Consider the following 72,089-nt stretch of genomic DNA (forward strand, 5'->3'; position numbering starts at 1 on the left):
TCTTCTCTAACTAACCTTTTATGTTCTATGATCCTTTCCAGCTAGTAGACTTTCATATTGGCATAAGGAAGTTTAAGTTGTTGAAAGTCTGGAACTAAGCAAAGGAAAGGGGCTGATAATGAGGTTTTAAACTAGCAAAAATGTGTCTGCCTCTAGAGATTGTTTTATGAGGTTTGAGTGAGTCCCTTGAATAGATTAGAAAAGGAATGCACCATTGACTGAACAACCAATGACTATGTCCTCAGTGACTGCTAAAAGACAATGAAATCAATTGAGAGGCAGCTCATTTGGTTTGGTTCTAAGCAGAAGCCAGATTTGAGGAAGAAAATAGCTCCACATTAGAAGCCGGTAAAACCCATGGAGTTAGGGAAGGAAAAGTGGTACGAGGCTGCATGGAGCCAGAAGAAGGGAAGTTTGGGCAGAGGCAACCACAAAGGAATAGATGAGCACACTAGGAGTAAAGCAGTATAGCTTGATTAGACACTAGGGGTGTCAAAGCAGATGCTGTGCCACTGGAATCCTCTGGAACTACAAACTGAAGCTGTAATTCTGGATCTCCTTTTTTATATTGGACTCTCTTTGGGAACAAAAAGGACTTCATGAGAAAACTTAAGAATTCTTAATTATGAAACAGCAAAATCATCATCTTCATTAAAAACTGACCACATTTCTAGCACTGTGCTAAGTCCAGGCACCTGGATTACTTACTTCCACCTCTCAAGTTATTGGCAAAATACTGTTTTGTTTTTAATATTTTTACAGAGCTGCAAAAATCGGACCTTGATTAATAATATCTTGGGCTATTATATTTCAGATGATTTATTAGTTGTGACCTCTCTAGCTCTCTACTAGCACCTGCCATAAAGCTGGACTTTATGCAAAGGCCTTGAATAGCCTAATCACTTGAACTCCTCAGTGGAATTCTCTCCAGCCCCTGATACTCTGAGTAAACATATTCCTCATTCTGGTGAGTTTGAATCCCTAGCTACAATTGTCCAAATTCCACTTCCCATCCCTCACGACCAAATCCCTTGCTCTCATTCCCTCAATATTACTCCCTTCATCCCACTCCAGTTTTTTCCACCCCTTGCACTATGTTCTCTGAAATGCATTCTTCATAATTAACAAACTTACTTTCCTCTTAAGTAATTTTCTTTATCTCTCTCTCTCTGTCTTCTGGCTCCCAGTGAAACTTGTATACCTGCTGTTGACATTCCTTTCTTTCTAATATTGGTTGAAATTTCCCTCCTATTCCTCAACTCACTACTCATGATATGAGAATCAGGATAGTCCTCCACATTGTCACTTTCAAAATTTTCCTCTCTCACCCACACTCAAAATTCTTCCTTTGATTGAGATTCATGGTATTAAAATTCATTCAATTCATATCTTTTATTTGTGATCTATCTTTCCCCATCACAGACATTTTCATTCCTTAATGCATTCAATGCATAGGTCAGTCTTTTTCTCTACCATGATCCCTGCCCTTACAAGGAGACTTCAAAAATATATATTGATATTTCCTTAAGCGCCCTAACTTTATTCATCAATGTACTTAAAATTCCCATTACCTATTCATCCACTTTACCTCAGTTTTCAAAGAGATGGTCATAGCCTTCATTCTGTCATTATGCATAAATATTTAATTTCCACATTCATGAAATCTGAAATGTTTTTATATGAACATACTTTTATAATTTCATCTTTCCCTCTTCCTGATGATCCCTACCCTTGTTCTTTATTCTTTCCATGATTTCTAATTCCTTTACAATCCAGTCCTTTCCTAGGCCATTACCCCTTCTCTAGTCTCATTCTCACTTACCATATCTATCTCAAATCCTTATTGAATAATATGAACTCTACACTATTCTCTATCATATAATCTCTTGCCCTACTACTGATCATGCTATTTCAAACCCCAAGTTTAGACTACTACAGCTCTTTTCTGCCTACCATTCACATAGTTTTGAAAGAATTAATCTAGAGAAAGCCACAAAACCATATTGATTGGGTCCACTACAAATTTATACAATTTCATTTGGGCAGTCACTGCAACAAATATATATTTACCCGTTTCTAAACAATTAGTTATCCTACTCACCAAAGAAGCAATCCTAACTTTATTCATCCTTTCTCACCTTTCCTAGGGCATTCCTTTCCTCCATGGAAAAACAAACCAAACAAAAACAAAATAAAACTTTTGTCCACTGAGTAAGTTTCTTTCTATGTTTTGACTTTACCATCTCTCTCTCAAGAGATAGGTATCATTCTCATCATTGATTCTCTGGAATCATGATTGATCGCTGCCAAATTTATGTTGTTCAGAGATGTTTATTTTTACAATGTTGTTATAATATAAATTGTTCTTGTGTTGTCACTCATTTCATGGCATCATTTCACAAAGGGTTCTCTGAAATTAGGCTCTTTTTTATAGTACTATAGTGTTCCATTACATTCATCTGCTATATATTTTTTCAACAATTCCTGAGTGGATGAGTACTCTTAATTGCCAAATAGAATGATATTTTTCCCTTTCCTAATCCTTCTTGATATCTTTGTTACTTTTATCACTGTCAATAACCCTCTATTCTCTGACACTCTTTCCTTTCTAGATTTTCATGACAATATTCTGTCCTGGTTTTCCTCCTAAAAGCCTGAAATATACCAAATTACCCTCCAAAAGGCAATGATAGAATGCTTTCAAAATGAATTCTGGAGCAGCATAACCCACAAAAAGACAAGGTGAATTAATTTTCCATCCCCATGCATTTTAGAATACCGGCACTAGGGATCTAGTGTACCTGGGTGGAAGTGGAGCTCAATGTGCCAGGACAGGCCCTACTAAGACTATAAACTTTGGTGAAACTGAAGCAGCAGCCAAGGTTTCTAGAGCTCTCAGCCACAGATAGTAAGGGGGGAGAGAGGGTGAACAACTGCTTAGAAGGAGATTAGAGGAATTCCTTTTTCTTTCTGGGCTCAAAAATCTTGTCAAATTGCCCATATGCAGAACCAAGTCCCAGCTATAGGGTGCCGTTGCAGGGTGAGGAGGTTGCACTTGCAGCCACAGTTTTGCTGTAAACCCTGGTCACAGTTCCAAGGGGTTCCAAAGCACAGGTCAGGAGAGTATTAAACAAACCATTCTTATATGGTACTATCTTGGAAGAACTGAAAGTAGATAGATCCCCAGTGCCAGCTCTGAACACAAAGAACCTGAAGCTTGAAATAGTGCTCCATTCAACACAGTTATAGAGTCCAACTTTAACAGTTTTTAAAACTAAAATAAAATAGAAATAGCAGGAAAATAAACAAACAACAACAAAAGAAATTCAATATAGAAAATTATTTTGGTGACTCAAATTGAAATGACAGCAGTCAACCCTGTTGTATCCAAAGCCTCCAAGAAAAATATGAATGACTCTCAAGCCCAAAAAAGAATTAATGTGTCTCAAAAAGGATTTTAAAAATCAAATACGAGAGATAGAAGAAAAACTGGGAAAAGAAATGAGAGTGGTACAAGAAAATCATGAAAAAAGTTGGCAAAGAAAGCACAAAAAATATTGAAGAAACCAATATCTTAAAAAAAATAGGCCAACTGGTAAAAGATGTATAAAAGCACAAAGAAGAGAAGAACTTTTTTTTTAAAGCATAATTGGCCACATGGAAAAAGATATACAAAAATGTACTGGAGAGAAAAACTTTTTGAAAGACAGAATTGGCCCTTTGGGAAAAGAAGTACAAAAATTCACTGAGGAAAAGAACTCTTTACAAAGTTGAATTGGCTATATAGAAAAGGTAGTACAAAAGCCCACTCAAGATAATCATACCTTTAAAATTAGAATTTGGCAAGTGGAAGCTAATGACTACATGAGACATCAAGAAACAATAAGATGAAGTTAAAAGAATGAAAAAAAGAAGAAAATGTGAAATACCACATGGGAAAAACAATTGAGTTGAAAAATAAATCTAGTAGAGATAATTTAAGAATTATTGGACTATCTGAAAACCTTAACAAAAAAAAAAAAGAGCTTAGACATAATCTTTCAAGAAATTGTCAAGGAAAACTTCCCTGATATTCTAGAGCCAGGGCACAAAATAGAAATTGAAAGAATCCACTGATCACTTCCTGAAAGACATCCCAGAAGGATAATACCCAGGAATATTATAGCCAAATTCCTAAACTCTCAGTTTAAGGAGAAAATATTGTAAGCAACTGAAAAGAAGAAATTCAACTATTGTGAAGCCAGTAAGGATAACAGAAGACTTAGCAACTGTTATATTAAAGAACTGGAGGGCTTAGATTTGGATATTACAGAGGGCATTTTTCCCCTAAAGGATTATGCTCTGTTTTTATGGGTATTAAATGAAACAGAGGACTTTCAAACATTTCTGATGAAAAGACAAGAGTTGACAAACTACAAAGATAACCTGAAAGAGACAAGAACATTTAACTCTCAAATACAAGACTTGAGAGAATCATATAAAGGTAAACAGGAAAGATAAATCAAAAGACATTCAATAAGGTTAAACTGTGTCCATCACTACATGGGGAAAAGATTCTTATAATGCCAAAGGACTTTGTCATTATTAGGACAGTTAGAAGGAATATATACATAGATGGAGGTCAGGGATATAAGTTGAATATGATGAGATGATATTAAAAATAAAATATAATTAATGCATGAGAAAGAGGAATGCACTGGGAAGAGTTAGAAGAAAAGATAGAATGGGGTAAATTATTGCACATAAAAAGGCATGAAAGAGCACTCATAATGGAGAAGATGGGGAGGTAGGGAGGAGAGCATGTGAACTTTGTTCAATGAGGGAAGAACATACATAATCAATTGGGCATAGAAAGTTATCTTACCATATAGGAAAGTAGAAAGGGAAGGGGATCTGAGAAGGGGAGTAAAGCTCATTGAAAAGAGGTCAAATTGGGGGAGGAGGGTCAGAAACTAAATAGGGAAAAATAAGATGAAGAGTAATACACAGTAATCATAATGGTGCAAAAATTTTTATACGAGTCTCTCTAATAAAGGCCTAATTTCTCAAGTATATAGAGAAATTAGCTGAATATGTAAGAATGCAAATCTTTCCCCAATTGATAAATGGTCAAAGGATATGAACAGGCAATTCTCAGAAAAAATAATTAAAGCTTTCTATAGATATGCAAAAATGCTCTAAATACTATTAATTAGAGAAATCCAAATTAAAACAACTTATAGGTATGACCCCACACCTACCAGACTAGCTAGTATGACAGAAAAGGAAAATGAGAAAACTTGGATGTGATATGGGAAGGTGGGGACAGGAATGCATTGTTGGGGAAGTTGTGAACTGGTTCAATTATTCAGGAGAATAATTTGGACCTATGCCCAAAGGGCTATAAAGTCATGCATATCCTTTGGCTCAGCAATACCATTACTAGGTTTGAATCCCAAAGAGATAAAAAAAAAGAAAATAAAAACGAGAGCTATATGTACAAAAATATTTGAAATAGCTCTTTTTAGGGGAGCAAAGTATTAGAAAGTGAGAGGTTACCCATCAATTGGGGAATGGCTGAGTAAGTTATAATATATGATTGTAATAGAAAAATATTGTGCTGAAAGAAGTAAGAGCAGGAGGAATTAATAAAAACCTGGAAAGACTTAAATGGAAGGAGAGTAAAATAAGCAGAACCAGGAGAACTTTGTTCAGTGACAGAAATACTTTACAATGAACAACTGTGAATAATAGTTATTCACAACAATACAGTGAACCAAAACTATCCTAAAGGACACATGATAAAAAATGCCATCTACTTTGAGAAAAAAAGAACTGAGTATAAAACCAGACCAACACAAACTTTTTTTCACTTTCTTATTTTTTATTTGCGTTTTTATCCACAAAAGGATCAATAAGGGAAAATATTTTACATGATTGTACATGTTAAATCTATATGAGATTTCTTATCATCTCAAGGGAGTGGGGGTGGGGAGAAGGGAAGGAGGGAAAGAATTCAAGACTCAATATTCTTTGAAAAATGTTGGAAACTTTTTACCTGTAATTGGAGAAAAAACAAAATAAAATTCAAAAATAAACAAATACGAGATGAATGACTGAGAAGTATTCAACCAGCCCAAGGTCCTGCTGTCCAAAAAGTAGTTTCTTGTTTTCCTCACAGAATGACTTTTTGAATCAAATTAGATTATTGCATTTGTTTCTCTATTTATAGTAATGTTATCATTTAGTATTTCCATTTTTATATTTTTCTGTTCGTGTGGATTTGATTTGGACCATCCTGTGGAAAGAGCACTCAACTGACATCAGAAGAATCAATTTCAAATCTTGGCCTTATCATTTATTTTCTGTATGATTTGGGACAAGTCATTTCCCTTCTCTAGGCTCAGATTCCTATCTGTAGATAGAAGGAAGTAAATCTTATGATATAAGCTTTAAACTTTTTGAGTGTGTCATAAATACCTTTGGCAGACTTGTGAAACCTAGAGACTCCATCCCGCAGAAACATTTTTGAATAACTGAAGGAAATGTTAAATTTCAATTAAACATTAGGGGAAATTATGATATACTTTTTTTTTCCCCTAATGAAGAGAAAATGAAAATCCAGAAATTGTAGGTTATTTACAAAGATTACACAGCTGATCACACTGTGGAATAGGAGGATCTGAACCCAGGTCCACTGACTACAAATTTAGTGTTCTTACTTCCTCATACTGTTGATTTTAATTTATATTTACAGGAGGGACCCACAAAAACAAGAGGAAATATTGTAGAGGAAGGTGCATCAGGGATGCGGATACCAAAACAATACTTCATCTACTTTTATTATTTGTCAGACTGTATGTATCTCTCTGTGTGCATGAATGCTGGCTGGATCACCCAGCCCCGAGACCCAGAAGTTTAGGGATGGAACCAAGAGAATGTCAGGTGGGTATTGAAGTGACAAGTAGGTAGGGTGAGTGGTCCAGGACTGCCAGGGTATATCAGCGTTGAAGTGATTAATTTCTCATCTCTATTACTCCAAATGAGCTAAACAAATCCCTTGCTAGGCCTGTCATACTGATGTTCCGCATGCAAATTGTTCCTAATGAGCAGGCCACTAGGGCTTGTAAAGCCATTGATTCCAATGCTTTTTGCACAATGGACAGGGTCAGTGGGAAGCAGAGAGAGAGCTGGAAACCCCAGACAGCTGTACATTGTCTGATTACTCACATTTCTACAGCATGTTAAGGTTTACAAAGCATTTCCTTCATGCCAAGCGTGCAAGACAGACAATATATAGATCATTAATCCCATTTTATCAATAAGGAAATTATGGCTGATTAAATGACTTGGACAAGACCCCACAGTTAGTAAGTCTCAGAATCAGAATTTGAACTCAGGTCTTTTGATTTCAAGTCTAGCACTGATTTGTCCTACATATAAGAAGCAGTAATCAATGTAGACTTCAGTTGGGAAGAGTGTGTTATAGTGGGATGAGTCCAAATCTAAGATTTATGGGGTCCATATGCTCTCCTTGACTCTGTGCTAACTCCCTGTATGATTTAGTGGCAAATATTCTCTGCATTCCAGCCCTCAGTTTCCCAACTTGTGAAATGAAGAAAATGATCCTATTTCCCAAGGTTTTTGTGAGAATAAGATAATAAATGCAACAGACCTTTAAAGATTAAAGGATCGTATTTCAAGATTTGAAATGAACCTTAGCTGTCATTTAATCTTTGTAAAGATGGGTAGACAGAATCAGAGGCACAGAAATTGCCTAGGGGTGTACTGATAATAGAGGGCAGAGTAGGAATTTACACTCAGATCCTCTCAACTGAGTACTCAAAGTCAGTTTTCTAATCACTGCACCAAGATGGTATACAAATAATCTCTTATTACCTTTGGAGAAGGTGAGAGGTGTGTGTGTTTGTGTGTGAAAAAGCTAAAGCAAGGTATTCTTCCAAACTAAAGAAAGTAATATAGATCTGATATGTTCATGAAACTGAAGTCTCGTCACAGCCAACAATTTCTCTAAGAGCAAAATATCATCTTATCCTTACGTTGACCCTCCTTTCATGTCTCCTCTAGGCTGAGAGCAGAAAGCAGTCTAGGCCACCTATTTGATTTTAGTGGAAGAAAATTCATTAAGATACTGGTTTCCACTCAACACTTTTGCTTAGTTTTATGTTGATCACCACTTTTCTTAGCACTTGGAGTGTTCCTAGCCTCCTAAATCCCCCCCCGCCCCCAGCCAGCCCATATTACTCCCAGATTAATCATAAAATTTCCTGGTTCAAGAAACTTTGATGGATATCTAATGCCTATTGGACCAAGCCCATATAATCACAGATTCATAAAACTCAAGACCTAAAAGAGCTTCAGAATATTGGCCTTACTCTTGTTAGAACTGGAAACAATCTTAAAAAACAGGATGTCTTTAGAATGTAGACTATTATCCAGGTGTAGTGGAACAAATCTGTGACATCTGCTACCAGGAAATCTGAGACTCTTGAGGTAAAATGCTCTGAGCTCCAGTTGGCTAAGCTATTTAGGAGTCCACACAAAGTCTAGAATCAATATGATGAGCCTCAGGGAGCTGGGTAATACTATCTATCTAATCTATACTATACTATCTATATCTATACGAATCTAAGGAGGGGTAATTTAGCTCAGGTCAAAACTCCTTTGGCCCTCAATATTTCAATAATCTCCATGAGTCACCACTGCATGAAGGAAGGGAGGAAAGGGAAAAGGAAGGAAGGAAGGAAGGAAGGAAGGAAGGAAGGAAGGAAGGAAGGAAGGAAGGAAGGAAGGAAGGAAGGAAGGAAGGAAGGAAGGAAGGAAGGAAGGAAGGAAGGAAGGAAGGAAGGAAAGAAGGAAGGAAGGAAGGAAGAAAGGAAGGAAGGAAAGAAAGAAGGAAGGGAGGAAGGAAGGAAGGAAGGGAGGAAGGGAGGAAGGAAAGGGAAGAAGGACTTTAGATCTAGAAATGGTCTTGGAATACAGAATGTAAAATATTAGAACTAGATGTGACCTTAAACAGTCAATCATCATTCCAATACTTCTCTCATTTTGCAGACAAGGAAATTAAGGACTGATAATGATAAAAGGTTTGTCCAGGACCACACAGCAAATTAGTGACAGAATTAAGACAAGAAGGACTCAAATTTTCTGATTTTCAATTCAGCCCTCTTTCTACTACAATGAGATGATAATCATAAATATAGGGATTTGCTTTAAATCACATGACTACTAAGCAACAAAGTTAGGGTTCCAATTTGTTCCTACAGAGTCTAAGCCTGGATCTCTCCATACCACACAACATTGATTCTCAATGAAGAGAATGGAGAATGGAAAGCAATAACTGGACTGTCTAGTAAACCTCCCAATAGAACAATAGATGTTCATTCAAGGTGATTGATAATATCCCCTGGAAATTCTTCACAGGGAGTGGCCATGCCAAGTATTTCCCTGGTGGGGAAGGGAGACTGGTTTAGGTATCCTTTTCTCCCCAAGGGCACATATCTCAGGCCCAAGGAGAAGATTAGCTCCAAGTCCTATCCAGTGGAATGGGATATGGTGCTGACCCCACCAACAATTCTGAAGAAAGCTCATCTATTATTCAAAGTTCTCTCCAATTAAAATCTCCATTACAAAAGCATTTCTATTAAATCCTAAAAAGCCATCTCCCCCTGCTGCTCCTGAAAAGCTTTCAAATTAACTCCAGATAACAGGCAATCCTGGACAAAGAGAAAACCCATCCACTGGGACCAGCTGGGATCAGTATGGGGGCCTGAAGAGTATGTTAGGGGGAGTAGGAAACCATACTAGAGAAAAAAAATATATACATATATATTTATATATATGTAAAACACAGAAGTTTTGAAAGCTATGATTTAACTTTGACATTAAAATCAGTATTTTGACTCATATCCAAGTTGCTAGGTATGGCCCAAGGGAATTAAGAAAACTAAGTTATAGTCCTCATCAGGGCAGATTACTTCTGCTCCTTGGAACTCAGTTTTCCCTGAACTGTTGAATGGGAACACTAATCATTGCCCTTACTTCTCCATGTACTATTTTAAAGATCAAATGGGATAATGCATGGGAAAGTACTGTGGTGTGTAAAGTGTTAAGGGCCCAAAGTCCCGAGTTCTACTTTTTCTATACTTCCTAGCAGTATGACCTTGAATAATTATTTCACAACTCTAAACTTCAAGAATCTCAACTGTAAAATCCTCATGTTAAACCATGTCTTTCAGAATTTTTTGAGTTAAAAAGTTTCATGGTTCTGAGGTTCTAAGCATAAAGAATCTATTTGTTTCAATATGTTGATGGATATGGAATTTCATTAAAATGGGTATGGCTAAATTTGTGTATTGCAACCTTTCTGTGTCCACATCTCTCATAAATTGAGATTCAGAAATTAAAAGGGTTTCCTCTACCCCTCTTGATATTATATGGATTGCAACAGAATATTCTTTTCTTTACAAAGGAGAGGATGTAAAATATTATATATATATACATATATATATATATGTATATATATAACAGGTTTGATTGATCCATTGATTAGTTTTTCTGAATTATTATTTTTTTTAAATTCTTTGTCAATAAATCTCTTTAAAAGAGGGATCAGGCAATGAAATGGAAAATATATGATGTAAAAACAAGAGATATCACGTATATATACACATATATATATTTCGTAGAGCATAAAAGATGTCTCTCAGTTACCTATACTTCTTGCCAAATGATTGAATTTTAAAAGTATAAAACACAATGCCTTCTCTTTTAGAATTCTGAGTTTCAGGAACTGAAGGGATTTCAGAGTTCATATAAGTCAGATCTTTCCTATATCATTTATTTTCTCTATGACATCTCTGAGAGGTAGTCATATATCCTTTCTTTGGAACTGCAATAACAAGGAGCAGAGACAAGTACACTTCACTAGTTAATTTTGACAAGTGGGCGGGAATGTGGCAAAATAGAGCACTGGGCCTGGAGTTAGGAAAACCTGAATTCAAATCTAGCCTCATACATTTACCAGCTCTGTGACCTTAGGCATGTCCCTTAACTCCTGGTTGTTTCAGTTTCCTCATCTGTAAAACGGGGATGATTATAGTATCTACCTTCCAGGGTTTTTGTGAGAATCAAATAAGATAAAAATTGTAAAATGTTTGTCATAGAGGCTGGTATGTAGTAAGCACTATATAGTGTTATATATATATATATATGTTATTATTTTTATTATTATACCAGTAGGAAAATACTTTCTTATACAAACCAACATATGTTTCCTTCTAGCTTAGAACAAAGGGATAGGATTTAAAGCTTAGTGAAAATTGACTTCCATTTTCCAGTTTAGTAAATTGATACCCAAAGAGAGGGATTAAAGTCACACAAATTGAAGAATGAGGGTCAGAGTTTAAGTTCTTTGATTCCCAATCTAATGTTCTTTCAACTCATTGTTCTTACTTTTGCCCTCTGAGGCCAACTAAAAAGAAATCTAATCTTTCTTCCAAATGGTAACCCCTTCAGATATTTAAGGATGGAGATCATTTTTTCTTTTTTCCTAGTTAAACTTCATTGAGTGTCCTCAGTTCTCTAGATAATATTCATTCTCACTCATCATCCTTATTGATCTGTTTAAGACACCATATAGATAATTCTCAAAATGGGATAATGAGAACTGACCACATTATTTTTAGTTGGATTCTGATCAGAGCAGAGGTCAGTGGAACAATTACTTCACTTTTTTTTCTGGACCCCTCATTAGTTGTTATTCTTGTTCAGTGAGGACACACAAGGACATTAAGGTCTAATTTTAAAACTATTGGCAGAGCATTAGATCAAGACATTAAATCACAGAAGAACTGAGCCCTTTCATATCAAATTCCCTTACCTAGAACTGCCATTTCTGTTGAAGAATCTGGGCATCAGAGCTGTAATTACTGGCTTCCCTAGTGGTGGAGTCAGGAATGTCTCTCAAAAGAATTTGGAGGGGTGGGTGGGACAGGGGTCAGTGGATTGAGACCAGGCATAGAGAAAGGAGCTCCTAGGTTCAGATATGGCCTCTGATACTCACTAGCTGTGTGACTCTACTGCCTAGCTCTTACTGCTCTCCTGCCTTGGAACCAATACACAGTATAGATTCAAAGATGGAAGGTAAGGGTTTAAAAAAAGGATTTGAGAGGATGGTCCTTTGCCTGGTATGCTATCTGCTGAAATTTTGATGATGAGGTCAATTATCCTTGTATCCCAAGAACAAGTCCCTGAACAGTGATCCTGACTAGATGCTACAACTAATTAGGGATGATTACATATTCCTGAGCCAGGAACCTGTCAGGAAAACAGAATTGTGCTTAGTTTTATAGAACATAGAATGACAAGATCCAAGAATTGAAAGGGTCTTCAAAGCAATCCAGTCCAAATCCTTACTTAATCAGGAATATATTCTAGAACATTCCCATCCAGTGTTTATTCACCTTTGCTTGATTACCTCTAGTAATAGAAAGTCTGTTACTTTCCAAAGCATCTTACTGTGGTGTCTTTCTCTACCCCTGATACATCCTCCATCCAGCTACCAAAGTAATACTTCTAAAGCAAAATCTAGCCCCATTGAACTTTAAAATATTATGAAATTTCTTGTTATCATTTTGTCACCCTTTTACTCAATAAATCCAAGGAGTTCCCTATTACTTATAATATTACATATTAACCTCCCTATATTTACCATTTAAAGCTCTTCAAAACCTGGTTTCATCCTATTGTTCCAGGCTACTACTATACAAAATTTCTCTCAAGGCACTCTGTGGTCCAGAAAAATTAGTCTTTCTTTGGGTTGTTCCTCAAACACTCCATTTCCATTTTCATGCTTTTGAAGAGATTTTCCTCAATGCCTGAGATGTGCTCTCTTTACTTTTAGAATCCCCTAGATCAGGTTTTCCTGATCACCCCTATTTCTAATACTTCTTCTACCCCATCCTCAAAATACCTTGTATTCCATGTTTTCTCTCTCAATAGAATGCCTTTTGATTCTTGGTGGCTATTATAGTGCCTGACATGTCATAGGTGCTTAATAAATGTTTATTGATTGATTGAATGACTATTTCTTTCATAGACATAGGTAGACAGATGTTAAATGACTTGCCTGGAGTCACATAATTAATATGTATCTGATGTCAGATTTGAACTCAATTCTTCCTGACTCTAGAACATAATATTTTATCCACTGAACAACCTCGCTGCCTATAGTTGGAAAGTGTATAGAACACAGTAACCAGAATAGTGAGGGACCTCAAATTCAGGCCATTTGACGATTAGCTGAGGAAATTGGGGATATTTAGTCTGGAGAAAAGAAAGACATTGAAAAAGGGAAAAAAAGGAGTAAGGAATGAAAATTGGAAAGGGATAGATATGCTTTATGTAATAAAAAGCTTCTTAACATTTGCAGTTGTTACAAAGTGGAATGGAATGCCTTTCAAAGGTAGTAGACATCCATATATTAGAGGTCTTCAAGGAAAGACTAGAAGATCATTTCTCAAATGTGTTGTAGAATACACTCTTAGCCAGATATGCATTGAACCAATTCCCTCCTCTACTGTATTACTATCTGACTTCTGGGGCCAAATAGAAAAAAAATCTGATCACTCTTCCAAATAGCATTATTTTATGAATTTGAAGATAGCTATCAGTTTCCATCTCTCCCCTCCAAGTTTTCCCTTCTCCTGGCTAAACATATCTACTTCCATCAACTGATTCTCATATGGCTTTATCAAATCTTCTCTTACTTTCTTGGCTACCTTCCCATGGACATAATCCAGCTTGTTAATGTCCTTACAAGGTGAGACAAATAACTCTAGATGTGCTTTAAACAGCATAGACCTCAATAGAATTATCCTTTTCTTCATTCTGGACACTATACTTCCATTAATTCAGTTTATGTTTGCCTTGGGCTTTGTGTTGCCAAGAGACTTTAGAGAGCACCTGGTCTAGTGGTTCTCAAACTTTTTGGTCTCAGAATCTCTTTGCACTCTTAAAAATTATTGATAATCCCTGTGAGTTTTTGTTTATGTAGATTATGAATTTCAAACATATTTATTTATTTGGTAAAATAAAACAAATTATGTTAACCCAAATAGATTATTTTAATGGAAAAATTAAAAAAAATAGAAGTGCCATTGTTTTTCTTTTTTTTTCCCTCCAAATTTCTTTAACTGTCTGGCTTAATAGAAGGCAGCTGGATTCTCTTATTTACTTCTGTATACAATATGTTGCAATATGAAGAAAATCCAGCCTCACACACATATGTGGTTAGAAAAGGGAAAAATATTTTAATAGTCAAATACTATTTTGGTATTAATACAAAAAGGTTTTTTTTTATGTAAATGACTCCCAGAAAGAGTTGCAGGATCCTTGGGACTTTCCAGACCACACATTGATAATCTTATTTCAATTCCTTAATTTTGCTGAAGAGAAAACTGGGCCCAGGTTACTGGGTCCATAACCCCAATTTTCAACTTTTATACTTCTACAATACAATGCACAGCTCTGCCCTCCAATCCCCCCAAAATGTAACAGGAGAGATCTAAACTAAATTACCTCTAAGATCTTTTCTAATATGCTGAAACTATAGATCTATCTATCCTTCCTCTTTTCTCTTACTCCCTCTACCCTGCACCACAAATCTATACTCAGAGAAGGAGACAGGCGGGGCCAGAACAATACATTCATGATTGGATAAGATGACTTCCTAACCCATCTAGCAGCAGGTGAGCAAGGCCTGCTCTGATTGCAGAGGGCCTGTCTTGATGAACAGAGAGAATAATTAGTGCCTGTCTTTCAAGTTGAGTGGTTCCCAAATTCTATCTGTGCATACATCCCATCTCTGCATTCCTTCCCAGCTTTACTTTGAGCAGTCTCCATCTCTTCAGCCCTGACTATCTCCTCCTTTCCCAGAGCAGGCCAGCAGGCTTAGGAGACAGTGTCTTAGAAGCCCAGTTCAGAGGTAGCCTCTTCCTTCGGCTCTAAAGTATGAGAAAAATACATTACTACCAGTGCAATTTTATGTGAACATCCTCATTTTAGTCTTAGATAACAGTGCTAGAAGCCCAGAAAGTTAGAGCTAGACTGATTATGTGAAAATATCTAGATAACTACCACATTTTACAGTTGAAACTTAGAACTGAAGATAGAAAATGCTTTGCTTAAGATCCTTACAGCTTGTGTCAAAGGAAAGACAAATTTCAGTTGTCTGATTTCCAATCTAGCATATTTTTTTTTGCATTATGCAAGTCTGTCTCCTCTCATTTCAAAAATTCTCCTCATTATACAAATGAGAAAGGTTAAAAGATTGGCCTAAAAGTATGTTGGAAGCCAAAAAAAGTCTAAAATTAAGAACTGTCAACTCTTAGTTGCTGCATTATCCTTTTTTTGACTTTGTCTTAGGGAGTTAGGTTGGTTAAGGAGGCAGATGTAAGTAATTAGTGAACTAGAAGAGTTATAAATAAGTTGTTTATTTTGTCAAGTAACAATTGAGACCTCCTTAGGAACATAATTGTGTAACCACATAAGCCAGGAGTTGGACACAGGTGGGATGTGATACTAACTTTTTTTTCCCCTTTGGGGGATATTAGCTCTGGTTCCATGAACAAAGGCCAGATTCAGTTTTGGAATTCCCACAAAGGGAATGAGCTCCTTTTCTTGATTTACCTGGCTTTTTATACCATTTTCCAGGGCATCTAAGAAAATAACTTAAAACTTAGGTTGGGTTCTTGTGGGGGTTCTTATCAAAAGTGAGTAGAAAGATATTCAATGAGGACCATAAGTCAGATATAGGACAGCTATTTATTTTGCCTACATGTAGGGAAAAAATCCCTAAAATGAAAAGAATTAGAAGAGCACAATGACAAAGATTTGAACATGAAGTAATATTGTGTAACTAATATTATATTCTCCTGGGAGGAGAATGCTTAAAAACATTAAAACATAAAGTACTTCGTAGAATTGTTGAATAGGCACTTGACCTTTGCCTTTTTCTGCATTGTCTCAACAATTCATTCTAATCCATGTCATCTTACAAGTCAGGCCAAGGGTTAGGCTCTCACTCCTGTCAGCAATCATCTTCTCCAAGAAACACCATACTAGTTCTCAGGTTCATGTTCCAAAGTGCCAGCAAGATCAGCTGAAGGATAAAGAAACTTCAAAATTCTCACTCAAGATCGCCTCGGAGACTATAAACATCAATTTTATTGTTCAATTGCCTCTACTTAGGCAAAGAAATATAAATCAGAAAAGGCAATCAGGGTCCTGAAATTTTGACTCAGGGTCATTCAGGCTCTTGTGACCATGTTTTGAGCAGTCACAATTTCTGCTGGGGATGGGGAAAAGCATCTTTACCCTGTATCTCATGAGTAGTCTTACTCTCTAGGACTTCACAGATATGTGGTCAGAAAAGTAGAAGTAGGATCATTAAGATTTAGAGTTAAAGGGAACCATAGAAGCCTTAGAGTCTAGCCCTCCCTTTTCTATGCAAGAAAGACAGTTTGACTGGAATGCAGGAAGAGAAGGGGAAGTCATGTATAATAAGAGTAGGCTGCCACCAGGTTATGAAGGAAGTGCCAGATAGGAATATTTATTTGATCCTAGAAGGAATGGGGTGTCACTTGAGCTTATGAAGCAAGAAGTGATTTGCATGGTAAGATCTGTGCTGCAGAAATACCTCTTTGGCAATTCTGTGGAGGATGGATTGAAAAGAGGAGAGGTTTGAGACCAGGAGATCATTTAGGCAGTGGTTCAGGTAAGAAATGAAAAGGGCCTGTATATGACACCAGCAACTCACTTTGTTTCTGTCTGTTAAAAGGAGGTGATGTTTTATTAAATGATCTCTAAGGTTTCTTCCCATTCCTTTTTAATTCAATGACTTAAGCACCTATAGTCAAGCTCCTCATTTATGTGTCAGAGATAGAGATGTCAAGCAAACAGATCTGAGTCTCTTTATACTAGAAAATAGCTCCAATGAATGGATTGGCAGTCAGGCAAATTGTGAAACATCTTCACACTGCCTCCTGTATATACAATATTAAAAACTATAGCCTTTACTTGTTTGTTGCCCACCATCTCCTGTCCTCTTAACCTCCTTTTACCTATTGAACCCAATTAAAAAAACCCCAAAACAAACCTATCTGTAGTAAAGTATTCAAAGCCTTTGACCCAGGGATTCCATTATTAGGACTATATCTCTAGAAATCCTATAACAATAAGAAAAGACATATACAAGACAGCATTATTTATGATTATAAATATCTGGAAACAAGATATATGCTCAATAACTGGGGAACTGTTGACAAAATTATTGTATATAAATCTAATGGAACATTATTGTACCAAATAATAGTAACAGAAATTGTATATGGAAAGTAGAAAGCTAACTTTGAAGTCAGAATAAACTGGGTTTAGGTGACATGTTCTGGCAGTGTGTACTTGGACATCTTAAGATTATAGGTTTCTAAATAATTGTAGATATATACTGGTAGAGGGGGGGTTGTTTTCCCAGTTGTCTGCATTGACACTGATTTTATACACACTCACAGATATATGTAAATAAATATGTACAAGTATACATACATGCATACATATAATACATATTCATGTGTGTTTGTTATACATATGCATGCATTTCAATATATGCAAATATGTATATTAGTAGTCAAAACTGACTGATGAATTACTGGTAATTTTATGAGATACTTCTCTTTTTTTTAAACTCTTACCTTCCATGTTGGAATCAATACTGTGTATTGGTTCCAAGGCAGAAGAGTGGTAAGGGCTAGGCAATGGAGGTTAAGTGAATTGCCCAGGGTCACACAGCTGGAAAGTGTCTGAGGCCAGATTTGAACCTAGGACCTCCCATATCTAGGCCTGACTCTCAATCCACTGAGCTACCCAGCTGCCCCCATGAGATACTTCTCTTAAGTAAAACAAGGAGTGAAACTAATGGGACAATTCAACCAAGAATCATATAATGGGCTTAAGTGAGGAAGACTGTGCCTTGAATGTCATCTTTCACAATGCTCTGGGTCTCTTTTGAAAGAAGTTTCCAGGAATGTATATGTCTAGCCACAAAAAAAGTTGTGTCTATCAAATAAGAATTCTGGTGGAAAGCATTCTGAAGAATGCCTGATTAATAAAAACAATAATAACAACAGCAACAACATGGGACTACTATCAGGAATCAGTAGTGATAAAGAGGGAAGCTGTGGTTGTAATGGGAGGAAGAAGACAGAAGAAAAACCATGTGAAGTTCTGTACCAACAAAACATATCTAAACCCAATAATCCAAGCAGGATCCTGATAATTACAGAGTCAAGATAAATGACCTTCCCCAAGAGACTTCTAAAGAAAACCATGAGGCAGATAATGATGAAACCTAGGACTTTACTACAAAATTTTGTTCTAAAGTATGTTAATTTCCAAATATTCTAGTAATATTAGATGACATAAGATTATAACTCCCTTAGTATCTTTTTATTTTAAAACCTTATCTTCTGTCTTAGTATTAGTTCTAAGACAGCAAGAAAGAGGCAATGGGGGTTAATCAACTTGCCTAGGATCACTCATCTAGAGAATGATTGAGGCCAGATATTTGAACCCAGGACCTCTTGTCTCTAGGTCTGGTGCTCTATCCACTGCTCCACTTAGTTGCCCCTTCCTGTGGTATCTTTTTTTTTTTCTAACCCTTACCTTCTGTTTTGGAATCAATACTATGCATTGATTCCAAGGCAGAAGAGTGGTAAGGGTTAGGCAATGGGGGTTAAGTGATTTGCACAGGGTCACAAAGCTAGGAAGTGTCTGAGGCCAGATTTGAACCTAGGACTTCCCATCTCTAGGCCTGGCTTTCAATTCACTGAGCCACCCAGCTTCCCCCCCCCCCCCCGCCCCCATCTTTAAAAGAAATTGTACCTATTTTTGAATGAGGCAGAGAATGGTTACTCTGCTTGATTCCCTGTTATTTGGATAGTTTTATGTCTTAAATATTTTGACTATTGGACTTAGGTGTTACAAGGGTTATTGTATTGATGCAGAGCTCAGAATCTGTCATGCAAAATTAATGCCCCCCAAATAGCCCACACCAAACCTGGGAAAAGGACAGCATTACATAGCCAGAGATTCAGTTGCTATAATCTAATAAGTAAAAAAGTGTCTAGAAGATAACATGTTGGAATATGGATTATGGAACATTAGAATTAGAAAGGACCTCAGACTTAATTTAGCCCAACTTTGTGAATGATAGTTGAATCTCTTCTATAATATATATCTCTGATATGTGATCAGGAAATGTCTGCTCAAATGCTTCTAGTAATAGGAAATTCATTTCCTTCTGAGGTATCCCAGGCTCACAGGGCAGGGAAATATCTAGATGTGATTGAGGGCATTTGGAAGACCTTCTAATCTCAACAGAAAGGCAGCCACTCTGCCTTTGCAGAGAGTAAGGCAGCACTAAAAGCACTATCCAGATTTAGCCCAAGACTGGGGGAGATCCTCCAGGGTCCAAGTTAATTTCCTTTAGATGGGTTCCAGGCTTTAAGAAGGGTTAGAAGAAAATGCACAGTTGTCCCTTGTGTTCTCACTCTGCCATGGACGCCCTGGCAACAGAGCTTAAGAAACTTGCCATACAGGTCCTCAAATCAACCTCCTTTTGAAAGGGGGCTAAAAAAAGCTACAGAACCTAAAGTACTATCTCTTTGCATGCTGCTAAGCAGCTTATTTGGCCCAGCGTGAGCGCACCTTAAGAGTAGTGACGAGAGTACAAGCTGCTGGGAATTACCTCAGAGAATCAAGTCAGGAGGTCTGAGTGAATCACCTGGGGAAATGTGGGAGGGAGGAAGACCTGCACTTGGGAAAGGAGAGGAACGTGGGGAAGGGGAAGACTGGACTGGACTGGACGTTACTTTCAAGCTTCCGTGAAGGTCAAGGGGCGACTGTATAAGGCGCTGCTCTGACTTTCCTTTCTGAGTCTTTGCCCGTTCTCTCTCATCTTCCCTTCCCTGCGTGCCCCAAATCCCGCCCCTTTGGGTCCCTCTTGTCAGTGAAGAAAAAAGCTCTGATGAACTCCCTGGGGTTTATTTCTATAGCTTACAAAGCACTTCCCTCATACCAATTCCATGGGACAGGCGAAGCAAGTATCGGTACCCTCCGTCTCTTTTACAAATGAGGAATTTGCGGTTAAGAGGGGGATAAAAGTGACTTGTCTGGGCTAGCACGCTAGGTTGTGTGGAGCAAGTGAAGTGGAGAGTGCCAGAAACTTAGGAGCTGGGTGATCCTGGGCAAGCAAGTCACATAATTCTGTTTACCTCAGTTTCCTCATTTGTAAAATAAGCTGGAGAAGGAAATGGCAAACCGAGCCAGTATTTCTGCCAAGAAAACCCTAAATGACATCACAAAGTCAATCAGGAAAAAAATGACTCAACAACAACAGGATAACAAATCCAGGAGGTGGCAAAAGCAGGACTTCACCTTTAGTCACCCAGTCTCCATTCCAGGGTCGTAGTTCGATATTTACATTTCAAATTGCCTTCCGCCCCTCCAGTATGCGCATGGGAGCACACCCAGGTTGGAAGGGTGATGCTTAACCCCATGGAAGGGTGAATTGAGGGATTTTAGACCTCTCCGCTGAGTGATGAGAATTTTAGGCGATGGGAGGCTGCCTTTTGCTGGGCATAAGTATCTATTTCCTAGCCAAACCAAGAGGCTGGGAGGTCTGGCTTTCTTTGTTCCCTGCTTCTTCTCTCCTTTAGTCCGTGCCTCAAACCCCAGCACTCTGGCTTTCGCTTTCATGAGGGATCTCGATTCTTGCCTACTTTTCCCAGGCTTCATCCCGCCAATGCTACTGGCTGACCAGCAGAGGGCAGCGGCAGGAAGCCAGCCAAAAGAGGCCTTCATCACCATTAGAGCTAATTAAGCCAAGAGAGTGAGGGGAGAGGCAGTGAATTTCTATGTGATTAGAGCAGACTCCTCAGCTCCAGGGCTGGAGGGGCTGCCTTTAAGCACTGCGGGAGCAGGGCCATTATTGGCTTCCAAGAAGCCTGCTGGATCTGCCTCTGATTGCTGCTGAAATGGAATGTGTGTACATGGGAATCAGGCCCACCCGCACTTCCAGTCAGACCCCTGTGTTTCCTGAGAGCATTTAACAATGTGGACAGATCATAAAAGCCCATCAGAGGCTCCAAGCCTGCCTGTCCAGGGCTCCAGAGATGTTGGGTAATGTCTAATCTCCCACAGGAGACAAAGCAAGGGGACAACATGTCGGATCCAGAAATATGGCCCTTTGTGCTCATCATAAATACCATCCCCAACACACACTTGGGTTACACATTACTCACACGGATGCACCTAAGTATATATGTAAAATGCATGTGACCCTACAGAGTCAGAGCAGGACGGAGTTTGGGAACTTAGAATGTTTAGGATATAAAATGTTAGAACTGAAACTGTTAGAGCTGGAAGGGACATGAACACAGAGAAGGTAGGAATATTAGAATTGTATAGGATCTTTAAATATAGAATATTAAAGCTAGAAAAGCTAGAAGGGACCTTAGAGATGAGAGAAGCCAAAACATTCACATTTCCTAAAGGAGAGAACTGAAGCTCCTGACGTAAAATGACCAAATTCACAAAATGAGTTTATTGACAAATTAAATATCACCTTATCTCATGGTACTATGAATGGTAGAGTAGATAAAATAGTCTTGGAGTCAGCAAGAACTATATTTAATTCTTGATTCCTCTCATTTCTCACAGGATGTAAAGCAAAGGGGGCAATGTTATGATACAGAAATATAGTCACCTCCACATATACTTTAGCACATATGCACTTTACTCACATGTATACACATAAGCATCTGTAAACATAAACAAATGATCATAAAATTTAAAGCTGGAAAGGATCCTATGGAACTACAAGGCACTTTGAATCATAGTGTCATTACACTGTTGTAGGAACTTTAGAATACAAAATGTCAGAACTTAAAATATTCTCAGTTTTCTCATATATTAAATGGTGATATTAACACCCATACTAAATAATAATAAATGTAATTTGTTTTTGTTGATATTTTTTCAGTTACATCCAACTCTTTGTGACCCATGTGGGGTATTTACTGTTTCCTTCTCCAGCTTATTTTATAGATTTTGAAATTGAGAAATTGAGGCAAACAAGGTTAAGTGACTTCTTCAGGATCACACAGTTAGTAATTGTTAGAAACCAGTTTGGTCTGAAGTCTTCCTAATTCTAGGACTGGAGCTCTACTGTGTCATATATATATAAAACTCATCAAATCTTAAAGTATTGGGAACTCTTATTCGCAGATCCAGGGCTATGTTCAGGTCTCATGACTCTCAATATAAGGCTCTTTCTACTATATGTCATATTTTGAGAGAAAGGTGAGGCAATTTTTAAACTCAATTGAATGATGCACCAATGAAAGAATTCTTGGCCTGTGGTAACTAGCTAGAAGAGATATCTAAGGGTAAGTGTTTAAATTATAATGAAGTAATGATCATATCTTAGGTTATCCTGATTATGTGTCCCATCAGGTTGACTGCTTTAAAAAAAATTCAGCACTAATTAATTTTACTTTATATCCTTCACTTGAAAACAACAAACTGTTAACAGAACAAATAATGAAAAAAATGATTCTTTAGAGAACCCTGAAACGAAATAATGTCCTTAAGATCTCTTCCTATCACCATCTAAGGTCTCATAATCACAGGTATGAATCCTAGTTCTGGCACTAAACTGTGTGATGACCTGAGGGCAAGTCATTTCACACACACACACACACACACACACACACACACACACACACACACACACACACCCTGGTTTCTTAATGTGTTAAATGAAAGATTTGACTAGCTATCTTTTAGGAGTCTTAGACATAGGAGATGGAAAAGACCACAGAGACCCACCTGATTCATGTGACAGATGACAACTTGGTCCCACAGAAGTTAAATGGCTTACCTGAGGTCACATAGGTAGTAAATAGCAGAGCTCAGATTCAAACCCCTCATCGTTGGAATCCAAATCCAACACACTTTCTATTGCACCTTCAAGCTATTTCCCTTCCAGCTCTAATATCACATTCTAAGGTACAATATTCCATATGATATTCTAATGGCCCTTTCAGTTTTAATGGATTGTTTGGCGACATTCTCTCTTCTAAGATTCCTTCCAGATGGAAACTCCCCTCCCCTCTCTGCATCACTATTTGAAAGTACATTATTAGTCCTATTTGCTTGTTTTATAGGATCCTGAGCAAAAACAATCGGAGCCTCTGTATGAGGATTGGACTACCACATTTTTGCCTTAAGGGATTTAAAATGCCACAAGTTTAGAGGAGATGCAATTTGTTGTAAAAATAACAGTAAGTGTGATATCTTCATATCTGGTCTTGCTCGTTCCTCCTCCTCACCCTCTACTTCTGCCTTGAAGTTACAGTGAATTGGAGGCTAGACAGAGGGAAGGAAGAGATAAACAAAGCATTCTAAGAAGGATGTGAGTGATGCCTCTGTCCAAACAGGCAGACAATCTGAGAAAACTGGAACACCTGATTCTTCTCCAAGCTGGCACCAGCAACATCTTTATTGAGGTGACACTTTGTATCTTCCTAGGAAGGGGACAGGAGGTGATGGGAGAGTGAGGACAGCAGGAGGACCAAGGCAGCCAAGAACAGTTCCTAGAGTGCTCCGCCCCAGTCCAACCAACTTGGTTAAGAAACATTTAATCATCTATTTGTTGCGCACAGTATGGAACATCAAAGCTACAGAGACAAGTGAAGCAACATAACCTCAAGAAGTTTCATTCTATTGGAGGAGACAATATGTATATATACAAGGAAAAAGAGATATATACAGATCTCTGTCTCTCTGTTTCTGTCTCTGTCTCTCTGTTTCCATCCCTCTCACCATCTTTCTCTCTGTCTCTGTTTATCTATCCACCTATTTATCTATCTTTCTTCTCTCTCTCTCTCTCTCTCTCTCTCTCTCTCTCTCTCTCTCTCTCTCTCTCTCTCTCTCTCTCTCTCTCTCTTTCTCTAATTCAAGGTAGTTAGGTTGAAAGACTACTAGAGAGATTAATTAAAAAAAAAACAACTTTGTGTACTTGAAGGAGCTTCAGCTGAATCTTCAAAGAAGCAAAGGATTCTGGAGAAGCAAAGATTAAGAAAGACAACATTCCAGACATTGGAGATGTCCGAGAAAAGGCAGAGAGGTGTACATGGTGGCACAATGGATAAAGCCCTAGACATGGAATCAGTGAGACGAGTTCCATTTTAGCTTCATATACTAGTTTATAACCCTAGTTGTTTCTTAACTCCTGACTGCCTCAGTTTCTTTATCTGTAAAATGAAGATAACAAGGACATTTTCCTTCTGGAGTTGTGACGGTAAAATGAGATAATATTTATAAATCTCTTGTAAGATTTAAATGCTTTATAATGATAGCTAGTAATAATAGCAGTAGTATGGCTAAAATAAAGTGTTATAAAGGAAATGTATAAAAACACTAGAAGGGTAGGAAAGGGACAGATTATAAAGTGATTTAAGGGACAGAGACTTTTCTGTGCTCAAAGAAGAAACCAGGAACAAAAGGAATCTATGAAATTGGAAGATAATGTGTTTAGATTTGAATTTTAGAAAAATTGCTTTGATAACTATGTGGAACCTGGATTTGTATGGGAGAGGCTTGAAATTGGAAGATCGAAAAGAGTATTATTGTAATCCATGAGAAAGGAGAAGAGGGCCTAAACTCTGGTGGTAGCTGTGTCAGTGGTAGGGGAAATATGTGTGTGTGTGTGTGTGTGTGTGTATCTATGAAGTCAGAAAAGAATTGACAACAAATTTGTATATATGGAGTGGAAGAGAGTGAAGCATTTAGAAAAACACCACAGTTAAGACTGGGTGACTGAAAATAAGGTACCTTCAATAGTCATTGGGAAGTTTGGAAACAGTGGATTTAGGTAGAAAGATAAAGATTTTTTTTTTAAACCCTTACCTTCTGGCTCCAAGGCAGAAGAGTGGAAAGGGCTAGGCAATGGGGGTCAAGTGATTTGTCCAGGGTCACACAGCTAGGAAGTGTCTGAGGCCAGATTTGAACCTAGGACCTCCCCAGTCTCTCAATCCACTGAGCTATGCAGCTGCCCCCCGGATAAAGATTCCTTTACTGGAGTTTTTAAAGTTGGGATCATAGAACTTAGAGTCAGAAGGGACCTTAAAGATTATCTAGTCTAACACTCTTGTTTCTTATTTATATAAAAAAAAAACAACCTCAAATATATTAAGTAACTTGTCTAAGACCACAGATCACAAATAGAACATAAATGCAGGAGTTTTGTGAATAAACATATTTTGATTCTAAGTTGTATGGAAAGTAGGACAATAAGTTATACCAACTTGGCATATTTCATAGGATGAAAGATTTAGGGAAAGAATGGGTATTGGAGACCCTCAAGTTGAAACCCTCCCTCTTTGCAAATGATGAAGCTAAGGCCCAGAGAAATTATGTATCTTACTCAAAGTCACACAGGTAGTAAATGGCATAGTCAGGATTCAAACTCAAGGTCTCTGGATCCTTATTCATGCTCATCTCTGCCTTCTGGCTATCCTGACTTCCTTTAAGTCTCTGTTAAAATCTAACTTCTCCAGGAAATCTTTCTCAATACCTGTTAATGCTAGTGGATTATTTCCTCTTTGTCCTGTTTATAGCTTATTTGTACACAGTTGTTAGCATGTCATGTCTCCAATTAGATCTTGAGCTCCCTCAGGGTAGAAACTGTTTTTTCTTTTCTTTGTATCTTTGGCACATAGTAGGCACTTAATAAATGCTTCTGGATTGACTGCTGATGATTAGCCATTGAGCAACAAGACAAGATCACTTCCTTTCCAAAGATGAAGTATGTGTTTTCTACCCCTTCCTTACCCTGTCACCAGTTATTCTCCAACATTGTGACTGAATGACTAACCTATACCAATTGTTCATATATTATCTGTAACACTGACCTTGGGAAGTCTGGGGGAGGGGTCTATCTATCCTGACCCCCCCATGCCAACTGGATTTTCCCCAGACCCCAGGGTTCCCAAGTTACAACTAGAGGTAGAACCCAGGCCAATCCAGCCCCACTATACCACATTTGCTCTTCCTGCCTATCCATTTCTCACAGTTTCTTTGGAGGCTCTTGTTTGTAGAGGCAAAACAACTTGTGCCTATTCTCTGTGAAGTGGTGACAGGTAAGACTCATGACCTGTTACCCATCCCACACCCACTTTTCTGGTACCCCTTAAGGACACACTTCAGTGCTGAGTCAACACCTTCTCCTTCTGTTCTCAACCCCAACCATTTAATCTTTCCAGCAATTTACATTCAAATGCATGTGGTGCAGCCCTTTTGGCAGTTTCCCAAGAATGACTTTTCTGCTCAAAGATTATGTTTACAGTGAAATGATTTAAGGATTGAAGGATTGAAGGCCTACAGCCCACTACCTCTATTTGAAGCAAATAGCTAAAGATCCCAGACAGAAACAATCAATAATCAGCGTCTTCCCTAAACCCCTCCTGACTCCCTTCTTCTTCGTATCTGGATGTGTGTGATTTTATGCATGTGTGTGTGCCTTTGTGTTTATCAGCACCAGGATACTAGTGCATGTATCTCTATCTCTCAATCCTTTTCTATAATAAAACAAAATAAGTTCTGGCTTCACCACTTGGCCCAAGACATGCCACCTACAAATTTTTAATAAAAGCAATTGGACGGTTTATTTCACGCCTTATAAAGGATGAGGGGCATAAAGTATAGTGTTTTCTCCACGGATTAAAAGAATCATTCTTCTGTAAAAGAGCCTGTCTGAACAAGTGTATGTTTGTATGCATATGTATAAAGAGTGGGGAGCTTATATATAGACAGAAGAGGGGTTCACTTATATATGGGATTTCTGGGGACCAGGAAGATCTACCTGTCCTTTCCCCCTACCCACTCTTCCCCAAAAGAGAGCTCTTTCTTTCCTCTTCCCCCTGCCCAGTCCCTAGTGCCCTTTCACTGACAACAGAGTCCTTTAGATTTTAGAAGAATAGGAGGATTAAATGTTAGTCCCCCTGAGGGGAGCACATACTACCAGTCTAAAAGGAAGGGGGGTTAAGGGAGTTAAGGATAAACCTTCCTGATGTCATAGTTTTAGGGAGAGTCTGGCTTCTGGGTGTGTGTGTGTGTGTGTGTGTGTGTGTGTGTGTGTGGGCACATTCCAATATTCAAGTGTCTTCTCCCACATGAGGTTTTTCCTGATTCCCTACAGATGATAGCACCTCTCCCCTACCCTTTAAATTTGTATTTTCTTTATTTTTTTGGCATCAGGGCTCCGATCATTAAGAGCTGGTTTTGGAGCCAGGAAGGCAAAAGTCCAATTTCTTACTGATAATACATGCTGATGTATGATCCTAGACAAGTCACTTAACCTCTTAATGCTCTAGGTAACTCTCTAGGTTTATAAATTTCAGAGGAGATGGTGCCCAATACATACTTGTTAAGTTCTCATTGAATGAATGAAAGTGAATCTTTGGTGGTCCAGGAGGGTGATCAGGAAGCAAAGAGAACTTCTTTCAAGTCAAATGATCCAAAAGTCCAGACTGACCTTTGCCTCTATGGCCTTAGGTAAAGTTATTTCACCATTCAGACTCATTTTCCTCATTCATAAAATGGACATCATAATATTCAAGCAGTTCTTTCATAGCATCCTCTTGAAAATCAAGAATGAGTGAAAGCAATAGAAATAGTTTCATTATTATTGTTATTTTTTTCAGCTTGATCTTCTACTCTATCTGTTCTTGGCACCCAGAACCAATCCTTGAGGTCAAAGGTTGGACCTGAATTTGCTTGAGGCATCTTCAAGATTAGAGATAGCAGTCAGGAAAGGCTGACAGGAAGTTGTCTTTCAGTGAGATTGTCAGTTGAGCTCATCCGCTCAAGTGCCATCTCACAAATCATTCAGACGGACATGACTTCCTAAAATATTAACAGGTCACAGGCAATTTCAACTTCCCAACCCAATTAGAACCTAATTCAGGGAAGTATGTCTTTCTGAAGAGGTTCATTAGCTAAATGCCCCCCAATACCACAGCTAACACAAGACAAATGGGACTGATAAGCAGAAACTTGGCTGATGCCCTGAGAGGAAGGAGAATATATTAAACCAAATAAGAGCACAAATCACTTCCCATCTTCAGCTGCAGACAAGATATTCACAACCCCACCCTTCAGTATGACAAACTCACTCTGGGTTTCAGTGCTTCAGGGTAGTTTGGTGTCTGTCACTTTTCTCAGAATCAGAGAATCCTAAATCCCAGGGCTAGAATAGACCATAGTAAGCATTGACCCCGGTCCCCTCATTTCAAAAGTGAGGTAACTAAAAGGTGAGATAAGCTTAATATAATAAAAAGGATCGGAAGATGTAGAATCTTTTTTTTTTAAACTAGTAAAAATATCATGTATTGGTTCCAGGGCAGAAGAGTGGTAAGGGCTAGGCAATGGGGATCATGTGACTTGCCCAGGGTCATACAGCTGGGAAGTGTCTACGGCCAGATTTGAACCCAGGACCTCCCATCTCTAGACCTGGCTCTCAATCCACTGAGCCACCCAGCTGCCCCCAGGATGTAGAATCTTAAAACATAGAAAAGGAATAATTAGAATTAGAAGAAACCTTAAAACTTAAAGTAGAATGTAAGAAAGTAGAACATAAAATGGTAGATCTGCAAGTGTCCTTAGAACACAGAACATGCCATCAAGACATTTACCAGTAAACCAATCCAGGGCATCTTCCCATCATCCTAGCTGCTGTCGACTTTTTACCCCAAGGGAAAGTGATCCTCTAAACCAGACCTCCAGAGGCTAGTCCCTCCCTCAAGAAATAAATCAACTCAACCCTAGGGTTGAGCTATACCAATTAGTGAATGAAAATTTATTTAACTCACTATATTTAGTCTGTACCAGATCATGCTTTATATCCTATATAACCATCTAGCATAAAACAAAAGTTCACCCAAAACAAGTTTCTTCTACCATTAATCCTTTGCTCTTGGAAAAGTAAATAATCAAATACCACCACTGATGCTAGAAAGGGTGTCATTTGTCTCTCATGTAATGCCTTTCTCCATCTCAATGATTTTCCTCCTCTTGTATCCCACTCCTTTAAATAAGTTGTACCCTTCATTAGAATATAAGTACCTTGAGTGCAGGGATTATATTTTGTAAGAAATAACCAATACCTGACATAGTACCAGGCACATAATCGATATTTAATAAATGATTGTTCAATGCAGTCACAGAATATTAGAAATGAAAGAGTTTTTAGACATTATTAAAAAATTCTCAACCAAATGCTACATACATGGTACTAGCTTGGTTATAAAGATAATAATTAAACAGCCCCTGACCTAAAGAAAAGAAGATAGATAAGGAAGTGGGAGATTGATTGTGGAAGATCTTAAAAGTCAAATTTGTGAGATCATACTTTTTCCTAGAGGCATAGGGAGCTACTGAAAATTTTTGATCAGGAAAATGAAATATTTAGATCTATGTCTTAGAGAAAATATTTTGGTAACCCTATAGTGCATAGATAAAGATTAGATGCCATGGACCACTTAGAAAGCTGTGAAGTGTTGATAGGGACCTGAACTAAAGAGATGAGTATGTAAATGGAGATGAGGATAGATATCGTAGGTATAGATGACATTTCAGGGCTTACCTAAATCATGTTGGAGACAAGAGAGTAAAGACAATGGTAAAATCTTTAATAGAAAAAGGAAAACTTTTAGAAAGTGAGGGTTTAAAAGGTAAGAAGAATTCATTTCAGGCTTAGATGCTAAGAGGGCAGTCAGGTGAAGATGTCCAGCAAGAAATAAATGATGCAAGATCTTGGTTTAGGCAAATAAAGGAAAATAATATTTACTTGGTAATCAGATAGGAATGGAGGTTAACACTGGTAGCTTCTGAAGAGAAGAAAAAATTGGAAACATTCTTTGTAGTGAGTAAGTTAGAGGGTCAATCAGCCAAGGTCAAAAAAGTTTTTATGTATTTATGATAGTTCAATTGAAATTAGATAATATGGATGTATAGTGGACCCATTCAACACACTTACATGATTTCTTTTAGATTGTTTATTTTAGGAGATGTAATGGAGCAGTTAGATAGTATGTGTACTCCGGGTTTGAAAATTGGTGCAATAAGAATTGAGGAAGGACAAGGGTGAAAAATAGTACATAATTACCTTGTTTAACTAGAGATTCAAGGTTCAAAAAATAGAAGTAACACAAAAACATGGATAATAGACAAGAAGAATAAGACGAATGAAGGAACCAAAGGTTTGGAGGAATGAATTAGAGGAAATGATGGAAAGTCAGGAAGTTATGTTGGAGAGGAAAATGTTAATTTTTTAAGATTTTGGAGATAGAGTAGAGATTTAAGAGATGATAAGATCTGAGTGAGAAGATAAACTGAGAGATATGGTTCTTCTGCTGAAGAGGAACAGGAATATTTAACTTCAAAAGTATCATACTGGAATGGTAAGAAGTAAAGAGGAAAGTAGCCTGGAAGCCTGTGGAACAGGGGTCCCCAAACATTTTACACATGGGGTCAGTTCACTGTCCCTCAGACTGTTGGAGGACCAGACTATAAAACCCTAAACCTAACCCTAACCTGAATTGGGCAGCAGTATACACAGTGCGGAAATCTCCCTCCCCCTCCCCCTCCAGATTACTCTTCACCCTGCTGACGTCTTCCATTGTGCATCCATATAATCCTTTGTGCAGCACCTCATTCTAAGGTGCCGCACAAAGGATTATGTCATTGGAAGTAGTACTGTACTTGAGCAATGCTGTGCTTTGCAGCGCTGCCACATACAGTGCTCCTCTCACTGACCACCAATGAAAGAGGTGCCCCTTCTGGAAGTGCACTGGGAGCTGGATAAATGGCCTCGGCATGTGGCCCACAGGCTGTAGTTTGGGGACTCCTGCAGTAGAAGAAAGCAAGAAAGATATAAGCATAGGTAGATGGAATAAGTCTAGGATAGAGTACTGAGTGATAATGTCAGAAAGTGTCTAGAAGTGGCAGTGAGAAGCAAGGAGTATGTTAATTTCTTCTCCAGGAACAATATGTAAGGAGTATTGGACTTGAAAAAGGAATAGTCAGCAAGGAAAAGAGTAGCCCATAGTGAAATATTTCCCAGAAAGCTAGGTTTCCTAGCTCAGGCCTCCAGTTGAAAAAGAGTGTGATACTCAAAGGGCCATAATACTGTCATACCTTTGACCTAGCAATATCACAACTAGCACTGTTAGAGATTAAAGATAATGGATGAAAATCTACCTGTACAAAAAATTGTTATAACAACTTTTTGTTGTGGCAAAACATTTGAAACTAAAGTGATGTTCATCAATTAGGGAATGGTAACAAATTGTGGTATATGCTTGCAATGGAATACTTTTGTGCACAAGAAATGACAAACAAGTAGATCACAAAAAAAAAAATCAACAACAACAACCGTGGAAATACTTATAGGAAATGATGTAAAGTGAAGCAAGAAGAAGCAAGAGAATATTGTACATAGTAACTACAATAATGTGTGATGATTGACTGTGAATATTTAATGTAACTCTTAACTTAACTATTGTCAACAAGGCAAGGATCCAGGATAAGTCTATGAAACTCATGATGTAAAAAGGATATCCACAACCATAGAAGGAACAGAGTCTGAATGCAAATTGAAGCATAAATACTTCCTTTTATTTCCTCTATGAAATGTTCTCAAGTGCAAGCAATACATGTCTTGTTTCATAACATGATGAACATGGACATATGTACTATATGATGATATAAGTGCAACCAACATCATTATCGCCTGTCTTCTTGGGATAGAGGAAGAGGTGGGAGGGATGGAAAGAACATCGATTGAAAAATGTCAAAAATTAAATATTAAAAATTATATTGGTATATAATCTGAAAAAATTAAATTTAAAATTAAAAAATGGAAGCTGTGTGACCCTGGACAAGTCACTTACCCCAATTGCCTAGTCCTCACTTCTCTTTTCATCTTAAAACTGACACTTAGTCTCAATTTTAAAGAAGAAGGCAAAGGTTAAAAAAAAAAGAATGTGATTGAAAGAGGCACAGGATGAAGAATGGTTTATTAATAATACTTTAGGGGTTTCAAAGAGCACATAGGAAAAGGGGGAGAAAGGACTGTAAAGATAAATGAAGAATAATATTGTGTTCAGCTTTAAACATTGCAATATAAGAGGACGCTGATAGGCTAGAGCTAGAGACTGATGAGAGGATCACAATCAGGAGGATGAGGGACATAAGTCCATTGTAATAAGGATTTATTAAAGACAATAGGAATATTTAACCTGGAGAAAAGGATCCTCAGGGGATGATATGAGGAGCATCTTCAAGTATTTGAAGAGTTATGTGAAGGAGGGCTTAGACTTCTATTTGGTCTCAGAGAACAGAACTAGAAGCAATATTTGGTAGTTCCAAAGTTCCAACTTTTACTCTTTATATCAGGAAAAAGACTCCAAATAATTGGAATTGTCCCAAATAGGAATGGATGACTTTAAGGTGGTCCGTTTCCCCTTCTTAGAGTTATTCAAGCAGAATCTGGGTGACTACTTTTCAGATATGGTGTTGTAGAAATTTCTATGATGTATAGGTTTTACTACACAGCCATTGAGGTCCCTACTTCCAACTCTCAAGTTCTATGATTCTGTGAAGAAATATAAATACAGAGAATGGAGTTGAATTTATTTAAACTTTCATAATCTAGAAACCCAAGCTCTTTACTCTCATTCCAGTGCTCTTCCCATTACATCACACTGCCTCTGAGATGCATTGTATTAGATTAATTTGGCATTTGAATGACTATTTATACTTCCAAATAGCTATTCAGTCTCTCAAAAAATCCATATTCTTTAAAAAGAACCAACTCTGATTTTCCAATGGGAACACTGAAACAGACTTCAATTACTGAAAGCTGTTCATAGGTGTGTTATCCGACAAAGACCCTTACCTTATGTCTCCTGGGGTTGGGAGCTCTATGACTTTGATATCTTTCATGGAACCCCTACTAGGGTTTTAATTGAGTTGCTAGATTCTTGATCACATTGCGTATGGAAATACAAATATTGCTGGAGGCAGCATCAATAATATTATCTCCATTCATTTAGTTTCTGAAAGTGAATTTGCCTATCCACTTCTGGAAACTGAGACATGGATAACAATGGATATAATATTCAGTGTATGAATCTCTGGAGACCCAATTTGTGTGGGGCTGGGAAAATGCCCAGAAGGTCTTCAAATAAATCATGGATCACGTATGTATTCATAATCCTAGTTACCACAGTTAACAAGCAGGTCCCTTTGCACTCATTACTTATTTCCAGTCTCAAGGTGAGGGACTCTAAAGTGAAAGAGGATCTCACACAGTGGGAAAGAATTGCAGGGAACCAAAGGAAGAGAGATGAAGCAATAACTATATTCCATCAAGTCACTAAGTCCCTTTTCTTTCTTCATGATATCTCTCTTGAGCCTTTCTATGTTTCTGCATCCCTATTGCTACCATCTTAGCTAATTACCTCATCATCTTATTCTAGGACATATATATATATATACACATACATATATATGTATATATGACAACCTATATCTAAGTATACAAGCTCTTCAGCCCCATATAAGCTGAAATGTGTATGCATATGAAGAACTTGTGTGTGTGTATGTCTTTGAAATGGTTTTGTAAGTAACTGGTACTGAGGCACTTAACATGTGGCTCATAGCCCTTACCAATCTCTCACATCCTTTGTCCCTTGCAAACCAAATGAGTCCCAATTAACATTCCATTTTTTTCTCCTTCTTCCAGGATACCTCTAGTTGGTTCATAAATCTGGAAGAAACTTTAGGCACAGTTATGTTTGAATCATAGATTTAGAACTGAACTTAGTCCACCTCCTCATTGTATAGATAAAGAAGTTAAATTAAGACCCGAAGGGGTTAAGTAAATTGTCTTTTGTCACAGAAATAGTAAGTGGCAGTAAGCCAATCCAATAAACATATATTAGGTGCCTACCACAAGCTCTGCTAGGCTCTGGAAAATACAAATACTAAAAAGAAAGATAGTTCCTGCCCTCAGTGAATTTACAATCTGAAGGGAGAGATGACATACAAAAGAAGGTAGGAAAGTAGAGAGTAAGTGGTAGGGTGGGAAAATGGGACACCAAGAAGTTCCCAGGAATCTTGTCCCCATGAGGTGAAACCAAGAAGGGCAGCAGATGAAAGGTGGAATGACCTAAGAGTTCAATTTTTGCTCTTAATAAAAGAAGACATTGGGAAAAGTTTGATACTTCACTTTCTGGCCCTCCAATCAGAAGAGAGAGGAGGTTGAGGGAGGGCTTGTCAAATTAAGACTTGGGTCAGCAGCCATAGGTTTAGAAGAGACAAGCTTATCTGGTGAGGGACAACTTGTTTCATGGAACTGAAACCCAAAAGAACAGCAGTTGCAAAGTGGAGTGGAGAGGGAAACCCAGGTTTTCTTATGCTAATAATAGAAATCTTTATACTTCCTGCACCATGTTACTTCCTACTACTTGGTTTTGAAATTCCCTTTAAGCTTTTACATTAAAAAAAATCTATCATTCTATAATGGTTTAAAAACTGTTAGGTCATGCATATCCTCTAGCTTATTTTGCTGTCAGCAAACATCACACACAGGTTGCATACATGTAATGTGACATGAAATCAATTCCCTAGGCCACACGAGGTGAAATTCAGTATGAAAGCAACATGGCTTGAAATCTAACATGCATTTTTTTGTGATAGGTGCAATGATGCAAGCATTCTGATATGTGTAATTATGCAAATGATGCAAAATCACCACTTTCCTCTGAGAACAGGCCAAGGTCCTGATTTCTATCTACACCCTTTAATTGATATTAATAGTCCTCTTTTTGACAAACATCTTTGGTAATTGAACCATTTCCAGTCCTATTCATGATCCATGGAAACAGAAGCCAATAGCTGCTGAAGAGTAGATTTCAGTGTCTTGCATCTAATGGGAGGGATTTTTTTTTACCATAATTATCTTTATTAAATGTGAAAATACACTGACACAAAAATAGTACCCACATTTGTAGACATATCTGAGACTCAGTTCATTGCATTTTAGGTTCTTTTCCCTTTTTTTGTACAAAACATTAAAAAATGTTAAGATGTATTCATCATCTCCCTCAAGTAGTTAAATTTAAGCTTTAGGTTAGGAGTAGTATTTAACAGCAAGAAATATCACCAGTTTTTATCCTTTGCCAAGCTTTCTTTCTCATTGCAAGTAGAGGCTGATATGTATCACATATATGAGAGTTAGTTTAAAGGATAGCCATCATATTAGATATTGATGTGAAATTCCCAGATATATTTATTTGTTTTTAAAATTATATTGGAATCATACGCTTTCAGAGAATACGGAGCATCAGCACATAAAACATGAAATATTAGCATTGGAAAGGATCTAAGAACATAAGATGTCAGATCAAGAAGGATCTTCCGAAATCATCTAATCCAAACCCTTCCTTTACAAATAAAGAAACTTATGCCCACATAGACTAGCAAGTAACAAAGCAACGATTAAGACCCAGATCTTATGACTTTAAATCTAATAGCTGAGGGAAAAGGTTAAATGAACCCTAAAAAGTTTACATATGCATAATATGAAAGTACATACAAATACATATTTACATATGTGTGTAGACATATATGTTAATACACAAATGTATACACAAGCACATATAATTTCTTTCCTCCAAATAACAAAACTACATATGGTAATTTTCAGGGAAATGCTTTACCAATAATGTAATCGTTTACATATGTGTGAGAATGATGACTTGTTTTAGTCATTAATTTTCAGTCCTGAGACTGAAGGCAATGTGAGTCTTCTATAGGCTTTTCTAGACCAAAATGCTTTGCAGGGTAGTCTTATAGTTTGTTGTACTTGAAAGAGTGTTGAGACTAGAGTTATTAGAATTTGGTTCATACCCTAGCTCTTCCCCTTCCTTTTTCTGAAACTTTGGTTAGATCATTTAACTTCTCTCTGCCTGAGGTTCCTCTTTTGTAAATTAAGGAGGTTAGACAAGACAATCTCCAAGGTCCTCTCTAGCTCACTAATGATGATTCTACAATGACAGTAATTCTTTCTATTCATAGATACCTTGAGATCATTTCCCTTTGCCCTTAGAATTAGAGAAACATCAGAAGGAAACCTGAAGATTATTACTTAGTAGTGGTAGATGAGTGGTAGATGAAGGGGTTAGCTAAACCCTATTACTTCTACTATGCCCATTACTGACATTGCTTCTGCTGCTGCTGCTATTATTTTAATCTCTTCTCTTTTTTTAAGTTTTGTTTTGAAATTTTTTTGGATGAAGTTCATACCCAAACACTTCAAAGACAAATTTCTATCCTACTTTTATTTATTTTTTAATTTAATGTTCCAAAAATGGTTGTTGTTCAGACATTTTTAATTCTGTCCGACTTTTTGTGATCCCATTTTGTATTTTCTTTGCAAAAATAATGGAGTAGTTTGCTATTTCCTTCTCCAACTCATTTTACAGAAGAGGAAACTGAGGTAAACAGGGTTAAGTGATTTTCTCAAGGTCACACCACTAACAAATGTTTGAGGCAAGATTTGAACACAGGTAGACGAATCTTTCTGTCTCCAGACCTGGTACTCTATCCATTATAACACCTCGCTGCCCTCTGAAAATTGTATAGGTGTTTTAAAATGTGCAAAATAATTCTGGAAGATAAAAATGACTGCTTTTTAGAATTAAAAAAAAGTTTAGGGATTTAAGTTCCTCTGAAGACTTGCCAAAGGAATCTTTAGAATTACATAAGTAGCAGAAATGACATCAAGGATGATAGGTGTCTAGACCTATTCCCATATGGTTTTAATTTCTTCTGTTCTCTCTGTTTTGAAATCTTTTCATCTCATGTAGTTTGGAGACTGAGTTTTTTATATGCCAACATCTATTATAATTATTTTTATTTTAAGCATCATTATTAGTCATAATCTTAAATTATTAAGTATAATAATAACAATCCACCAAAGTGCTTTCTCGATGCTTCATTATGGTATGGAGATCACCCTGTGCTCTCTAAACTATGCCAGTGAAGCATGCATTCTTGCAGACCCATATCAGCCTGGAAAGACTTTAAGTAATGGCTTGGAGAAAAATTACACTTAATTTGCTGGAGGTTGAGCACAGCATAGGGGACTTCTGGATCTTAACATTGAAAACAATGCCTTTAAAGAGGCATTGAAGTCTTGATACATGAAGAGGACCTGAAAAGACATAAACCATTTGAGTTTTGAAACCTGATGTACAACCTTGTGAGGTAGAGTTCATCATTATCAACTCTGTTTTTATTCATTAGGAAACTCAGGCTCAGCAGGGTTATATTATATGCCCAGGAATTTATACAATAGGGCTGTAAAATGGTCAGATCTCTCTTTAGGGTAATTATATTGACAGCTGAATAGAAGATAGACTGACAAAGCATCCAGCAGGCTTTTTCAGTAGTCTAAGCAGGAGATGATGAGGCCCTATACAAAGGTGGTGGTAGTATCAGAGGAGACAAATAGATATATGCCAAAGATATTGGAAAGGTAAATTGAGAGACCTTGGCAGCATATTGGCCAAGTCCTTTTGGTACTTGCTACAGCTGTTGAGAAGGCAGAGGCCATTTTGAAGGGAGTGATAAGAGAGAAGACAAGAAAATTGTCTTCTCTGTCAAGTTGGCAAAGCTAGTAGAAATTCTGGGGTGAGTGTGGAGCCAGGCTTTAAGGGCTTTAAATTCTAAGTAAGGGAACTTAGATTTGACCCTTAGACAACTGGGAACCATTGGAGTTTATTAGGGCTGTGACATAAACTTGCAGCTACAGAAAAATCACTTTGGTGTTAGTTTGGAGGATGGTTTGGAGAGGTGAAACTTAAGGTAGAGATGCCAATTAAGAGGATGTAGCAATAGTGAAAAGAAATAATGAGGGGCTGAACTAGGGTGGCATTTATGTGAGAAGAGAATTGGAAACTGATGCCAGAGATATTGTGAGCAAGTTAACTGTGAATCTGAACTAGGAATCCTGAACCTTTGTGAATGTATTCTGGTCTGGGTCTTCTCTCCAGATATCTAAAGATCATCCCTACTACTTCCACCTTCTCCCAACACCTGTCCCACCCTCACCCCCAATCATGTCAGTATTTTCTTCTTTAGTTTCTACTTGATTCATTCTTGCACTGGGGTTCTTTAAAACAAAGATTTAAAGTTTATTCCAGCTATAATGCAGTTTATTCTGACTTTAAGATAGTCAGAATTGAGATTGGCATACTTGACCCAGGAAGCTTGAACATGGAAACTTGACCTAGGATTTGACCCTTGGCTCTCCTTTAACCTCAAGTGACTCCTAACACCAATGTCCTCACCAGAGATAGTAGGAAATAGAAAACCAGTCAAACAAATAAAAGAGGCAATAGGGTTTAGAGCCTCAGGATACCTTAGAGATCACCTAATTAAGCTCTCATTTTACAGAGGAGAGAACTAAATGTCAGAGTAGAAAGGATGCTAGACTTGGGATCAGGAAGATCTGAAACCAAATCTGGGTTTAAACATTGACTAACTCTGTGATCTTGGGCAAGTCACCTAACCTTTCCTAGCCCCAGTTTCTGCAGCTGTGGAAATGGGGATAATAATAGCACCTACTTCATAAGGTTGTTAAGAGGATCAATATAGAATATGTGTAATGCATTTTTCAAATCTTCAAGTGCTCTATAAATGTTAGCTGAAGCTGAGAGGAGTCATATGATTTGTCCAAAGTTGCTTAGCTAAACAAGCGTAGAGCTAGGATATGAATACAGTTCTGACTACAAATTTAGCTGCCATTTAAAAGAATCACAATTGCTTCTTCTCTGTCCCATTCTGAAGGTGAATACAACAATAAGAAGAATTTTTTTTGACATTTTAAAGTTTCCAGAGCATGTTTTAAAATTATTTTTATTTAATTTTTTTTCCATATTATGTCAATAAAAATTTTAATACTTTTTCTGACATTTAGCAATCCATACTCTCTCTCTCCTTCCCATTCCTCCCCCCTCCCCAAGAAAACAAGTAATATGGTATAGGTTGTATATATATATGTGTGTGTGTGTGTGTTATCATACAATATATATGCTTACACTAGAAAAAAATTGATAGAGCAAATAAAGTGAAGAATGTATGCTTCAATCTGCATTCAGACTCTGTTCCTTCTATACTAGTGAATATCCCTTTTTTGTCATGAGTCCCTTATAGTTGTCCTGTATCCTTCCCTTGTTGACAATGGCTAAATCATTCATATTTGATGATCATACATTATTGTTGTTACTGTGTATAATGTTCTCCTGGTTCTGCTCACTTCACTTTGTATCACTTCATATAAATCTTTCCAGGTTTTTTTGTGATCATCTTCTTTGTCATTTCTTATGGCACAATACTATTCTATTATAAGCATATGTCACAACTTGTTTAGCCATTCCTTAATTAATGAACATCTCTTCAATTTCCAATTCTTTGCCAACACAAAGAAAGAACCACTAATAAATTGTTTTGTATAGGTAAGTTCTTATCTCCTATCTTTAATCTCTTTGGTATTCTTGGATCAAAATGTATGGACAATTGGATGGTTCTTTGGACATGGTTCCTAATTGTCTTCCAGAATGGCTGTATAAGTTCACAGATCCATATTAGTGCCCTAGTTTTCCCACATCCCCTTCAACAATTATTTTTCCCACTTTTGTCATGTTAAATGTTTGGTGGGTTTGAAATGGTATCTTAGAGTTCTTTTTATTAGTATTTCTCTAATTAATAGTGATTTGGAAATGTTTTTATATGAATAAAGATAATTATATTTTTTCAACTGAGAATTGCCTGTTCATATCCTTTGACCATTTATCAACTGGGGAATGCTTTGTATTCTTATTTTCCAAAGCATTTTGCATATGTCATTCCATTTCATGCTCACGACAACATTATGACAAAAGCACTCTAGTACATATTACCCCATTTTACAGATAGGAAAACTGAGACTCAGAGAGGTTAAGTAATTAATACATGATAAAAAAAAAAGAGCTAGCAAAGGACCAGTGTGGTCTAGGGAAGCAGAAATCTAGTATTGAGAACAATTAGGAAGCCATGTTTCAATTCCCAAGGGGCAACAGTATAGTAGAAAGAGAAAAGTCACTTTTTCCTTTTGTAAAATGAAAGTTGGTCTCGATGATGAGACCTCAGAGGCCATCTAGTCCAACTTGTTCATGTTTGTTGATTTATTTTTCAGTGTCCAACTCTTTGGCCCCATTTGGGATTTTCTTAGCAAAGATTGGCTTGCCATTTACTTCTCTGGTTCACTTTACAAAAGAGGAAACTAAGGCAAACAGGGTTAAGTGACTTGCCCAGGTCACAAAGCTATTAAGTGTCTAAGTCCAGTCTTCTTAACTCCAAGCCCTGTGCTCTATTTCCTGAGGCATCAAGTCACCTCACAAAAAATGATAACAGTTGCATTATAAGCCTCTATTGTTCATGTTACAGATGTGGAAATTGAAACTGTGGTAGTTGAACAACTTGTCCAGTGTCACAAAAAGTAAGTATCAAAAGGAATATTTAAACTCAGATAGGTCCTCTGACAGCAGTCAATGCTCTTTCTACTATACACCAGTGCCTCCTTAAATAGATTTCCTTCTTAACCATATTTCCATTTATAATATTTTTATTTCCTTGAATCTGAAATTCTGAGATGTCTCAGACCTGTTACATTCTATATCTAAAAACCCTTTAAAACTCTAATATCCTTCATTTTAAGGTCTTTTTCAGCTCTAATAAAATATGAAAATAAGGGATGAGGTTACAGTATGCATAAAGAAAATAAAATAAAGTAGAATCAAGGGTAGTTTGTTCCCCAAACTAGTCATTAAACTCTGTTCACCTATGTTTAATCCTTATCATTTTTTGCTTAGATAGCATGTTTGTTAGCTCCTAAATTAAAAGGAGAAAGAAATAAAAACAATGTAGACTTCCGCCCTTGTGTTACATTTGAGGGATCATTTGGCATAGGAGAAGAGATCTGATTTTAAAGATATTGTGGCACTTGACTGCACCTTGGTTTTCTCCTCTGTAAAATAAGTAAAGTTGAAACAGTCAAAGAGTAGGAACAATATGATGTAGTGGAAATAGGAGTGGCTACTGAGTCTGAGAATGTGGATTCAAATACTACCTTTGCTACTTATTTTTGCTTCTTATGACACCTCTCTGTGCTGCATTTTTCTTATCTGTAAAACAACATTCAATAATGATCATTGCTCAATCCTTCTATTCCTAAAATTGTATAAAACTATGGTTCTGCTTAGGAGTTCTTCCACATTACAATATGGTGCTTTAGAACAGTTTTGTTAGAATGTTGGTTGTTGTTTTTGTTAACACCAAGAGAGTGCATAGCTATAAATTTAGTGCTAGGGATGCTATTCTGTGCTGGACCTGACTTGGGCCAGTCCCTTGGAAATTTAGATTCAATACTGGAACAAAGTGAGATACATTAGGTAATTCAGTAGTTCACAAATAGATTGTAATCATAGCACAAGCAGGATAGGAATTCAGAATATTTTCAGTTGATTCAGCTGAGTGAATCTCCCTTGCCTGAGTTGCCCATCATGATCCACCAGATACATTAGAAAGAGTACCTTTAACTCCTTGTAGCTTTTTGTTCTTAGGTGACCAGGAATTAGTTTCAGCCAGAACCAGTAGTGCCCTGAGTCAACCAAGTTTTGAGAATGATCTCAGGACCTCTTAAAGAGGATGATTTTAATGCCTTATAACCTATGTCAGATAAAAGAAACCTTATCTTACATGGAGACAAGGATGAGCATAATTCTCCTTCCACAAATATACAATTAAAAGGAGTAATAGATCTCTCTACATATTTTTTCCTGATTTGAAAGATATAACAGGCATGTTACATAATCTAAAAGTTGTAAGGTATTTCAAAATCTTTCTAGCCTTATTGGTACCTAATCAATAATATAGTCCCCTATGGATATCACTGACAATTAGTCATTCAGTTTTCACTGAAATGGTTTCAATGAGTGCGGACCCACTTCATCCAGAGGCAGCCCATTCTATTTTGTAATAGCTCTAATTGTTAGGAAGTTTTCCTTACATCAAATTAGAATCTGCTTCTCTACAACTTTTACCTCATCCTACTCAAAAGCCACATAGAACATGGCTAGTTTATTTTATTCTTCTATGTGTCAGACTTTATATATTTGAAAATGGCTATCATATCCTTATCCCCACCAACTCTTCTCTTTTCCAGGCTGAACATCCCAAATTACTCTAATTTTCATATGCCATGGTGACCTCTTAACATCTTAGTAACCCTCTGTTTGATGTATGTTTTTGTTTATCAATATCCCTAAAATATGGCTTCAATAGATGAATGAACATAGTCCTCCAAACATGGACTAAGAGAGAGTAAAGCAGGAATCTCACCTTGCTCCTTCTGGATAGCATTGCTTCTTTTAATGCCATCTGGATTAGCATTCACATTTTTGAACTTCATTTTACACAGTTGATTGATATTGATCTTGCAAACCATTAGAACCCTCTTATGTTTTTTTTTTACTAGAACTATTGTCTAGACATACATGCCTCCCCCTCCTTGTATTTAAGAAGTTGCTTTTTGCATTCAAATGTAGAACTTTACATGTCTTACTATTAAATTTCATAACAGGAAAGTACTGAAGAGAGATACAATCACAAAATTACTAGGATGCATTTAGGGGATGGAGGAGAGCAGAGAATGTGCTTGTGACTGAGAATGGACAAGGTTAACCATAGAAGACTCCCTGGAGGTATTAAGCCTTCAGTGTACCTTGAAAATGAATGGAAACCAAGATATTGAGCTAAGAAGAGAGGGAATTGCTGTGATGTGGTAAAAAGGATTACAAACATATTAGGAGAAACTGACTTTGATCCTGGCTAGGATAAATCTTTTCTTTTTTCTTTGTTTCTGTTTCCTTTTTCAAAGTGAAGGGGGTTGGCCTGGGCTCTCCAAGTTTCCTTTTCTAACATTCTATAATTTTAAAATGTCAGACCTGATAGTCAAAATTCTAAGGATGTATCAACTAAGATGTTTCAGTAGAGACATCCAGGCACAGGTGATTACAAATGGAAGTAGAGTTTCTGGGTCTGAGTATATTTTGACAAAGAACTACAGTTCCAGGAACCTGATAGGCAGAGCAGGAACTGACTCTTTGGCTGAAGTCTGGGCCTGACAGCCCTATTGGCCACACAATACTGGCCTTGACCTGTCTCCCCTATCCCAGACAGGTTCTTTTATTACAAAGCAACCAGACTCAGACAAACCAGGTCTGTCTCGCCTGCTTGGTTATCATGTCAGTGATGAGACATGGGACCATCAGTCTGACAAGAGGCTGTCATGGAGCTGAACTGTTTTCTGTCTATGTTGAGCAATAACAGACCCAGGAAAAAGCCTCCACTGGAAGCATGCTGGCTCTGACCACAGGATCCTGATGGGGATTGGCAGCTGAATTCAATCTTCTGCCAGAAACAATCTTCTTCCCTGACCTTAGGACAGAGGGACATGGTGGCTAGGGGAGTTTGGAGACCCCAGTAAGGACAAAAATACCAAAGCCAATGATAGCCCCATGGAGACTGCCCAGAGCAAGAGCTTAGGGGAGTAGTCAATGCCCAGTATAACTTGGACTCTGTCCAAGGTCCTGCTCTTGATTGTGATTGCTCGAAGCCAAGTAGGCACCCCTTATGTTGTATGATTAGAAAGCAGCCTGGGCTGCATGATATAATGCAAAAAGACCTAAAGTCAGATGGCTTGCAAAAAGTCTCACTTGATGTATACTGTCTATGTCACTGTGGGCAAATTACTTCATATCTCTGGACCTCATTTTCCTTACTTAGATGTAGCAGAAACTTGTTTTTCCTTTTCCCTCCATTCTTCACATAGGCAATATTCTCCAAGATAGGTGGGGTAGGGAGTAGCCTAGAGTAATTTGAATAATTCCACCAAATTGCTCATGGGAGATTTGCTGAAATATAAGGCACAGTTAGAGAGAAATTGTTTTATTTTGTCAAGTTTCTCATCTACTGGGGAGTGTGCACTTTAAGAGTAAAGACACTAGCAATTCATCTATAAAGAAGAGTCCTACTTGGGAATGAGAAGGTGTCCAGTATTCCCAATTCTTACATGAACTTCCATGAGAAGTTTGGAATAGTAGCAAAAGAGGATAAGCCATTTCAATGTGGAGATCTCTCCAGATAATATGTTAAAACTATGTCTCAGTGAATGTTGTATCTCATGTCAAAGTAAGAAAATTGTACAATTGCCTAACAAAGTCCAGGAAATACAGAGTTGATCTAGATGAGACACTGGATGCCACCTAGTAGTGCTCTGGTAGACAATATGAGGAGCCATTATGGGGAAAGGCATTGCCCCTACCAGTCTTTGAGGGTCCCTAGAGCAAAAAGAAGCACCAACTCTGAGAATCTCTGAATAGTGATGCATCTTACCCACCTGTGATTGAAAATGACTGACATTCTCTAGGTATTTAGGGAAAGGGGTGGGGCTACTCTTTAGTGTGAGTCTTTATTTCCCATGAGTATCATTGTGATATTTACTTTGTTCTCTTCAATCTGTCAATAAAAATTTCCTTCTTGGAATTTCATGAGCTTCTTACTTGCAAGGAGAGCTGAATTGAGTGAATTAAATATCAAGGGGAGCTCCAAATCCAGAAAGTCTCACCTCATAGGCAAGCACCATTGAGTCATGTGTTTTAATTTTCCTGTGTGGCAGTATAGTTTCTGACCAGCAGAAATTAATGTATGTGAAGAGAAGTCTGAAGTGTTTCAGGCTGTGGCTTATCTGGGGAACAATCTCTTAAGAAGTGGCTGCTTGGAACAGCAGCTTCAATGGGAACCTGAAGTCAGAGGCAGTGCTAAACTTGAAAACCTTCTGGTTAAGACTGCTCATTATTTCTCTCTCTCTCTCTCTCTCTCTCTCTCTCTCTCTCTCTCTCTCTCTCTCTCTCTCTCTCTCTCTGTCTCTCTAATAAATAATAATAATTTAATGGAATTCATGGGCACAGATAGCTTGTGTTCTACTTCGGTGAAGGGACATCTGAATCAATGAAATCACAGATCCATGTCTAGATTTAAGGAAGAGCAATAACCAACTTAGAAACATACCCACCTACCACACACACACACACACACCACATTAAGTAGTGCTGGCTCCTAATTGTATGACTCCTAGAGGGGCAGAATTTTAAAAAAATTCTGAAATCTAAGTGACCAAGAAAAAATGAGGTGATTAGGCCACAGGATTCTATACTTAAGTCACTGTTTGCACCAGTCCTGTAGCCTCTTCTCAAGATGGTAGGAGATAAGGAGCACCTAAAAGGGAGCTACATCTAGACATGCATCAGGAATTTATCTCCTAATCTATGATTTCCAGTGAAGGATTCCCACAATAACTTAGTTATGCTGTGGCTTAGACTAATATAGCTTAGAATCCCTTTTAGAGACTATGATTTGTTAATCTGAATACCTTAGTGGTTAAGACAAGGAATGTTCTTAGAAATGCTAGTCCAGAAATCAAAACTAGGAGGGACTATAAGAGCACAAAAAGAGTTGATTAAAACTAAAGGGGGGGGAGGGGCACAACGAGATAACAACAATGACAACAAAGCAATAATCCACATTATTCATTTTGTCTGTTGGCTTCAGGGAAGTCCCCTCTTTCAGTCATATGCTGATCAATGTGAACTGAGCTTTTCCAGTGTATTGCAATATCAATGAAGCAGGTTGACTTCTGGAGCAATTGGAAAGACTGTAATAGTCTGAACCTGCTTGCTTATGATGTTTCAAGCCTCAGTATTTGTGAGGAAGGTGGTACCACTTACCAATATAGGAAAGTCAGAAGAAGAGACAGTAGAGACCTAGAGGAAAAATAGGAAATTAATTTCTGTACACTTAAGATGCCAGCAGGACATCCACATGGGCATGTCCAATGGATAATCAGAAATAAAGACTTGGACATCAGGAAAGAGATCAGAATTAGAGATAGAGATATGCTTCTGGCCCAGGAGAGATTCCACTATGTTATCCAGTCATAGCACAAGCTTGTAGAGGTAAATAAAAGGACCTGAGTGATTTAACTCAAGAATTTTTCATTTGTGCCCACAGACCACTCTGCCCACCCCAATTCCAATGAATTCTTGGATAGATTTCAAGGGATTCTGTAAACTTGAATGGGAAGAAGAAAATGACATTTTTATTTTTACTAATCTTATGCTCTAAAAAGAAACCCACAGATTTTAGTAGGGAAATTCATGCAAAAGGAGTTTACAACATTTAATTTGTCCAACCCTCTCATTTAAGAGAGGGAAAGATAAATCTTAGAGAAGTCACAGTATTTGCTAAAGATTGACTGAGGATGAGCCTTAGGGTTGGCACTTAAAATCAGATCTCCTGTTTCATAGCTTATGACTCTCTAATGGACGGTACTGTTGGCTAGACAGAGAAGAAGGGTGAGACATCTGGCACTACTGGGCTCCAGGAGCCATATTTTCCCTGCTTTCACTCACTGTATCTCTTTCATTGCTCAACTGTTTTGGCCCATCTCTAAAATATGAGGTAACTATGGGAAAGTGCCATAACAGAAATAAACTTAGATTCTGAGGATACTAAGTCATAAGGTTATGACTTAAGTAGGACATTCAACCTATACTATTTCCCAAAGGGAGGAGGGAGAAAAATCTCTAGACAAGAGGAGTCTATAAAATCAAAATCTTATAAAAGCTTATATCCAATCAAGCATGACCCAGAAGATGAAACCTGTCCAACATACTGCCATTCATTCAGGGTAAGATGCTACCAAGACTGCATTTCCTTTATAGGTGCTAAATTGAAATATATGTATCTATATATACACATATAAACATCACACATATATCATGTATATATTTTATGCTTATGAATATATGTATATATATGATATACATATAATATATATTAATCCAAATCCTAACCACTTAGCCAGTTACTTCTAATAAAATAACTGTATTGGAATAATGCAGTGTCTGAGAGATGGGGTGTAATATGGTTAAATGCTTTTACAATCCTCCATTAAAGTAAGTGGATGGAAATTCATAAAATATTTATGGCTTTTGAAAAGTGTTCATTCACAGTTCTGTCCAGAATCTCAAGCAGTGCCAGGACAGCTGGCATTGGTAAAAATGATGCCACTCTGGAATCACTTCCACTGGTATCAGCTTCTCTGGGCACTTGAGACTCCACGCCAAGAGCAAAGTTCCCACAGGCACCTTGATCAGTTTGAGGTGGTAGTTGAGGAGGCAACACAATGTGTCTTGTCTCTCTTAGGGATAGAACATTTTCATGGTTCCCTTCAATGCTTCTCTACCTTTTACCTAGGTGGCACAAACCATTTCTGAAAAGAACAGTGAAATTATAATCATAGAATACTAGAAATGTAACTTTAGTGTATATAGATTGCTAAAAATTAGATCATAAGATGTGAGAAGGTAACACAGAAGCTTTCTAATTCAAATTCTAATTTTATGACATAAAAGACCAAGACATGGAGAGGTGGAGGAGTTTCCTCAAGGATATGAAACTTGTTGGAACAAAAACCTTGCTCCCATAACACCCTTCATGTGTTAATTTGTCTATCCATCATCCTTGGATATGAGTTGCAAATACTGAATCCAGGTATGTAGTCTGGCCAAACACACTGATCGCATGAGTCTTCCACAATTGTCCCACAGGACTTTGAGTATTTAAACTTCCTTAGCTGAGAGTGCTAGTTTTTTTCAGAAATGTGGATATTTTATTACTGGAGCAGTGTCCTTCAAAACTATCAGTAAATGAGAGAGGGAATGAACTAGTAATGTGGGCAGAAAAAAAGTACTCAAGAAAACTCTTTGGGAGAGAATGCCCTAGCAATGGCAAAGTTGAAGAGGAATGAAACAATTTAAGTTCAAAGAAGCTTCAACTCTAAAGCTACCTAGAAGCTGACAGCTTTGGTGGGAAATGAATCCTTATCTTATCCCTAAGGAAACTAAGGTGAATCACAGGGGGAACAACCAGGAAAGAATGTCCTAAAAAGAGGAAAAAGAAGGTGAAAAAAATAGCTCACATTCATCCAGCATTTTAAGGTTCACAAAGTCCTTTCTTCAAAACAATCCTGTAAGTCCAGGAATTATTGTTCCCATTTTACAAATGATAAAATTGAGTTTCATAAAGAGGAACTAATGCCACAAGTCATATTGGTAGCAAATGACAGAACTCAAACTTGAACCCAAATCTTATGAATCCAAAATTGGTGTTAATGAACACAAAAGTGATCGAGTTGTTAGTATCAGAACTGTAACATCTTCAACAGAATCTTAATTAGGATTTAGTGACGTGGGCTTTTCCTCAGGTCATGAACATTTAGAGAGAATGATGGCACTTGTACTTAATTCAGCAAGTAGCAACAAGAGATTAATTGTACCTCAAGTGATTTTCTCTCTGACTCAGATTCTAAAACAATGTCTTTGCATTATCATGGATCTTCTTCCTTCTTCCAAGAGGACAATTATGTTTCAATGTCTTCATTCTTCATTTTTCCCAACTGAATCTGTCTTTGCAAATTTTGATAGCATTTCACTGGATACAAGAATGAAAAACTTTGACACTTCTCCCCAAATCCAGATGTTTAGGATAAAAGAATGGGTAATATAATATATCTTTGAAGATCATATCTATCTGTATATTATGTTTCCACATCATTCTATCAAAAAGTCAATGTATTGCTTTAAGGACATGGCAGTTGTTCACATTCCCTAGGCAGAAATATGTTGCAATGACAAACACACTAAACTTAAAATCAGAGGACCAGGATTCAAATCTTGGTTCTCTGACTTGCTCTTTGCAGGTGGACATGGGTAGACTACTTCAACTCTTTAGGTCTCAATTTCCTCATCTGTAAAATGAGAGGCATTAGAATAGAGGCTAGTTACAATCATAGTTTAGGTCTTTAATTGTTCTAGCCAGAGCAGACCAGATTCAGACCAAAGCAGCCCACGCTTTCATATTCCATTCTTTTCTTCCACCCTACCTATCTTCCTGTCATCCACCTTTCTTCTTGAACTCTCTGGACCCCCAACTTTCTAAAAGTCATTTCATGGGGAAATTAATCTACCCTTTTTTAGAATACCAGCCATGGGGTTAAACCATCCTGAGTGGAGTGTGAAGGAAAACTCATTTATCCCACTAGGTTTATAGTCCACTATAGACAGGAATAGACTAGATCAAGTTTCACATCCCATATATCTATCCACCTCAGCCATCTTGCCATCCTTTTCTGCTCCTTCTTCTGAAAAAATGGAGCAACAACTGGTTCTCTATGAGTCCCAGAGCAATACATTCCTGGACACCACTCCCAATATGTATTTCTTCCCTTCTCTTTTAGAGTGGAAACTCCTCAATAATAAGGACTATCTTGATTTGTTGTATTTTTTTTGTTTGTTTCTTTGTTTTTATCTCCAGAACTCATTAAAGTGCTTGGCAGATAGTAAGTCCTTAATGAATGTTTTTCATTCATTCATTCACTCATATTGAAGAGGCAGTAGAAAATTTAGGGTCAGAAGTATGCAACCAGTTCTTGGTTCTGACACTATTTGAGTAACACGAGGAAGATTATGTAAACTATAGGTGCCTCTGTTTTTTTCATCTATAAGATAATGTTGCTCATACCTACCTTACAAGGTTTTGGGGTGAAGAGGGCTTTGTAAGCCTTAAAGCATTACAGATATATGAGCTTTATAATTACCTCTAATGTTGTTTTCCATACCCTTTCTATTTCTGACATTCTATCTATTATTTCTCCCTCAACTATCAATTCTCTCTAATTTCACAAAACCAACTTTCCCAATCTCCCCACTGTCATACCCCATATGGTACCTTTCTAATAAGGAAATGTTAAAGTACTGCCAGGATTTATTACTACCAAAGGGCCAAATAAATTGCCATTTGGAGAAGTGCTGGGTCATAGATTATCATCCCAGGGCCTTGTGGCTAGAATTTCTTTCCTTATTGGAACAGAGTAGACACCAGACTAGCCTCTAGCCACTTGGGCTTAGTGATAAGTTAGTGATATATGTTGTATGGTTTGAAGCTAGGGTCTCCTGGGGCACTTTTCAGAGGATGTCAGGATCCCCACAGGTAGAATGGAATTCTGCAAGAGGCTTGAGGTTCCATATTGCAGGAATACCTGAAACAGAGATGAAGGTTGGCTTTAAAAATCATATAATGTCCATATATAAACTATGAGAGCTAGAAGTGACTTTAGATTATAAACATTACAACTGAACATGTCAAAGCCACAAAGTCTCTTAAAATATAGCATTCCACAGCTGAAAATATCATTAAAACATAGAATATATTATTAAACATTAGTCCTTAGAATATAGATGATCAGTTAAATGGTATTTCATAATATAGAATGTTAGAATGGGAAAGAGCCATAGCACACAGAATGTTAGAGAGTAGAATGTTAGAGCTATGTTTTAAGTCCTAAAATGTAAAATGTCAGAGCTGGAAGGTACTTTAGTCATAACTGACCTTGCATGGTAGATGAGCTCTAGAAATTATACTAAAAACTAGGCACTCTGATGTCTGACACCATAGTCATCCACAGGACCAAATGCCTGCATATAGATGGTAATAGAAGAGCTATGTGTGAATTAGCTTGATTATACCAGGTTAAATAAAGCATCATTCCTGAGTACCAAATGAAGGACACAGATATCCAGTACCACAGAATTTTGGATAAGGATAAGACAGATAGGAGCTTTTATAGTTTCAAAAGACTTGGTGGTAGAGATGGGAACTAACCAGGGCTTTGAAGAATCAGTGGTATAGAAGAAGAACATCCTTGCTGAGCAGTGCAATGGCAACACAATAAAGCAGAATATCTGTGGAACCTGTTACCTCCCCTTCCTAGAATAAAAATCCCTGGGTTCAATTCCAAGCATTCATACTACCTAGATGTCTTGTCATAGACTCAGACAGCTCCTTCAGAGATGGAAAGGATTTTAGACACCATCTAGTGCTGTCTATCAAATTCCAATAGAAACAGGGGCTACAAAATCACAGATAAGGAGTCTGTTGGCCATATATTGACTTAGAAAAACACATATTAGCATTATCTATATTTTATTGTGTTTTTGTTTATTTTGTTAAATATTTCCCAGTTACATTTTAATCTGGTTTAGTCCACATTCAGGAATTTGTGTGGGTCGTGATACATCTGATTTAGTCTATGAGGTCCAGAGATGCTAAAAAACCCATTCAAAGTTAATATGGGTCATAAATAGTAGACCAAGAGTTCAAACCCATATCTTTTGGCTCAAAATCTACAGTTTTTTCCACTATAGCATCCTGTCTGCACAAGTTTATAAACATCTCTGATCCTCAGCTTTTTCACCGATTAAATGGGGATAATACGACTTATACCACTTAACTCAAGTGGTGATGGTGAGGAAACTGATTTGCAAAATTAATAACACAAGAGACATGTGAGGTTACATTGCCAATATCACTTTAATGTTTTTATCTCTCATCTTGACTTTACAATTCAGCATATGTCTCCAGAGAGAAAGGTGACTAGTATTAAACAAATTTAGGCTCCTATATCCAACCCTTTCCATACTGAGGGAAACAAAAATGATAGTGGAAAGAACCATGGATTCAGAATCAAAAGTCATAGGTTGAAATGTCATTTATTGACTGTATATCCTTGGGCAAATCATTTAACATCCCTGAACTTCAGTTGCCTTTTCTGTTAGTTGAAAGAGTTAAATTAGGATGAAGCTTAAGGTCCTTTCCAACTCTATATCTATGAGCTTATGATTCTATCTTGGTTATTTAGTGAAAGGTCAAGTCAATCACTCCCTCTGGGCTTCATTTGGACTGGTTTGGACTCACAGATCTTAATGACCTTGGGCAAATCATTCGTCCCTTCTGAGCCTCAGTTGGACTAGGTTAGACTCAAAGATCTCTAAGTTCCCTGTCAGTTTTAAATCTTATGGTCTTATCAATCCATCTCCTATTTTTATATTCCATAACACTGAAGCTTCTGGTGCTAGCAGGGTTGGCTCAGCCAGGCTCTCTGAAACAGAGGGTCAGAGAAACAAAGGCTTCTCTGGTTCTCCAGCCAAGTCTGTGCTCCAGACCCATGATCCCCTAATCCGCCTCTGCCCCTTCTGTGCTGGGAACCAATTCTCTCCCACTCAGTCTCCCTCCCTGCTCACCACTGTCCTCGCCAATGCTCAATGCACAGCTGGCAAAATAGATAGGTCTTTCTAACCCTCTCATGCGTGCTCTGTGGGGCCAGGTAGCTTTATAAATATGGTAATAGGTTCTCAAGCATGCCTGGACTGGCAATGAGGCTGAGGGCCCAGCGAAGCTGGACTCTGAGAGATAACCACCCCATCGGCCCTGGCAGAAGAAACAGCAGAGCTGTGCTCCAGGGTCAAATTAACTTTCCCTGTCTGAACAGATCCACCTCCCTCCTCCTAGCTGTGTAATCGCCTCCACCCACCTGTTCTTTGATTATACTGGTCCCATCCCCAGAAGGAATGAGATGGCAGCTCGTGTTTTGTCTAGTACTAGTAAACCTAGACTTGTGATAAGAAAAAAAAATCAAGAGGACAAAACAGCAACATTGATGTGTATAAAGAGGATCTTGCTTGACACCTCCCCACTGATGTCCTGCTGAAAAATAAAGCAGCTGCAATAGACATGTCCTCTGGGAGGATTAGAAATTTCCTAGAGACCTCTGGCCCATCCCTCAACTACCCATCACCTCATTTCAGTTTCTTTCTCAGGCCCATTTCCAAGCCAGGGGAGGGAATTGTCATTCATATAGTCCTTCTGGTTTGGAAATGATTATTCCCTTTCACTCCTGGGAGTCAGGAGACACAACTGGATGCTTATCTTCTACCATGAAACTAACTCTGTGGTCTTAAGTAAGTTACTTACCCCCTCTATAACCCTGGGACTACTTTGTCCAATGAGGATAATAATTATTCATTTCACATAAGTGCTGTGAGAAATAAATGGGATAGTGTCTGTGGAAGAACAAAAATGCAAAGGTTGGCATATGTGTTGTATAGGTCAGAGAACCTCAGGGTCAGAAGGGATCTCAGAGATTCCTAGTCCAAATTATACCTGAAGCATAATTTCCTTTATGATTTTCTGAGAAAGTAAGTGGCTATCCGGTCTCTGCCTAAACACCAGCTGTGGCAGGCAGCTCACTTTATGAAGTTACTCTTTCTATTTTTGCACAGTTCTGATTATTTTTTCACCCTAATTTTATTTTATTTTTTAAATTTTTATTCAGAATGTTTTTCCATGGTTACATGACTCATGATTCCCCCAACCCTGTTCTTTCCTCCCCTGTCCCAAAGCCAACAAGCAGTTCTACTGGGTTATACATGTATCATTGTTCATAACCTATTTCCATGTTATTTATACCTGCATCCTTTAACATCAAAACCCTAATCACATCACTATCATACTACATGATCAATAATGTGTTTTTCTTCTGTCTTTCTACTCCCACAGTTCTTTCTCTGTATGTGGATAGCTTTCTTTTCTGCTAAGTTTCTCTGGATTGTCCTGGGTCATTGCATTGTTACTGGTAGAAAAGTCCATTACATTTGATTGTGCCATAATGTATCAGTCTCACAGTTGAGGAAATTGAGGCAAATAGAGATTAACTTGCCCAGGGCCACACAACTATTAAGTGTCTGAGGTTAGATTTGAGCTCAGGTCATCCCGGCTCTGGTCCAGTCCTCTGCATCCATTGTGCCACATAACTACGTACTGAGAATGAAGGAGAAAGAACAAAGACAAAGAAAGAGGTTTCTTTTTATCTCTAGAATCCAGTTCTTGGGAACCTGTGTTTAAAGTCATAGTCCTAATTTAAAATTTTTAAAATAATTTGGCCACTAGATAATGGCCACAAGGCTTTTATTAACTTGTGGATTGCTTATTGATCATGGTATTTAGGGCAGTAGGTGTGGGGGAATGGGAACCGTACATTCAGTCAATAAGCTTTTATCAAGTTCTATGTATGTATCAGACATTGTGTTTATACCAGTGGGTACAAAGACAAATAATCCTGGTCCTCAAGGACCTTACATTCCAAACAGTCCATTAACCCAGCAATACCACCACTAGTCTGTATCCCAAAGAGATCAGAGATAGATTGTGCAAAGATAGTTCTTTTTGTGGTGGCAAAGAACTGGAAAAAAAATGAAGGGATGACTATAGAGTGGGGAACAGCTAAACAAGTTGTTGTCTATGATTGTAATGGAATAATAATGCACCATCAAAAATTATGAACAAGACAATCACAAAACATCCTGAAAAGACCTATACAAAGTGAAGTTAGCAGAACCAGAAAAATGTATACAGTAATACCAATTTTGTGTGATGGTCAACTGTAAATGTATGTAGTAGTCTCTTGGTAACCGAGGATGGCGATTGACTTTGTGTGTTTTTGTGCACAAAGACACTTGTGCATGAAGATTTAAGTGGAAAAGTCGATGCACAGAGACAGTCCCACTCTCTCGGTGTTGGAAGCCTGGGCCCATTGGCACGAAAAGTCGTTACACCTGCATAACTATTATCAACAGTGCAAGGATACAAGACAATTCTAAAAGACTTAGGACAAAAAAGGATATCCATTGCTATAGAAGGAACTGCTAGTCTGAATGCAGATTGAAGCATACAATTCTTCACTTTATTTCCTCCATGAATTTTTCTCTGGTGTAAACAATATGTATTGATTCACCATATGACAAACATGGAATTATGTATTGCACAATAGCACATGTACAACCTATATCATATTACTGTCTGTTTTGGGGAGTTGGGAAAGATGATGGTGGGGAGAGAACATAAATCAAAAATTGTCAGAAAATGATCATTTAAACTGTGTATGTAATCTGGAGAAATATATAAAAATAGAAAAGACATTGATAAATTACAATTTTAAAAAGTGCTCCCATTTCAAAGGATACAAAGGGGGTAAAAATCTTTGTAGCCTCAATCCTCTGACATTAAATGTCAACTTAAAGTTGGATCTTGGAATCTAATCCAGCACTCTCAGTTTCCAGACTTAAAAGCTAGGACATCAAAAGGTTAATCAGAATTATAGGATTTAGAGCCCTGATGCTTACAGGATCTTAGAATACAGATTTTTAGAAGAGAAAATATCAAAAGAGAGGATTTTGAGAGATCATTTAGTGGAAACCCCTCATTTTACAGATGGAAAAACTGAGCCTATAATTGGTAAAGAGACAAATTCAAAATCACATACCTAGTTATTTGCAGAAACAGGTATAGAACTCAAAACTCCAAACCACAAAGACCAGTATCCTTTCTACTGAATTCAGGTAATTCTTCAACATGTAGATAGTATTATGGTAAGAGATGCTCTCTTCTCCTTCACTGGTAATTAGGGATTTCCTCTAGTCAGGAAGACACTCAACAAAAAAGACTTTTTGAATGAGAAACTGGGTCTTTGGGGTACAATTTGTTGTGGCAGGACATTCTGTCTAGACACACAGCACAAGAGTGACACTCAGTGGGAGCCCAAAGCTGTGCCTGGTGGGCTAAAGTACAGCTTAAACCTAAGAGCTTAAAGAGAAACAAAGCTATGAAGAGCATACAAGACAAAATGATAGATGGAATTCATTTGAGCTCAGTGTCACAGAGGGGCTGATGGATGCTAACCAGAGTAGAAGTTTACTGGTGGGTTCTTTGAATAATAATAGACACAATTGATGTAGCTCTTCTTTCTGAGAGTTTCTGAAGTAGAGTGTTCTAATTAAAATTTCAAGGAGAAGAATGCCTTCATTTGACAAAGTGAGAAACTGAGGTATGGGGAAATAAAACATTCTTTGACACAATCTATTAAGGATCAAAACTTAGGTTTAAAACAGTCATTTTTTTTTCTTGTTTCCCTACATTGATTCTTTAAGAGCTAATATAAGACTCAGCCTGGAAATCAAAGGGTCTGGATTCATTGGATCATAATATTTTCAAGTTGGAAATTAAAAGTTTAGTAGTTCTTTACTTGGGGGTCAATAAACTTTTTATTTAAAAAACTTATAACTATATTTTAATAAAATTGCTTTCTTTGTAATGTTTTTTTTTAATTTCAATCATTCAAAATGTTATTCTGAAGAGTTCATAGATTTCACCAGATTTATAAGAGGCCACACACACTCACACACACAGAGGTTAGGAATACCCAATCTAGTACAACCCCCTCATTTTACAAAGGAGGAAAGTGAGCCAAAAAGAGGGAAATGAAACATCCAATTCACACTCAGGTAGAAGAGTCCTGGGATTCAAATCCAGACCTTCCATTTCCAATCTGTTGTTTATTCTGTTAAACTATTATAAAATACTTAGGTCTCACTTAACTCACTAAACAACCTTGGGAAAATCTCTCTCTCTCTCTGGACCTCAGTATCATCTCTGAAAAATAACAAGGTTGCCATTTAATGTTAATATCCTGTGTTTTAATAGTCTATTTTTGAGGATGTGTTAAAAGGGATGATATCACATATATCCTGTGTGGCAACATTGCCTTTTTCTACTCACCTGTGTTATCTCTGAATCCTGTGGATGGAAGTGTATCCACCTATGAGTTTAATTTTCTCTCTTTTTTGGAGAGGAAGTAGGGCTGTATGTGATTGACAACTTGTCCCTCGTATTCATTAGGGTCACATATTCAAAACTAGGAGGAACACCAGAGGTCTGATGCAACCCTTTTATTTTATAGCTAAAGAAATAGGCTTAGAGAGGTTTGGTGATTTGGCCAGGGTCACAGCACATGTAAATGTTAAACATAGGACTTGAACTCAGATATTTACAGTTATGAGTCTAGCATTCTATCCACTATACCACATTGCCTAACTCTTTCCAAAGGCCTTTTCTCTACATGATAGTTTTACTTTAGGGTAATTATAGAACTTGAATCCAAATCTTTTTGTACTCAGTTCAGTGGTCTTTGTAATGTTGTGTAATAGAATACCAGATAGAAGTGAGAAGACTAGCCTCTATTCTCCTCTTAACCACAGTTTGACTGTCATTTGGACAATTCACTTCTTTCTCTGAGCCTTATCTTTGTTGAAGGAACAATGGAAAGTCCTGTTGGCACTGCAGGAAAGATTTGAGTCTCAAATAAGAAAATGGTTACTTTGGGAAATACAAAATTCCCTATGCATACAAGGGGATGGTGTTTATACTTATTTTTAGCTAAAATCACTATCCACTGGAGGGTTAAAATGGCAGCCTTCTATGGCTGTGGCAGGTGATTTATGGGAGCAAACAGCTCTCTTCAGCAGACAGGAGAAGGATATCAATCGTGGGAAATAAGCTGTAAGTGAAAATTGAAACTGTCAGACTGTGTGGGCACCCTGCTCTGTCTCCAGCTTTTTCCCCCTCCTTTGCTTTAATTAAAAGTTTTTTGTCTATAGATATAAAAATGGAATAAATCACTGCTGACCATAACACACCCAGGCCTTACCTGGTAGGAAAGACTCCTTAGAGCTTGAGAGGCTGTTGATTTTTCTAGGAAAGATTTTTTTTTTCCTGAGGTGAGAAACCAAAGTCTTGATATCCCTACCCAAGTTTATCCAATTGACTAAACACTAGTTAGTAGATCTTATTGCTTATTGGTTCAAATAACAGAATGATAGAATGTTAGGAAGTGATCATTTAAGAATATAAAGTATTAGTACATAGAATCTCAGAATTTGAAAGGACAGAGGACCTGGTTCAGATCTTGCCTCTAACTTTGGGCAATGGAGGGACTTAACATTTGTCAACCTCAATTTCTTAATTTTAAAACAAAGGGACTAGATAGCTTCTGATATCCTTTTAGAATCTGGGTTTATGATCCTATCAGTAAAGAACATCAACTCCTACACTTTGCAGAATATAAAATGTAGAGACCATACAACATACGTGATTATAGAGTTGGAAGGGATCTTGGAATATAAAATGGAAGATGAGAGAAGTCAAAATTTATATCCAGAAGGAAACTTCATATAAAAAGGTTCTATCCTGTCATCTCTGGAGCTGATGAAATGAAGTCATTTTCATTTGTTCTAAGGGGAACAACTTACTAACTCTGGAGAAGATTTAGGGTTTTACCAATAATGGGCCACCCAAGTGATGGATTAGCATCACCAGTACCTTCAGCCGTCTGGGTTCTATAATAAGATGTCAGTATTCCTGTGCTTTCCATACAATTTGCTTCTCCTCATCCCTTGGTTCACAACCAAAAGCACAGCTCCCTCCAGTTGCTATCAGACTGACTTATATGAACCCCCAAATATGGAATATACAAGAATACCATCATTTTAATTTCTCGTGACAGCTCATATTACCAGCCAAGAACATTGCTCCAATAGGATTGGTGGAATTGGGACCTAAAGTTTAATCCTCTCTGGAGAGACCTGTGACCTCCAACCCCTAACTCTGCCTCTTCTTTATTAAATGCCCTTTAACAACTTCCCATAGAGTTCCCATTAACATAAATCCCTCTTCCATTACCTCACTGTTAACCTACTTTTCTAAACTAAACCTCCTTTGTCTGTTCATATTAACCTTAAAAGTAACATAAATTGTGCTTTCTCTAATCTAATCTCCAGGGCTATTCGCTCTTTCTCCCTCCTGAATGGCTGGCCTCATCACATGTCCTAGAAATGTTCCTTTACCAGAATGAATGTGCTAATGGGGGTAGAACAGAGAAAGCAGACTTTTCCTATCCAATCAGTTTTTTTTTCTCTCTCTCTCATATGGGTGTTTGAGGAAACTTGACTCTAGATTCTATACAAGGTTGATTTTTCTGAATGTGAGGTGGACAAAAAACATAATTATTTTGCATCCATTGGAATAGCACCCATGTTTACAATGAGAGATTAGGAAATGACCTCAGAGTCTAAATTAGATTGATGGGCATAGAAGCATATTATTAATAGTGATAAGATTCCATTTCTTTGGACTTCAGTTTTCTTATCTGTAAAAGGATGTTTGAAACAAATGATAGATCTTTTAGTTTTTTTCCAGCTCTAAGATTGTATGTTTACATGTATTTGATGCTTTCTCACTTATTTTTGCAAGGAAAATAGAGTATCATTATCCACATTTTATAGATGAGGAAAAAGAGACTAAGAAAGTTTAAGTGACTCTCCTAGAAATAGTAAGTGACAGAACCAAGACTGCAACACCAGTCTTCTGATTCTAAGCTGAGTGCTCTTTCCATTGCGCCAATTAGGGAAGAAAGTAGAATTTAGAGAAAGATTCCTGGTAGTCCAAACAGTTGTTCTCTTCTCTCCCAGGAAATTGCCTAGAAGTATGATCAGTCCTGCCTTGTCACAAGATTCCCTTAGACAGATTTTGTAATAGCTCTCCTTTATTTATCATTCATTCAAGATTGACAAAGAACTTTTCTCACAATAGTCTGTGAGGCAGGCAATGTACTATTCCTATGTGTTAGATGAAGATACTGAGGCTCAAAATGATTTACAGGAGAGCCCAAGGCCACACACCAGGGCAAGTTTCCGAGCCAGGTCAGCTGAGCCCCAAAACAGTTCTCTGTCCTCTACACCTCTTTGAACTAAACTGAGCAAGCATTTAAATGTAAATAATGTGCAAGGACTTGTGATGGATAGGTGAAATCTAAGGCAATATCCATTATAACTTATACTTGAAAAGCCCTTAAAACTTTTTCCCTAAACCCTTTCAGATACATTATCTCATTTTATTGTCACAATAGCCCTGTGGGATAAGAGTGAATTGCTTCATTCCATTTGAACAGATGAGGAGATTGAGGCCCAGGGATGAAGGATTAACTTACTTTATTTCACATAACATGCTAAGAATAAAGTCAGGAATAGAACCCAGATCTCAAGACTATCCCAAAGCCATTTCCAGAATATGGCACAGAATGGACATAACCAGCTCTACAGGGCAATAGCTAAAGATGTATAGATGCTTGAAATAGGACAACCGCCAATTGTGACCCCCAAAGCTGGCACAGACCCACTCCAATGTAGAACAGCAGTTAAATCTTTTCCTTGACTCTAACATTTTCTCACATTGCTTCCAAGTGCTGCTTGTGAAAACCTGTCTGGTACAGAGATAATCAGTCCCTGCTGGGTACCACACATCCTGGGGGAAAGGGTGCTGACAGTTGTGGGTGTCAATGGCTATGGTACCTAGGCGGCCCCTTTCAGGAACTCCTCCAGCCCCTCCTTCTTCCTATTTTTTAGTGTTGCTGGCCTTGAGACAAGGAGTTGAAGTGGTGTAACAGTGAGCTTGCCACGATGTGTGTTCACTTTGGGAACTGGAGTGGCAGGAACAAAATCACAGCATGTTAAAGCTGAAGGATATTTCAGAGATTATGGGACTTTATAGCGAGGAGGGACCTTGGAAATCATCTACTACAAACCCATCATTTTACATATGAGGAAACTGAGGCCCAACTCAATTCCTCTTCTTCCAGTCCCATGCTTACTCTCACTGTACCCTAATTTCATTTCATTTAATAGATGAGAAAACTGAGTGAGGGAGCAGGGAGGATTTGCTCAAGGTCATAGAGCTAGCACATGAAAGAAATGGGATTCAAATGCATGTCTTCAGAGCCCAAATCCTTTATACCTTTCACTAGACTATGCTTTTTGTGGATAGGCTTCCTGTCTTTTGTCAGCTTGAGTAAAAACCCATTTTCTTCCAGAGTAGAAAGGATATTCAAATCTTGTCATTTTGAACCCCATTCATTGATTCTAAAGAAGCTGGGTTGACGTTTACATTTATGCCACCTATGTGAGAAAAGAAAAAAAAAGCCTGCTAAGTATAAACCTCTCTTAACAAGGACTTTAGAGCCAATTAGTACATCAGGTTTAAGATCATGTGAATGAGTACCCTCAGTCAGTCCCATGGTTACAGGTTTCTAGGTTCAGGGATACAGGGAGATTCAAAAATTAAAAGATGAGATGGGGATAGTGGAGAAAGGAAAAAAGAGTGAAGGGTCTGGTTAGAATCACAAAACTGGTAGAGATGGGTCTTTCCCCCATTACACCCATTTTGGAAGTACGTCTCTCTCTTAGGTACTTGCCAATTCCATATATCTTTTGGGAGTGGTAAATATCAGAGCCTTTCCCAAGAGCAGGCTATGGAAAATAGAATCATTGAATATTAAAGCTGGAAGGAACCTCAGAATGCTGACTGGTGAAACAGAATATTAGAGTTAGGGGTAGTTAAGTGGCTCAGTGGATAGAGAGCCAGGTCTAGAGATGAAGGTCTTGGGTTCAAATATGATCTCAGATGCTTCCTAGCCATATAACCCTGGGCACCTCACTTGACCACAACTGCCTGGCTCTTACCACTCTTCTGCCTTGGAATCAATAGTATCGATTCTAAGATAGGTAAGGGTTTTTTTAAAAAAGAGTATTAAAGCTATAAAGGACCCTTTGAACTTAGGATAAAAGGGTAGAAGAGACCTCACAACATAGAATGTAAAGGCAAGAAGAGATCTCACAACATATAATAGTAGAAAAGAGAATGGTACAATGTTCAAGATGTAAGGAACTTTAAAGGCCATCTAGTCAATCCCTCTTTATTTTATAGATGAGAAAACCAGAGCCACAGAGAGGAAGTGATTCATCTAATTATTGTGAGACAAAGAGAGTAAGAAGACATTGATCACCCAAAGAGAAGGCCACCCAAATAACTTGTGACTTAGGAGGCATCTTCTCTATGTTAGAGATCTTGTTGAGGGCTAGTATTGATCTTGTTGATATCTGATGACAAATTAATGGGAAAGCAATTCCTGGTTTTCTGAGAGGGAATTTCAACAGTAGGTGAGAGTACAGAGGGGACTCTGAAGGATTGGTTGGGATTAAAATACATCTTTGGAAAAACTAAGCTCATTTTTCACTCCTGCTCATTAGGAACCAGTTTTCAGCCTTTACAATCTAGAGAGATCCAACTGTGTTCTTACACCTTTAGTTCACAGGTGACATTTTTTTCTCATTAAGAAAATCTTCCCCATCTCAGCAGTGGGTAACTTTTCCTTCTGTCCTTACTCCAACTTCTATGGCCCAGGGACCTGGTAGGTGGTGGGCAAAAAAAAATCCTGGTGCTGCTTTAAAAAATTAAATTAAAAATGTACTATCTGCAATTAATATGGACTATGCACCTACCACATGCCTGGCCTTTTAATAAAGCTATGAGTAAGTCAGATGAGTAAGGTGTAATCATTATCCTTTGGGATCATATTGGTCCCCTACTGCCTTCCAAAAGAACATAGACAACCCAAGCAAAAAGCAGAATGGAATAATCAGGGATATAAAAGGGATAGGGAGTGATATTAGAAAGAGCACTAGATTCAGACAGTAGACCTAGGTTCCAATCTTTGCTTTGCTGTCTCCCAGTGTATCTCTTTCAGATAGCTCTCTGGTATTCTCTGGGTCTTAGTTTCCACATATTTAACATGAGGAAGTTGGACTAGGTAATCTCCAATGCCAAAATTAATAGAATTTGGAGCTAGTGTTTTAGAAGCCCTCTGGTATAATCCTCATATTTATAAAAGAGTAAACTGAGATGAAAAGAATGGAAATAACTTATACAAGGATAGATTTACAAAGAGATTATGGTGGTTCAGAGGAAAGAATATTGACAGGGGAAAAAGTATTGAGGGCAGTCAGGTGTCATAGAAAAAGGAGACCTGGCTTTGGAAGCAGAGAAACTGAGTTCAAATCCCAGCTGAGATATTCACTCATTCTTGGGCAAGTCATTTCCTCTCTCTTGGCAGCCTCAGTTTCCTCTGTATGATGAGGAAATTGGACCAGATGATTTCTAAGGTTCCTTCCAATTCTGAAATCCTTTGTTACTGGGCCAATTTTTGCTAAAGGAAGGATCAATGAAAACTTTATGTTGAAGATATTATTTGAAGAAGGCCTTGCAAAATGGTTTTCATTTCAATACAGAAGGAGGGTAACCTGACCAAAATGGTAAGGGCTATTGACTTTATCTTCCTCTTTGGCATGAGTAGATGAAATGAGTTTGACATAGCACATTGAAATGTTAATGTTTCACTGGACCAGCAAAATCATGATGCAATGGAAAGTGTACTGAATTTAGAATCAGAGGAAATGAGTTCATATCCTGGTCCTGCTACTTACTATTGGTGGCATTGGGTGCATCACTTAACCACTTTAAGCCTCAGTTTCCTCATTGTAAAATGAGAATCTTGGACTAGATATCTTTTTTAGGGCCCTGTCTAGCACTAAATCAAAGATCTTATACAAACTTACTCTGGGCATGTGTGTATGTACATTTGTGTATATGTGTCTGTGTGTGTGTGTGTGTGTGTGTGTGTGTGTGTGTATATAAATCACTTGACCTTGCCTTTTTTTTCATCTGTTAAATAGGTATAGTATTGTCTGAGCTGTTTCTCAGGGTTTCTCAGAGACTTATATGAGATAAAGAATTCCTGTGAGAATTAGAAATAAAACACTATGAGAATGTAAATTTTTAAAAATTGTTTTTGTTTTATTTTTATGGTAATATTGACAGCTCATATCTATATAGTTAAAATGTAATAAAGCATGACATATGTACAACCTACATCATATTATTTGAATTCTGGTAGCGGGGCCAGAAGGAGAGAGAGGATATAGATCACAAAGTGTCAGAAAACTATTATTAAAAATCATATTGATGTAAAAAAGAAAAAAATAAAGGCTTCATGCAATATGACATGTTCATCATGATAGCCTTGTGAGGTAGGTAATACAGGATTATTATCCCCATTTTACAGATGAAGAAATTGAATCTCAGAAAACTTAAAATGCCTTTGCTATGGTCATACAGTTTATGTGGCACCAGAAAAAATTATTGTCCAGAAAGTGGATTCTTGGAGGCTGGATCAACCTCTACACAAACCAGATGTGTGTTCATGATCCTAGCCATGCTGACAGGGAGATCCAGAGCTCTCTACTGAAGGTAATGCAGCCCTAAATAGATAGCCAGGGGAATTTTTTTTCTATATTAAACTATTGATTTTTCATAAACTAAGAGCACAAAAGGCCAGAGAAAACAATCGAATCCCAGAGCAGGAAGCTGAAATATTAGACAGCCTCTGTGCCCTGGTGACTGCCTTTCACACAGTGACTTGCAATTACCCAAAAATAAAAAAATGAAAAAGCAGATCTACAGAAAAAAATCTCTCTCTCTCTCTCACACACACACACAAACAAACATAAACTATCTCTGTCTCCTTTCTTTCTCTCTCTCTCTCTCTCTCTCTTTCTTTCTTTCTTTCTTTCTTTCTTTCTTTCTTTCTTTCTTTCTTTCTTTCTTTCTTTCTTTCTTTCTTTCTTTCTTTCTTTCCTTCTTTCCTTCTTCTTTCTTCCTTCCCTTTCTTTCCTCCTTCCATCTCTCTCTCTGTCTCTCTCTGTCTCTGTCTGTCTGTCTGTCTGTCTGTCTCTCTCTCTCCCTCCCTCTCTCTCTCTCTTTCGTCATAGGTTTCCAACCTAGAAGACCTTATCCAACTTTCCAACTTCTTCATCTTATAAATGGGGGAAATGAAGTCCACAGTCATGTAGAGAAGATCACAGAATCATAAAACTGTAGTTGAATAGGACCTCAAATATGATCTGATTGGCTCCCCCTCATTTTATAGATTAGGAAAGTGAGGCTCGGTTAAGTGATTTTCTTTAAATATATATATATGTATATATATATATTTTTTTCTGAAATACATGTAGATAAAACTTTTAATATTAGTTTTCTGACATTTTGTGATCCATGTTCTTTTTTTTCCCCGTCTTTCCAAGATGGTAGGTAATATGATGTTAGGCTATACATGTATTATGAAAAACATATTTCCATGGCTGCCATGTTGCACAAAAAGACATATAATCTCATATAGGAAAAAAGAACTCATAAAGGAAATAAAGTGAAAAATTGTTTGTTCCAATCTGCATTCAGATTCCAGCAGTTCCTTCTATAGTAATAGATAACTTTTTCTCATGAGAGCCTTAGAATTGTCCTATATCCTTATTGCTAATAACAGTTACATTATTCACAGTTGATCAATATACATTGCTGTTATTGTGCACAACATTCCCCTAGTTCTGCTCACTTGACTTTGTATCACTTTATATATGAATTTATAGGTTTTTTGTGATCATCCTATTGGTCATTTTTTATGGCATAATAGTATTCCATTATAATCATGTACCACAACTTGTTCAGTCATTTCTGGAATTGATGGACAAACCTTCAGTTTCCAACTCTTTGCCACTATAAAAAGAACTGTTATGAATGTTATTATATAAGAAATAGTAATAGTTTCTCTCAGTTTACTCTTTATTACCCTCCCCATCTTTGACCTCTTCAGGATATAGACCAGGAGTAGTACTGCTAGGTCAAAGGGTATGAACAGTTCTGTGACTGCTTTGGACATGCTTCCAAATTGCTCTCTAGAATGGTTGAATCAGCATTTTATAGCTCCAACAAAAGTGTATTAGTGTCCCAATTTTTCCAAATCCCTTCCAGCATTTATCATTTTGGTTTTGTTTTTTTTTGGCATATTAGTTAGTCTGATAGGTATGAGAGGGTATACCTCAGGGTGTTTTAATTTGCATTTCTCTAGTTAATAATGATTTGGAGCATTTTTTTTCACATGACCAAGGATAGTTTTAATTTCTTTATCTGAGAACTGCCTGTTCGTATTCTTTGACCATTTATCAATAGGGGAATGACTTAAATTCTTATAAATTTGACTCAGGTCTCTATATATTTGAGAAATGAAGCCCTTGTCAGAAATATTTGCTATAAATTTTCCCCCCAGTCCCTTCTAAGCTTGATTGTATTGGTTTTGTTTGTGAAAAAAAGTGTTTACTTTTTAATTTAATATAGTCAAAGTTAACTATTTTACATCTCATAATGTTCTCTGTCTCCTTTGGTCATAAATTCTTCTTTTAGCCTTAGATCTGACAGGTAAATTATTTTGTATTCCCTCAATTAATTTATGGAATAAACATTAATTTCTAAATCATGTATCCATTTTTACTTTATCTTGGCATTAAGAGAATTTCTTAAGGTCATACATATAACTATCAAAACCAGGATTTGAATCAAATCCTCTGACTCCAAACCCAGTGTCCTTCTCAGTGTACCATGCTATCTCCCTTGTCATCAGAGCTACTGCTCTTTCAATTCTCCATATGCTATGACTGAAGAACACTTGACATGGATTTTTCTTCCCAAAACATCTCTCTTCCTCACTTGCCCCCAAACCACAATTAGATATTACTGAAAGATACTAACATCAATTTATTTAACACTTTAAGGTTTTAGAAGAGTTTTCCTTATAACAACCCTGTGAGGTACAAGTACAAAGTACAAGTGACATACCCATTTTGAAAGTGAAGAAATTGAGGTTCAGAGAGGGTAAAATGACATAGGATCACACAATTAATAAATGTTGATGATGAATCACAGGCTACCAGAATTCAGAGTTAAAAGGACCATTAGTCATAATCTAACACAGTATCTTAGTTTATAGATGAAGAATTGAGGCACAGAGAAAGGTAATTTCATTCCTAAAGTCAAAATCATATATCAGGTTAATAGCAAAGCCATTTTTAACCTTTTTTTTCCCCCTGCAAATATCCTTTTTAAAAGATACAAGTATCTTTTGGAGGGGCAACAAGTAAAATTATAATTAATTACTCACCTCTTGGCATAAGTTAATTTTTGTTAACTAATGCCCTCTGGTGGCAGGGCACTGAGCAAAGTAGAGTAATTTTTTTAAAAATCCTAATAGATATTGTGTATTGGTTCCAAGGCAGAAAAGTGGCAGATGCTAGGCAATGGGGGTTAAGTGACTTGCCCAGGGTCATACATCTAGGAAGTGACTGTGGCCAAATTTAAACTCAGGACATACTATCTCTAGGCTTGACTCTCTATCCTCTGAGCCACTTAGCTACCTCCAAAGTAGAGTTCAAGTGAATTGGATTCGTATGACCCATTCTGCCTTACACCAGAGGCAGATCTATGAATTCTCCAGTCAACCTGGAGTGTTGGGCAAATATACCCAAAGTGTCTGAACTGATTGAGAACATGCATGACAGGCTAGATATACCTAAGAACCTTCAATACATTTTTTTTCCTCACCAGTTCAGACAGAGAACTTGATTAGACTAAGCTTTAAAAATACTGATTAAACCAGTGAATTCTCATTAGCATCATTCCCAGTTAGAAGAAAGAAGGTAATGAGGTTATCTGATGGGACAGTTTATTTGTTTATCTATTATCTGTGTGTTCATTCTTTAATTTATTGTTCATGCTTTCATTCATCCATCCCTTAATTTGATTGTTCATTCATAGATTTATTTATTTATTCATTTATTTTTGCAGTGCCAATGCTATCTTCAGTATGGGGGGGGGGGATATCCTGAGATAGGAAGCAGGGATCAAGCTGTACTCGATGGATAACTTACTACACTTTAGGCTAGTATGTTCTCCAACATGGCTAGTATGAAGGTTCCTTAGATCAATAATCAAATTCTATTATTCTCAGCAAAAGACATAAGGATTTAAATTATGCCATTATTACTCTTGATTATCTTATCTAATTGAGGAGATTGAATATAAATGCAGAGAAGTATAACGTTACCAAACAAGTTAGTTGAAAATGAACCGGAGAGGGATATATTTTATACCTTTTGGATAACAGTTCAAAGCGCATTGTGTGTGTATGGTGACAGGACACACGCTGAAGTAACAGTATAAAGATAGCTATCTATATTCAGAAGGGCTAGGAAGAGAGGGGAGAGAAAGACAAATAGACCAAAAGACAGACAGAGAAAGAGAGAGAGAGACAGAGAGACAGAGACAGAGAGACAGAGAGACAGAGAGACAGAGACAGAGAGAGAAGGAGAGGGAGAGGGAGAGGGAGAAGGAGAGGGAGAGAGAGAGAGAGAGAGGAAAGTCACAGAAATGAAAGTTGAGAACTAACTTAAACATTTTTTTTTCTGTTTAATGATGATGATAACTATGATGATAAGGGTATTTTACATTTAGACACTTGTTGAAAGACCTTTATATACATGAATCTCTCATTTCATCTTTAAAAAAAAAAGAATCTTTCCTTCCATCTTAGAATCAATACTGTGTATTGTTTACAAGGCAGAAGAATAGTGAGATCTAGGCAAAGGGGGTTAAGTGACTTGCTCAGGGTCACATAGCTGGAAGTGTCTGAGGTCAGATTTGAACCCAGGACTACCCATCTCCAGACTTTTATTAAATCTTATTAATAAACCTGTTGTAAGATTATTATCTTCATTTTGCAGATTATGAAACTGAGATTAGGAGAAAATTCAAATATTGATCTGAATCCAAATTTAGCCTTTTTCCAGCTGGAACTTCATACACTACATATTATCTCATTTGATTTCAAGAACAATTCTATGATTTAAGAAGGATATTCATTATTATCCCCATTTTTTTCAGATAAGAAAACCGCTCAAGGAGTCTTCTCCAAGGTCATAAGCTTAAAGCTAATGATGAAACTCCCACAGAGGTTCTATCACTCTGGAAAATGAAACAACAATATAAGGCAATGAAAAACTTTGCCTGAAAGCTTCTCTGTTCCATGTGTTTACCACAATAGCTAATTAAACTCTGAAGCCCCTGTGCTATATGAGTAATATAATAATACTGATATTTGTATATCCCTTTTCCCCAAAAGGTTGAATGTGTGTTAATGGCCAATAAACACCTTATTTGTTCTCATAATAAAACTCAGGCAGTCAATGTTATTGGTCCCATTTTGTAGAGGAGGAAGTCAAGGGATAGGGGTTGACTCAAATTTTAGCTGATGTCCCTAGACTTATCCACCTTAGGCTGTCTAAACATCCCTGAAATCCTGGCAATCAGGCACACTTTCCCCTCATCATCTCATGCATCCAATAAAATCTTCCTGAAATATAGAAGCAAAAGAACTAATGGGGATTAGTGTTCTTAACTTGCATTTTGGTGTGGGGAATTTGTTGTTAATGTCTTTATTAGTGCTACTATCCTTGGGGAAATATTGCTATTTTAAAACTGAGAAAGAAAATGCATGGAAAATGCAGGAGGAAAGGCATCTTATCAGACAGCTACTGAGAATCCATAAGATTTAGAGAAATGGAATTAATAAGGAAGGTGGATTGGGGCTGAGTTTTCTGCAGTGATCTTCACTGCCTCCTGCTGATTGCTCAAGTGGTTTCATGGGGAGCCAGGAAGGGCTCTAATTTTCCACTCTGTATCTTTGTCTCCTCCCCTTCTTGGAGTGGCTCAAAGTGTCACTGACTAAGCAGAGATGAAGAAAGAGTCACCAGCTGGATGTTGGTACTGAGATAGCTAGGTATTATAAGAGTTCTTTTAGATTAATTAATGAGGTAACATAATAACTGATCACTTGAATTTATAGGCTTTTGCATTTTACAGAGTAATTTCCTACATATTCACTTAATTCAACAAATGTTGATTAAGCATCTTCTATACAAGAACTTGTGTTAGATATTGGAGGTAAGGGAAAGAGGAGGGGAGATATAAATAAAAAATGAAAGTCTTTGGCCTCCTCAGGAATAGTTTCTCTTAAGTTGAGACTTTATAATAACTTGAAGAGGTAGGTAGATCATATATGATGATAATGATGATGATTTATTCCCAATTTATAATTTCAGGTTTAGAGTGGTATTGATTGCTGTCACATGTCTAATAAATGGAAGAGTCAAGTCTTGAACTCCAAGCTTCAAATGTTAATAATTAACATTTCTGTAATACTATAATGTTTACAAAGAGCTTTTAAAAATAACATATGCACATACATAAATATTTTTGTATGTCACCAAGATTTCACCTTGAATGCCACCCACTGTCTATGCCATAGGACTATTACATTTACCAAATGATTTTCTTTTTAAAAAGAAAAAGAGGAAAAAATCGCCCAAAACAAACAAAGCAGTTTAACAATATATGTGATGTTTTATACCTGTGACCTCTCCTCACTCTAGAAAGGAGTGGGGGAGGTGCCTTCGATTATATTTTCTTTGGGGTTACTCTTGTTCTTTATATTTTGGGACATTTAATGTTTGCTTAGTGGTTGCTATTTCCATTTACTTTGTTGTAGTTATTGTTTATAATGTTTTATTTGCTCTACTCACTTTACTTTGCATCAGTTCAAATAAATCTTTCCATGATCTATATTTATCATGTTTAACTTTTGTTATGACATAGTAATATATCTCATGACATAAATGAACCACAATTTACTTAGCCATTTCCTAATCAATGGGTGTCTGGTTTGTTTCCAGTTCTTATTTACTACAAAAAGTACAGCTATAAATATTTGTGCATTTATGGGGTCTTTCATTTTGTCAATGGCTTTCTTGGGGGCATATGCAGAGCAATAGTCAGTAGGTCAAACGATATAGACATTTAATTACTTTATTTGCATAATTCCAAATTCATTTTCATAAGTTACACTCATTAACAGCTCTACCAATAATGCACTCTTGTAGCCTCCTTTCTACGAGTCCTACAAAATGGATTATTTTCATCTTCTGTCATCTTTACTAATTTGCTAGGTCGGAGATAAAAAGGCCTGAATTGTTTTGATATACATTCATTTCCTTATTTTTAATGATTTGGAGCATTCTTTTGGCAGGTTATAACTAGTTGGCAATTCTTCTGAGGACTATTCATTCATTACTCTTGATCATTCATCTACTGGCGAATGGCTTTTGGATTTGTATATTTCTGTTAGTTGTCTACATTTTTTGGATATCAAGCCCTTATAGGAAATATCTGATTCATTTTTTACCAGTCTCCTTTCTTTCTTATCTGACATATGTTCTCTTTTTATTCAAAAACTTTTCTATTACATGTAATAAAAATGGCCTATTTTATCTTTTATAATTACATTTATCTCTTATTTGTTTAAGAATTCATTTAGTACTTCTAGTTTGAGAGGTATATAATATATTTACTCTTTTATTTTTTATGGTGTGATCTTTAGTATTTAAGTCATATATTTCTTTTGAATTTGTTTGGAAATGTGGCATAAGAAGATATTGGTCTAAGTCAATTACTATTAGACTGTCTTACAGTTTTCCCAGTATTTCTCATCCAATAGAGAATTTATCATATTCATCATCATGATCATCATTACTTTTATCATTATTGAACCTGGTTCTCTCTCAGATAATACAGTTTGATCTCAGGACCAGAATGAATTTCAATCAGTGTGCAAGACTGAACCTAGGTGTATGATGGCAATGTAAAGATTGGGAAGGTTTACCAAGTAGTACCTGAAGATTGTGGCTTCTTTCTTGGGGGCAGCCCCACCTGTTGATGCTTACAAAACAATGCAAAAATGCTATTTAAAACCAGAGTGCAGAGCAAATCATTATGGCACTGGGGTCAATGATCACATTTCTAGTTATACTTTCGAGTAATATGTTCTTCTATAAAAGTTTTCCAATCCTTGATACTCAGATTCCATATGGAATGCAGGAGAGTTACTATATATAGCAGTGATTCTTAAAGTATGGTCTAGGGATCTCCTAGAGGGTCTCTGAGACTCTTTCAGGGGATCTACAAGGTAAAGACTTTTTTATAATAATACTGACATTTTATTTTCTAATAAATACCAAGATTGAATCCAATACATAAAAGTTTTTGGAGAGGAGGGGTGACCTCAATCAGTTTTAAGAGGCTAAAGTGGTCATGAGATCAGAAAAGATTGAACATTGCTGTTATAA

The sequence above is a fragment of the Monodelphis domestica genome, chromosome 1 (assembly GCF_027887165.1).
Source record: "Monodelphis domestica isolate mMonDom1 chromosome 1, mMonDom1.pri, whole genome shotgun sequence".
NCBI classification, from domain to species: domain Eukaryota; kingdom Metazoa; phylum Chordata; class Mammalia; order Didelphimorphia; family Didelphidae; genus Monodelphis; species Monodelphis domestica.